Source organism: Pseudorca crassidens, chromosome 11 (genome assembly GCF_039906515.1).
Source record: "Pseudorca crassidens isolate mPseCra1 chromosome 11, mPseCra1.hap1, whole genome shotgun sequence".
Lineage (NCBI taxonomy): Eukaryota > Metazoa > Chordata > Mammalia > Artiodactyla > Delphinidae > Pseudorca > Pseudorca crassidens.
Genome location: NC_090306.1, coordinates 27,696,106 through 27,768,194, shown reverse-complemented (window position 1 = coordinate 27,768,194; position 72,089 = coordinate 27,696,106). Strand labels below are relative to the sequence as shown.

The window sequence follows — 72,089 nt, the reverse complement described above, 5'->3', positions numbered from 1 at the left end:
TACATGATCCAGCCTCATCCAACAGAACACAGGCAGTAGTCCACTCCATCAGGAACCCTACACAACCCACTGAGCCAAACTTAGCCACTAGGGACAGACACCAAACACAATGGGAAATACGAACCTGCAGCCTGCGAAAGGAGACCCCAAACACAGTAAGATAAGCAAAATAAGAACACAGAAAAACACACAGCAGATGAAGGAGCAAAATAAAAACCCACCAGACCTAACAAATGAAGAGGAAAAAGGCAGGCTACCTGAAAAAGAATTCAGAATAATGATAGTAAAGATGATCCAAAATCTTGGAAATAGAATACAGAAAATACAAGAAACATTTAACAAGGACCGAGAAGAACTAAAGAGCAAACAAAGAATGATAAACAACACAATAAATGAAACTAAAAATCCTCTAGAAGGGATCAATTGCACAATAACTGAGGAGGAAGATCAGATAAGTGACCTGGAAGATAAAATAGTGGAAATAAATACTGCAGAGCAAAATAAAGAGAAAAGAATGAAAAGAACTGAAGATAGTCTCAGAGACCACTGACAGAACATTAAATACACCAAAATTAGAATTATAGGGGTCACAGAAGAAGAAGAGAAAAAGGAAGGGACTGAGAAAATATTTCAAGAGATTATAGTTGAAAACTTCCCTAATATGGGAAAGGAAATTGTAAATCAAGTCCAGGAAGCACAGAGAGGCCCATACAGGATAAATCCAAGGAGAAACATGTGAAGACACATATTAATCAAACTATCAAAAATTAAATGCAAAGAAAACATATTAAAAGCAGCAAGGGGAAAACAACAAATAACACAAAAGGGAACTGCATAAGGTTAACAGCTGATCTTTCAGCAGAAACTCTGCAAGCCAGAAGGGACTGGCAGGACATATTTAAAGTGATAAAGGAGAAAAACCTACAACCAAGATTACTCCACCCAGCAAAGATCTTATTCAGATTGGATAGAGAAATTAAATCTTTACAGACAAGCAAAAGCTGAGAGAGATCAGCACCACCAAACCAGCTTTACAACAAATGCTAAAGGAACTTCTCTAGGCAGGAATCACAAGAGAAGGAAAAGACCTACAATAACACACCCAAAACAATTAAGAAAATGCAGATAGGAATATACATATCAATAGTTACTTTAAATGTAAATGGATTAAATGTGCCCACCAAAAGACAGAGACTGGCTGAATGGATAAAAAAACAAGACCCATATATATGGTGTCTACAAGAGACCCACTTCAGACCTAGGGACACAGACAGACTGAAAGTGAGGGGATGCAAAAAGATTTTCCATGCAAATGGAAATCAAAAGAAAGCTGGAGTAGCAACTCTCATATCTGACAAGATAGATTTTAAAATAAAGACTATTAGAAGAGACAAAGAAGGGCACTACATAATGATCGATGGATCAATCCAAGGAGAAGATATAACAATTGTAAATATTTATGCACCCAACATAGGAGCACCTCAATACATAAGGCAAATACTAACAGTCACAAAAAGGGAAATCGACAGTAACAAAATAATAGTAGGGGACTTTGACACCCCACTTTCACCAATGGACAGATCATCCAAAATGAGAAATAAGGAAATACAAGCTTTAAATGATACATTAAAAAAGATGGACTTAATTGATAGATATAGGGCATTCCATCCAAAAACAACAGAATACACATTCTTCTCAAGTGCTCATGGATCATTCTCCAGTGTAGACCATATCTTGGGTCACAAATCATGCCTGGTAAATTTAAGAAAATTGAAATCGTATCAAGTATATTTTCTGACCACAGTGCTATGAGAGTAGATATCAATTACAGGAAAAGATCTGTAAAAAATACAAACACATGGAAGCTAAACAATACACTACTTAATAACCAAGTGATCACTGAAGAAATCAAATCAAAAATTACCTATAAACAAATGACAATGGAGACACGATGCTCCAAAACCTACAGGATGCAGCAAAAGCAGTTCTAAGAGGGAAGTTTATAGCAATACAGTCCTACCTTAAAAAACAGGAAAATCTCAAATAAACAACCTAACCTTGCACTTAAAGGAATTAGAGAAAGAAGAACAAAAAAAAACCCATTTTAGCAGAAGGAAAGAAATCATAAAGATCAGTTCAGAAATAAATGAAACAGAAATGGAAACGATAGCAAATTTCAATAAAACTAAAAGCTGGTTCTTTGAGAAAATGAACAAAATTGATAAACCATTAGCCAGACTCATCAAGAAAAAAGGGAGAAGACTCAAATCAACATAATTAGAAATGAAAAAGGAGAAGTAACAACTGACACTGCAGAAATACAAAGGATTATGAGAGACTACTACAAGCAACTCTATGCCAATAAAATGGACAACCTGGAAGAAATGGACAAACTCTTAGAAGTGCAGAACGTAGCATGACTGAACCAGGAAGAAATAGAAAATATGAACAGACCAATCACAAGCACTAATATTGAAACTGTGATTAAAAATCTTCCAACAAACAAAAACCCAGAACCAGTTTGCTTCACAGGCAAATTCTATCAAACATTTAGAGAAGAGCTAACACCTATCCTTCTCAAACTCTTCCAAAATAGAGCAGTGTTAGAAACATGCCCAAACTCATTCTACAAGGCCACCATCACCCTGATACCAAAACCAGACAAATATGTCACGAAGAAAGCAACTACAGGCCAATATCACTGATGAACATAGATGCAAAAATCCTCAACAAAATATTAGCAAACAGAATCCAACAGCACATTAAAGGATCATACACCATTACAAAGTGGGGTTTATTCCAGGAATGCAAAGAGTCTTCAATGTACGCAAATCAATCAATGTGATAAACCATATTAACAAATTGAAGGAGAAAATCCATATGATCATCTCAGTAGACATAGAGGAAAGCCTTTGACGAAATTCAACACCCATTCATGATATAAACCCTGCAGAAAGTAGCCATAGAGGGAATTTCCCCTAAGAAAATAAAGGCCATATATGACAAACCCACAGCCAACATCATCCTCAGTGGTGAAATACTGAAACCATTTCCACTAAGATCAGGAAGAAGACAAGGTTGCCCACTCTCACCACTCTTATTCATCATAGTTTTGGAAATTTTAGCCACAGCAAACAAAGAAGAAAAGGAAATAAAAGGAATCCAAATCGGAAAAGAAGAAGTAAAGCTGTCACTGTTTGCAGATGAAATGATACTACACATAGAGAATCCTAAAGATGCTACCAGAAAACTACTAGAGCTAATCAATGAATTTGGTAAAGTTGCAGGATAAAAAATTAATGCACAGAAATCTCTGGCATTCCTATATACTAATGATGAAAAATCTGAAAGTGAAATTAGGAAAACACTCCCATTTACCATTGTTACAAAAAGAATAAAATATCTAGGAATAAACTTACCTAAGGAGACAAAAACCTGTATGCAGAAAATTATGACACTGATGAAAGAAATTAAAGATGATACAAATAGATGGAGAGATATACCATATTCTTGGACTGGAAGAATCAACATTGTGAAAATGACTCTACTACCCAAAGCAATCTACAGATTCAATGCAATCCCTATCAAACTACGACTGGCATTTTTCACAGAACTAGAACAAAAAATTTCATAATTTGTATGGAAACACAAAAGACCCCGAATAGCCAAAGCAATCTTGAGAACGAAAAATGGAGCCGGAGGAATCAGGCTCGCCCTCTTCAGAATATAATACGAAGCTACAGTAATCAAGAGAGTATGGTACTGGCACAAAAACAGAAAGATAGATCAATGGAACAGGATAGAAAGTCCAGAGATAATCCCACGCACATATGGTCACCTTATCTTTGATAAATGAGGCAAGAATATACAGTGGAGAAAAGACAGCCTTTTTAATAAGTGGTGCTGGGAAAACTGGACAGGTACATGTAAAAGTATTAAATTAGAACACTCCCTAACACCATATACAAAAATAAACTCGAAATGGATTAAAGACCTAAATATAAGGCCAGATACTATCAAACTCTTAGAGGAAAACATAGGCAGAACACTCTATCACATAAATCACAACAAGATCCTTTATGACCCACCTCCTAGAGAAATGGAAATAAAAACAAAAATAAACAAATGAGATCTAATGAAACTTCAATGCTTTGGCAGAGCAAAGGAAACCATAAACAAGATGAAAAGATAACCCTCAGAATGGGAGAAAATATTTGCCAATGAAGCAGCTGACAAAGGATTAATTTCCAAAATTTAGAAGCAGCTCATGCAGCTCAGTATCAAAAAAGCAAACAACCCAATCCAAAAATGGGCAGAAGACCTAAGCAGACATTTCTCCAAAGAAGATATATAAATTGCCAACAAACACATGAAAGAATGCTCAACATCATTAATCATTAGAGAAATGCAAATCAAAACTACAATGAGATATCATCTCACACCGGTCAGAATGGCCATCATCAAAAAATCTAGAAACAATAAATGCTGGAGAGGGTGTGGAGAAAAGGGAACACTCTTGCACTGTTGGTGGGAATGTAAGTTGATACAGCCATTGTGGAGAACAGTATGGAAGTTCCTTAAAAAACTAAGAATAAAACTACCATACGACCCAGCAATCCCACTACTGGGCATATCCCCTGAGAAAACCATAATTCAAAAAGAGTCATGTACCAAAATGTTCATTGCACCTCTATTTACGATAGCCATGACATGGAAGCAACCTAAGTGTCCATCAACAAATGAATGGATAAAGAAGATGTGGGACATATATGCAATGGAATATTACTCAGCCATAAAAAAAATGAAATTGAGTTATTTGTAGTGAGGGGGATGGACCTAGCGTTTGTCATACAGAGTGAAGTCAGAAAGGGAAAAAAAAATACCCTATGCTAACACATATATATGGAATCTAAGAAAAACAAGTCATGAAGAACCTGGGGCAAGACGGGAATAAAGACAGATCTTCTAGAGAATGGACTTGGGGATATGGGGAGGGGTAAGGTAACCTGTGACAAAGTGAGAGAGTGGCATGGACATATATACACTACCAAACATAAAATAGATAGCTAGTGGTAAGCAGCCACATAGCACAGGGAGATCAGCTTGGTGGTTTGTGACCACCTAGATAGGGAGGTTGGGAGCGAGGGAGTTGCAAGAGGGAAGAGATATGGGAACATATGTATATGTATAACTGATTCACTTTGTTATAAAGCAGAAACACACACCATTGTAAAGCAATTATACTCCAATAAAGATGTTAAAAAAAAATTACGTTTGTGCAGAGCTTTCCCATCAATGTGTCTCAGGTAGCTTACAGGTGTATGCCTTGCAGATGCGCTACCTTGGGATAGTAGGGAATCCAAGCCTTCAGCATCCTTATTGGCTAACCTGAATAAATTTTACAATATTCCTTTTTTTTAATCTTGACTTTAATGGCAGGAAAGTATATCTTGAATTAAAAAGGTAGAAAAGCCTTGCATTACGAAGATTATTTCTCACATAATCTTTGCTTAAAACAAGTTCTGTCTTTGATTATTTTCTACTTATATTCCCTAATATATTTATACTATAATTAAATTCAAATGTTTCACATGTAACTCCATGATAAATCTATTGTGGAAGCAACATCCAGAAGAATTAGCTCTGAGAGTCCTCATGAGAAGCTCAAGTTTACATTAATCAAGTACATGTTTTTACATTGAGTTATAGAATTTCTGAGAAAGAATTCTTGCCTTTTCAATCATCAAACAAACACTCTACCACTCTCAGAAAAAGTGAGTTCCTTAATCTGTGTATCACCAGATGACCCACAGGACACTGAAGCACAAAATCAAAGGGATTCAAAATTGTTTTTTTTCCCCTAAAATGAACACAATTCTAAATGCCTTGCCCTCATCACCATTACTGTGCCCCTCACCCACACCTTCCCACCAAATATTCCTTTGTTTGCTCTGCTGAAAGTCATTTAACAATAAGCAAAGCCTTTTATTATACAAAATATAGGGAGGTCTGGTGATGAAAGACATGGGACTTTAAGAATTAATAAGCACATTTTATAAACCTACTGACATAATTGTTTGTACCAAGAATTTCTTTTTTTTCTGGAAGGCTTTACTTCACCAGATCTTTTCTTAAGATATGATTTTTATGAGGGAAGACTTGGTACATCATGATCATGCAAATGCTGAAAAGGACTTCCTTTGAATATATGAAAGGGGAAACAAGAGATTAAAAAAATACAAGCCTGAGCTATGTTTATCACTGTTTTCATAGATGATCATTCTAGCAACATACACAACTCAGATTTCAAGTTTCACAACCAGAGTAAGGAGCCACTAAATAGAAGGATTTGCCAAATAGAGAGTAGGAAAAACGCTCCATAACCAAATCATTTTTCTTTAAATCAATATGACCTCCAATAACTATTCTACTGAATGGAAATATTTATTTCTAATCAAAGTATACTAACATAATACACAGATATCTCATAACATAATGATTGTACTAAGATTATTACTAAAGAGATACTTGTTTTGATTCCCATCACAGACTTCTGAATAGTTTTAGAGGAAACACTTTCAAATGTCAAAAGATAAGGTGGTTGCTTGCTTTATACCTTATTAAACCACCTTCAACCCCATCATCTGCCATTGTTCTTACTTCCCAGGGCTTGGAGATGCTCTGAGATCTGAAAATCTAATGTCTGAAATCTAAGAGAAAGATGACTACTGAGCTCTCACCATGGAAAGAACAAAAGCAAACTGAGCTAAAGATTCAATCATTTAGATTTTTTTTTTAACATCTTCATTGGGGTATAATTGCTTTACAATGGTGTGTTAGTTTCTGCTTTATAACAAAGTGAATCAGTTATACATATACGTATGTTCCCATATGTCTTCCCTCTTGCGTCTCCCTCCCTCCCACCCTCCCTATCCCACCCCTCCAGGCTGTCACAAAGCACCGAGCCAATATCCCTGTGCCATGCGGTTGCTTCCCACTAGCTATCTACCTTACTACGTTTGTTAGTGTGTATATATCCATGACTCTCGCTCGCCCTGTCACAGTTCACCCTTCCCCCTCCCCATAACCACAAGTCCGTTCTCTAGTAGGTCTGCGTCTTTATTCCTGCCTTATCCCTAGGTTCTTCATGACATTTTTTTTTCTTAAATTCCATATATATGTGTTAGCATATGGTATTTGTCTTTTTCTTTCTGACTTACTTCACTCTGTATGACAGACTCTAGGTCTATCCACCTCATTACAAACAGCTCAATTTCGTTTCTTTTTATGGCTGAGTAATATTCCATTGTATATATGTGCCACATCTTCTTGATCCATTCATCCGATGATGGGCACTTAGGTTGTTTCCATCTCCAGGCTATTGTAAATAGAGCTGCAATGAACATTTTGGTACATGACTCTTTTTGAATTATGGTTTTCTCAGGGGATATGCCCAGTACTGGGATTGCTGGGTCATATGGTAATACTATTTGTAGTTTTTTTAAGGAACCTCCATACTGTTCTCCATAGTGGCTGAACCAATTCACATTCCCACCAGCAGTGCAAGAGTGTTCCCTTTTCTCCACACCCTCTCCAGCATTTATTGTTTCTAGATTTTTTGATGATGGCCATTCTGACTGGTGTGACATGATATCTCATTGTAGTTTTGATTTGCATTTCTCTAATGATTAATGATGTTGAGCACTCTTACATGTGTTTGTTGGCAGTCTGTATATCTTCTTTGGAGAAATGTCTATTTAGGTCTTCTGCCCATTTTTGGATTGGGTTGTTTGTTTTTTTGTTATTGAGCTGCATGAGCTGCTTGTAAATTTTGGAGATTAATCCACTGTCGGTTGCTTCATTGGCAAATATTTTCTCCCATTCTGAGGGTTGTCTTTTGGTCTTGTTTATGGTTTCCTTTGCTGTGCAAAAGCTTTGAAGTTTCATTAGGTCCCATTTGTTTATTTTTGTTTTTATTTCCATTACTCTAGGAGGTGGGTCAAAAAGGATCTTGCTGTGATTTATGTCATAGAGTGTTCTGCCTATGTTTTCCTCTAAGAGTTTGATAGTTTCTGGCCTTATATTTAGGTCTTTCATCCATTTTGAGCTTATTTTTGTGTATGGTGTTAGGGAGTGATCTAATCTCATATTTTTACATGTACTGTCCAGTTTTCCCAGCACCACTTATTGAAGAGGCTGTCCTTTCTCCACTGTACATTCCTGCCACCTTTATCAAAGATAAGGTGTCCATATGTGCATGGGTTTATCTCTGGGCTTTCTATCCTGTTCCATTGATCTCTCTTTCTGTTTTTGTGCCAGTACCATACCATCTTGATTACTGTAGCTTTGTAGTATAGTCTGAAGTCAGGGAGCCTGATTCCTCCAGCTCCTTTTTTCGTTCTCAAGATTGCTTTCGTTATTCAGGGTCTTTTGTGTTTCCATACAAATTGCAAAATTTTTTGTTCTAGTTCTGTGAAAAATGCCAGTGGTACTTTGATAGAGATTGCATTGAGTCTATAGATTGCTTTGGGTAGTAGAGTCATTTTCACAATGTTGATTCTTCCAATCCAAGAACATGGTATATCTCTCCGTCTATTTGTATCATCTTTAATTTCTTTCATCAGTGTCTTATACTTTTCTGCATACAGGTCTTTTGTCTCCTTAGGTAGGTTTATTCCTAGATATTTTATTCTTTATGTTGCAATGGTAAATGGGAGTGTTTTCTTGATTTCACTTTCAGATTTTTCATCATTAGTATATAGGAATGCCAGAGATTTCTGTGCATTAATTTTGTATCCTGCCACTTTACCAAATTCATTGATTAGCTCTGGTAGTTTTCTGGTAGCATCTTTAGGGTTCTCTATGTATAGGATCATGTCATCTGCAAACAGTGACAGCTTTACTTCTTCTTTTCCGATTTGGATTCCTTTTATTTCCTTTTCTTCTCTGATTTCTGTGGCTAAAACTTCCAAAACTATGTTGAATAAGAGTGGTGAGAGTGGGCAACATGGTCTTGTTCCTGATCTTAGTGGAAATGCTTTCAGTTTTTCACCATTGAGGATGATGTTTGCTGTGGGTTTGTCCTATATTGCAGTTATTATGTTGAGGAAGGTTCCTTCTATGCCTACTTTCTGCAGGGTTTATATCATAAATGGATGTTGAATTTTGTCAAAAGCTTTCTTTGCATCTATTGAGATGATCATATGGTTTTTCTCCTTCAATTTGTTAATGTGGTGTATCACATTGATAGATTTGCCTATATTGAAGAATCCTTGCATTCCTGGAATAAATCCCACTTGATCATGGTGTATGATCCTTTTAATGTGCTGTTGGATTCTGTTTGTTAGTATTTTGTTGAGGATTTTTGCATCTATGTTCATCAGTGATATTGGCCTGTAGTTTTCTTTCTTTGTGACATCCTTGTCTGGTTTTGGTATCAAGGTGATGGTGGCCTCGTAGAATGAATTTGGGAGTGTTCCTCCCTCTGCTATATTTTGGAAGAGTTTGAGAAGGATAGGTGTTAGCTCTTCTCTAAATGTTTGATAGAATTCGCCTGTGAAGCCATCTGGTCCTGGGCTTTTGTTTGTTGGCAGATTTTTAATCACAGTTTCAATTTCAGTGCTTGTGATTGGTCTGTTCATATTTTCTATTTCTTCCTGATTCAGTCTTGGCAGGTGGTGCATTTCTAAGAATTTGTCCATTTCTTCCAGATTGTCCATTTTATTGGCATAGAGTTGGTTGTAGTAATCTCTCATGATCTTTTGTATTTCTGCAGTGTCAGTTGTTATTTCTTTTTCATTTCTAATTCTATTGATTTGAGTCTTCTCCCTTTTTTTCTTGATGAGTCTGGCTAGTGGTTTATCTATTTTGTTTATCTTCTCAAAGAACCAGCTTTTAGTTTTTTTGATCTTTGCTATTGTTTCCTTCATTTCTTTTTCATTTATTTCTGATCTGATTTTTATGATTTCTTTCCTTCTGCTAGCTTTGGGGTATTTTTGTTCTTCTTTCTCTAATTGCTTGAGGTGCATGCTTAGGTTGTTTATTCGAGATGTTTCCTGCTTCTTAAGGTGGGCTTGTATTGCTATAAACTTCCCCCTTAGAACTGCTTTTGCTGCATCCCACAGGTTTTGGGTCGTTTTGTCTCCATTGTCATTTATTTCTAGGTATATTTTTATTCCCTTTTTAATATTTTCAGTGATCCCTTCATTATTAAGTAGTGCATTGTTTAGCCTCCATGTGTTTGTATTTTTTACAGATCTTTTCCTGTAATTGATATCTAGTCTCATGGCGTTGTGGTCAGAAAAGATACTTGATACGATTTCAATTTTCTTAAATTTACCAAGGCTTGATTTGTGACCCAAGATATGATCTATCCTGGAGAATGTTCCATGAGCACTTGAGAAAAATGTGTATTCTGTTGTTTTTGGATGGAGTGTCCTAAAAATATCAATTAAGTCCATCTTGTTTAATGTATCATTTAAAGCTTGTGTTTCCTTATTTATTTTCATTTTGGATGATCTGTCCATGGGTGAAAGTGGGGTGTTAAAGTCCCCTACTATGAATGTGTTACTGTCAATTTCCCCTTTTATGGCTGTTAGCATTTGTCTTATGTATTGAGGTGCTCCTATGTTGGGTGCATAAATATTTACAATTGTTATATCTTCTTCTTGGATCGATCCCTTGATCATTATGTAGTGTCCTTCTTTGTCTCTTTTAATAGTCCTTATTTTAAAGTCTATTTTGTCTGATATGAGAATTGCTACTCCAGCTTTCTTCTGGTTTCCATTTACATAGAATATCTTTTTCCATCCCCTTACTTTCAGTCTGTATGTGTCTCTAGGTCTGAAGTGGGTCTCTTTTAGACAGCATATATAAGGGTCTTGTTTTTGTATCCATTCAGCTAATCTGTGTCTTTTGGTGGGAGCATTTAGTCCATTTACATTTAAGGTAATTATTGATATGTATGTTCCTATTCCCATTTTCTAAATTGTTTTGAGTTTGTTATTGTAGGTCCTTTCCTTCTCTGTGTTTCTTGCCTAGAGAAGATCCTTTAGCATTTGTTGTAAAGCTGGTTTGGTGGTGCTGAACTCTCTCAGCCTTTGCTTGTCTGTAAAGGTTATAATTTCTCCATCAAAACTGAATGAGATCCTTGCTGGGTACAGTAGTCTTGGCTGCAGGTTCTTCTCCTTCATCACTTTCAGTATGTTCTGCCACTCCCTTCTGGCTTGTAGGATTTCTGCTGAAAGATCAGCTGTTAACCTTATGGGGATTCCCTTATGTGTTATTTGTTGTTTTTCCCTTGCTGCTTTTAATATGCTTTCTTTGTATTTAATTTTTGACAGTTTGATTAATATGTGTCTTGGCGTATTTCTCCTTGTATTTATCCTGTATGGGCCTCTCTGTGCTTCCTGGACTTGATTAACTATTTCCTTTCCCATATTAGGGAAGTTTGCAACTATAATCTCTTCAAATATTTTCTCAGTCCCTTTCTTTTTCTCTTCTTCTTCTGGAACCCCTATAATTCGAATGTTGGTGCATTTAGTGTTGTCCCAGAGGTCTCTGAGACTGTCCTCAGTTCTTTTCATTCTTTTTTTCTTTATTCTGCTCTGCAGTAGTTATTTCCACTATTTTATCTTCCAGGTCACTTATCCGTTCTTCTGCCTCAGTTATTCTGCTATTGATCCCATCTAGAGTACTTTTAATTTCATTTATTGTGTTGTTCATCGTTGTTTGCCAGGTGGTGCATTCTAGATCCTTGTTAACTCTTTCTTGCATTTTGTCCATTCTATTTCCAAGATTTCGGATCATCCTTACTATCATTATTCTAAATTCTTTTTTAGGTAGACTGCCTATTTCCTCTTCATTTGTTAGGTCTGGTGCATTTTTATCTTGCTCTTTTATCTGCTGTGTGTTTTTCTGTCTTCTCATTTCACTTATCTTACTGTGTTTGGGGTCTCCTTTTTGCAGATGCAGGTTCGTAGTTCCCGCTGTTTTTGATGTCTGTCTCCAGTGGCTAAGGTTGGTTCAGTGGGTTTTGTAGGCTTCCTGGTGGAGGGGACTAGTGCCTGTGTTGTGGTGGATGAGGCTGGATCTTGTCTCTCTAGTGGGCAAGTTCACGTGTGGTGGTGTGTTTTGGGGTGTCTGTGGCCTTATTATGATTTTAGGCAGACTCTCTGCTATTGGGTGGGGTTGTGTTCCTGTTTTGCTAGTTGTTTGGCATAGGTTTTCCAGCACTGTGGCTTGCTGGTCGTTGAGTGAAGCTGGGTGCTGGTGTTAAAATGGAGGTCTCTGGGAGATTTTCGCCGTTTGATATTATGTGGAGCTGGGAGGTCTCTTGTTGACCAGTGTCCTGAAGTTGGCTCTCCTACCTCAGAGGCAGAGCCCTGATTCCTGGCTGGAGCACCAAGAGCCTTTCATCCACACGGCTCAGAATAAAAGGGAGAAAAAGTAGAGGGAATTAGTAGAATTATGAGGAAAGAAAGAAGGAAAGGAGGGAAGGAAGGAAGGAAGGAAGAAAGAAAGAAAGAAAGAAGCAAAGAAGGAAAGAAGGCAAGAAGGAAAGAAAGGAGGGATGGAGGGAGGGAGGAAGGAAGGAAGGAGGGAAAGAAGAAAAATGACAGAAAGAAAGAAGATACAGTAAAAATAAAATAAGGTATAATAAAGTTATTGAATTAAAAAATTCTTATTTAGAAAAAAAAAGGGACGGATAGAACCTTAGGACAAATGTTGGAAGCAAAGCTATACAGACAAAATCTTACACAGAGGCATACACATACACCCTCACTAAAAGAGGTAAAGGGGGAAAAATCATAAATCTTGCTCTCAGAGACCACCTCCTCAATTTGGGATGATTCGTTGTCTAAAGGAGGGAAGGAAGGAAGGCAAGAAAGAAAGAAAGAAAGAAGGTAAAGTATAATAACGTTATTAAAATTAAAATTAATTATTAAGAAAAAAATTTTTAAAAAAACCATGGGCGGATAGAACCCTAGGACAAACGGTGGAAGCAAGACTATACAGACAAGATCTCACACAGAAGCATACACATACACATTCACAAAAAGAGGAAAAGGGAAAAAAATCATAGATCTTGCTCCTAAAGTCCACTTCCTTAATTTGGGATGATTGGTTGTCTATTCAGGTATTCCACAGATGCAGGGTATATCAAGTTGATTGTGGAGCTTTAATCCGCTGCTTCTGAGGCTGGTAGGAGAGATTTCCCTTTCTCTTTGTTCTCACAGGTCACAGGGGCTCAGCTTTGGATTTGGCCCTGCCTCTGCGTGTAGGTCGCTGGAGAGCGTCTGTTTTTTGCTCAGACAGGACGGGGTTAAAGTAGCCGCTGATTCGGGGGCTCTGGCGCACTCAGGCCGGCGGGGAGGGAGGGGCACGGAGTGCGGGGCAGGCCTGCGGCGGCAAAGGCCGGCGTGACTGTGCACCAGCCTGAGGCCCGCCGTGCGTTCTCCCGGGGAAGTTGTCCCTGGATTCCGTGAACCTGGCAGTGGCGGGCTGCACAGGCTCCGCGGAAGAGGGGTGTGGAGAGTGACCTGTGCTCGCACACAGGCCCCTTGGTGGCGGCAGCAGCAGCCTTAGCGTCTCCCGCCCGTCTCTGGGGTCCGCGCTTTTAGCCGAGGCTCGCGCCCGTCTCTGGAGTTCCTTTAAACAGCGTTCTTAAACCCCTCTCCTCACGCACCAGGAAACAAAGAGGGAAGAAAAAGTCTCTTGCCTCTTCGGCAGGTCCAGACTTTTCCCCGGACTCCCTCCCGGCTAGCTGGGGTGCACTAACCCCTTCAGGCTATGTTCAAGCCGCCAAGCGCAGTCCTCTCCCTGCGCTCCGTCCGAAACCGAAACCCAAGCCTCAGAGCCTCAGCTCGCAGCCCCGCCCGCCCCGGCGGGTGAGCAGACAAGCCTCTCGGGCTGGTGAGTGCCGGTCGGCACCGATCCTCTGTGCGGGAATCTCCCCGCTTTGCTCTGCGCACCCCTGTTGCTGTGCACTTCTCCGCGGCTTCGAAGCTCCCCCATCCGCCTCCCACAGTCTCCGCCCGCGAAGGGGCTTCCTAGTGTGTGGAAACTTTTCCTCCTTCACAGCTCCCTCCCACTGGTGCAGGTGCCGTCCCTATTCTTTTGTCTCTGTTTTTTCTTTTTTTTTTCCTTATGCCCTACCCAGGTACGTGGGGAGTTTCTTGCCTTTTGGGAGGTCTGAGGTCTTCTGCCAGCCTTCAGTAGGTGTTCTGTAGGAGGTGTTCCACGTGTAGATGTATTTCTGGTGTATCTGTGGGGAGGAAGGTGATCTCCGCGTCTTACTCTTCCGCCATCTTCAAGGTCCCCCCCAATCATTTAGTTTTAAAGCAACAGTGGCCATAACATAAGAATTTTCTCATCACACAAGTTATTCACTAATTTAATTCCCATGAAACATGAATGTTGGACATTCCTAATGTATTTAGATAAGTTGATTTCATATAGATAAGATTTCCTATTAGTTAAAGAGTTAGTTGTCATTGACCTACAAATTAAGAGAAAGGTAGAAGGAAGAAATATGGTTAAGGTTGGCTTGAAAATAGCTCCTCTTGGGAGTTCCCTGGTTGCCTAATGGTTAGGATTCTGGGCTTTCTCTGCCATGGCCCAGGTTCAGTCCCTGGTCAGGGAACTAAGATCCTACAAGCCTTCCCTTTCAGAGATCTTCCTCATCTTATAAAATAAGTTAATTAATAAAAGTTTTAAGAATGGTTCAGTAATTTTGACAGAGAACAACCAGTTTGATAACTCTTAAAATTTCCACATGAAAGTTCTAAGACATGCGAACCATAGCATTGCCCTATAATGACACAGTCAGGCTTAGGGGACTTCGGAAGGTCCAAATGCCTCAAATTCTTCCCGGTAGTTGAGTTCTTTCTTCTCGCTGGGCCGAAAGACTACATTCCCTTCATGGTAGAGATACCGAAGGTATAAACACCCAGGATGTACCTTATTCACTGGCATTATTTCAGTGCAACACAGGCGGCGGCACAAAGGAGTGCCACGTGAACATAAGACTGGCTAGAATTGCTTCCCCGAGGCTGCTGTAAAGCTCTAGAAAGCAAGCTGTGCATGCAAGAAAACAGTTCATTCATTACCTTTCTACCTGCATAGATAGAGGTGATACCATCAGTCGGGTTCCCGTTCTGTTACTTAAAAGCCACACTAGGGAATCACAGGACAGATGTTCTCTCTGGGAAATGATTTCATACACGACTGTCATTAGCCTATAAAAAGCATACAGGAGTTACAGCACTGGATGGACTCAGTGTTTCTTGAGCAGGCTGCACCCAAAGGTCTGCTGATGGGAAACTCTGCGGCTTCCCTGCAGGCTTGTGGTCACCTTCTCTTCACACTCTAGGTAGGGAGGCGCATCAGAGGAGCTCTCAAGAAGCACTGGAGACTTCGTGGCTTCTTCCCAGGAAACTCACTCTTCTTCACTGAGGCATTCCTGGAAGTGAATAAAAGCTGTGCAACAGGAATGTTTTTCAAGCAGCCTTGGTGCCTCCACTATCTAGTTTTGGAATGGGTATTACTGCCTTTCCCTGGCTCACCTTGTGCCTAATGGATCACACTGCACATTTTCATCCCTCTTCTGACCAGCTACTGGAGACACTGTGGACAAACTTCACCCTTCCCCGATGACACTTTTGGAGCAGCGTGCTCTCAGTGTGGTGCATTGCATAATCATCTAAGTGCCCACATTAGGCGTAGGTGTGTTGGAAGTTCCACGGCCTAGCATGGCTCCGAGTATATCTCTGCTTACTTTTGTGTTGGACCCATAGCCAGGTTTCCGCTTCCACCAGAGAGATGTCAGGCATGAGGTTCGCAACTGAATTGGAAGCCCGGTGGCTTTTTGCCGTGCAGCTCAGTTCTCTGCCCTTGAAAGAAAGCCTCCTAGATCCGTCTTCCTGAGGTTGTTTGAAGGGTGAGGAACGTTACCCATCCAAAGTAGAAAGCCACTCCTGGTTCTTCAAACTGCAGAGAGAGGGTTGTTCCCAGAGCTGCTTGTCCCTCGATGGTGCTCAGCACGCTTCTGGTATACAGTGCCCTCCAGTGAAAGACGTGATAGACGCGAGGTCCTAGGCCACGTGAGGCATACTAGAGCTAAAGCAGTCCATTGACTAAGGCTTCCAGGACACTGGTGCACCCCCAATTTGGGAGATGGGAAAAAGTGCACCTTACCCCGAGACCAGAGGTTAGGTACTCTTGGAAGTTTACCTACGGAATGCTGTGGGATGGGCTCGTGGTAAAGAATCGCCACCACCTGGTTTCATTCCGGAACACTCACTGTCCCTCACAAAGGAATTTGTGGAGTGAAGCCGAATGGGCAGTGTGTTTTTCAGCCAGCTTTGAAGCAGCAACCAAGTCACTTCCTAAGAGAGGAAAAGCGGCTTTTCCCGACATTTTCTAATTACCACCTTGACCCCACAGCGCCTTTACCAGCACTCTCTGACTTATTCCTGGAGACTTTGGGACACACTGGGCCTTTCCATAATGACACATTGGACATCTGACTACTGCATGCAGGGCAGAGCGTCACCATGTAATCACCTAGCCAGGCCTAGGGTACTTAGGCACGCCAAATTCTTCCCATTGTTACCGGTATTTCTGTACCTTTTCTTACGCTGGGCCAGAAGTCTACTTCCCCTACCTTGTGGACATACAACAGGAATGAGTACCCATGATGTATCTTAGTCTCAGGGAATGTGTCAGTTCAACTCCTTGGCCTTTACCAAGGTAGAGCCGCGCTGAAAGTGACTGTCCACTACTGTGTCCCCTGGGCTGTTATAAAGCTGTAGAAAAAGAGGTACGCCAAGAAGGGACACACTTCAGCTCCCTTCCCTCTTCGTAGGAAGAGTTGAGGCCTACTTTCTCTTTCACTTTTTGTTACTTAAAAGACACACTAGGGACTCACGGGACACATGCTCTCTCTCGGAAATGAAATTCAATGCGAGTGTCTTCAGCCTGCAAATACCATATAGGACTTGCACCCCTCGATCGACTCAGTCTTTACGGAGGCGGCTCACACCACACTTTGCAGATGGGAAACTCTGGGGATTCTCATGAGGCTTGGGGTCACGTTCTCTTCCCCCTCTTGCTAGGGAGGGTCGTCGGATGACCTCCTACCATGCAATGGAGACCTCAAGGCTTCTTACAAGCAAGCTCAATTTTCTTCACGGAGGCATTCCTAGAAGTGACTTAAAGATGTGAAACATGAGTGTTTTTCAGGCAGCCTTGAGGCCTCCACTCTCTAGATTTGAAATGTGGAAACACAGCCCTTTGCAGTCTAGAACTAAAGCACTCCATTGACTCAGGCTTCATGGAAACAGCTGCACACCAAACTTTGCTGATTGGAAAACCTGGACCTTACCTTGAGGGTAGAGGTCAAGTTTAGTTTGCCCATTAACTAAAGTGCGCTTTGGGAGGAGCTAGTAGGAAGGAATTGAGACCACCCTGTCTCTTTTTATTTATTTATTTTTTTTTGCCTTACAATGGTGTGTTAGTTTCTGCTTTATAACAAAGTGAATCAGTTATACATATACATATGATCCCATATCTCTTCCCTCTTTCATCTCCCTCCCTCCCACCCTCCCTATCCCACTCCTCCAGGCGGTCACAAAGCGCTGCTCTGATCTCCCTGTGCTATGCGGCTGCTTCCCACTAGCTATCTACCTTATGTTTGGTAGTGTATATATGTCCATGCCTCTCTCTCGCTTTGTCACAGCTTACCATTCCCCCTCCTCATATCCTCAAGTCCATTCTCTAGTAGGTCTGTGTCTTTATTCCTTTCTTACCCCTAGGTTTTTCATGACAGTTTATTTTTTCTTAAGTTCCATACATATGTGTTAGCATATGTTATTTGTCTTTCTCTTTCTGACTTACTTCACTCTGTATGACAGACTCTAGGTCCATCCACCTCACTACAAATAACTAAATTTTGTTTCTTTTTATGGCTGAGTGATATTCTGTTGTATATATGTGCCTCATCTTCTTTATCCATTCATCTGTTGATGGACACTTAGGTTGCTTCCATGTCATGGCTGTTGTAAATAGAGCTGCAATGAATATTTTGGTACATGATTCTTTTTGAATTATGGTTTTCTCAGGGTATATGCCCAGTAGTGAGATTGCTGGGTCATATGGTAGTTCTATTTGTAGTTTTTTTAGGAACCTCCATACTGTTCTCCATAGTGGCTGTATCAATTTACATTCCCACCAACAGTGCAAGAGTGTTCCCTTTTCTCCACACTTTGTCCAGCATTTATTGTTTCTAGATTTTTTGATGATGGCCATTCTGACTGGTGTGACATGATATCTCATTGTAGTTTTGATTTGCATTTCTCTAATGATTAATGATGTTGAGCATTCTTTCATATGTTTGTTGGCAGTCTGTATATCTTCTTTGGAGAAATGTCTATTTATGTCTTCTGCCCATTCAGGATTGTGTTGTTTGTTATTTTGTTATTGAGCTGCATGAGCTGCTTGTAAATTTTGGAGATTACTGCTTTGTCATTTGCTTCATTTGCAAATATTTTCTCCCATTCTGAGTGTTGTCTTTTGGTCTTGTTTATGGTTTCCTTTGCTGTGCAAAAGCTTTGAAGTTTCATTAGGTCCCATTTGTTTATTTTTGTTTTTATTTCCATTACTCTAGGAGGTGGGTCAAAAAGGATCTTGCTGTGATTTATGTCATAGAGCTTCTGCCTATGTTTTCCTCTAAGAGTTTGATAGTGTCTCGCCTTACATTTAGGTCTTTAATCCATTTTGAGTTTATTTTTGTGTATGGTGTTAGATAGTGTTGTAATTTCATGCTTTTACATGTACCTGTCCAGTTTTCCCAGCACCACTTATTGAAAAGGCTGTCTTTTCTCCACTGTATATTCTTGCCTCCTTTATCAAAGATAAGGTGACTATATGTGCATGGGTTTATCTCTGGGTTCATATGCTGAAAGCCCAGTCTTTAAGAAACTTTGTTCCTCTGGTGTGTAGGACTCATATTCACTTTCTGTATGGGAAAGAAAACTTCACCTGGATTTGAAAGGCCTTCACAATAGATATGCCGTTGGAACACAGAGCTTTGCTTAGCTTTCAAAATACCTCCCCAAAGGGCAGTCTCACAGGTCTCTTACACACACAGTGATAGTCCCTTCTTCGCACTTCAAGGATGCCTTCCACCGAGTGAAAAGACTCAGCGCGGAGTCGTTTTTTCTTAAGTACGGCAAGAAATAATGGGCCACATTCCTCACATGAGAAACATGCTTAACGATGCCGTCCTCATGCCTTTGCCTTCTAATAGATTTGGGCGCGCCTGGTTTAGCTCCACAGAGCATGGAAAACACAAAGGCTAGATTAACATGTCTTGGGAGCCAATCACTACATACGGCACACAAAAGGGATAAATTCCCTTCCCAGAAGGAGCACTGTTAGAGAAAATTTGTGCTGGTGCGAACGATCGCCTGCTGACTAAGGGGATACTTTCCCTTGTATATGTTTAGGGAGGACTTCGCTACTGTTACAGAGTCCGAGCTCGCTTTGCTTGCCGCACAACATGTCAATAAATTGTAGACGAGGCGTTGAGGCAAGGAATACGACTTTATTCAGAAAGCTGGCAGAGTGAGAAGCTTGCAGACTAATGTCTCAAAGTAACCATCTTATCAGGGTTTGGATTCCAGTTTTTATTATAGCCCAGAGAGTGGGAGGAAATGAGGAAGTAAAGTAAAATGGCCTTAAGTTTTGCAAATATCCCCTGGAATGGCCAGCCTCGGGGAGGGGATGTTAATTTCTTTCTTGTAGCCATCCACAGGTGGACAGGGTCTGGATGTTTCCCGGAACATAGGCACTTTGGTTTAACATTCAGGCAGAGGGGCAGGGTTCCACAAGGCAGGCTATTATGTATAAACAGTGTCTTTTTAGTGAACAACCGCAGTGGGAAGCAAATCTTAAAGTAAAATAAACAGATCCTACATGTAGTCAGATTTGGCTCTTCCCTGTTACACTACTATTCTCCATGAGGGATGCATTCTTGAAGAAAGCCTCAACATCACCTACCCCAACTCTAGTGGTTCTAGTCTGTGAAGCAAACCCCTCCCTGCTTCAGGCACTTCGGTTAAGTTCCAGGCATGGAAACCACCCTGTGCTCTCACCCAGCTTGTGAGCAACACAACCATTTCCTAAACGGGAGCCCAGCCTTTCCATGCAGTCGGGCAGGCCATCCCCTCCTATTTGGCTGTGGAACACAGAGCCTCCATCCAGCATTCCACTCGACGTGAGAACTCTTATTTGTTCATGGCTCTCTCGCACTGCATGAGGTACTCTAAATCCTCTGTCAATATCCCATTCCCTGAGAGCATCAGGGAGGTGACTCGTCCAGCATAGAAGGAACATGTACTTTTTCCTTATGGGAAAGAAGCCTTAGCCTGTACCTGAAATGCTTTCAATCTGCTTCACCTTTACAACTCAGAGCTTAACGTCCCTGGAATGTACATCTAGAAACAGCAGTATGACAGAGCTCTAAAACAAGATACCACAAGCTTCACCCTTCATGTACCTACCTCTTCCACTCAGTGAAAGAACAGATTCCATCCTTGTCCTATCTTATGTGAATAAACTGGTTAAATTTCATAGGTGAGAAACATGTTTCAATGGGCCCTCTCAAAGGCTTCGCCACCCAATTCCATGGAGTACCTTCGGCATAAGATCACCATCACATAAGAACGGCCAAAGCTAGGTTTAAAATTTTGCCGTACACATTGCTACTGACTATGGTTCACACACCAGTCCTCCTTTCCCTTCACAGAGAGAACCCTGTTAGAAACCTCGTGTGCCAGTTACTTTGTGGCAAAGAGATCTGATGGCAAAGGGGAAACTCGTCATTTTGTACGGGTTACTGGGTACATTGCTTGGATTCACTCGTGTGTACCTGTTTGGAAGAGTGACGCAGAGGCACCTGTACAAACACTCGTGTTACTAGCCTAAGAAATAAAACCTTAGGGGTTTCAGACAGAGGGTGAAGTCCAGGGCATTGCAACTTTGCTGTAGAGAAAAGTGCTCCCATGTAGCTTGTGAGATACATGTGTTTCCTAAATGGGAAACAAGCCTTCCCATACACTCTGAGAGGCTTTACTAATCTTGAGCTTTGGCACACAGTGCTACAGGAGTAGCTTTCCATGAACTGTCAGAAAGATTCCTTTTGCATGTCCCTCCCCCATTACCCTAGATACTCCTAACCCCTCGGGACAAGTTCCCCAGCTGCACGAACAATCAGTCCCTAGAAACCCACATCCCTCTACCTTGCAAGAAGCACATACATTTGCTGTCGGGGAAGGAAGTCTCATCGTTAGCTGAAAGACCAGGAATCCCTTTCACCTTTAGAAGACAGGGGCTAACCTACCATCAGGACCCTCTAGAAAGAGCAATATGCCAGAGCTCCTCAACAATATACCCCATGCTGCCACTTCCAGCACATCTTTCCCTGAGTGAAATCAGGCCATAAGAGTCGTTTCCTGAGGTAAGCAACAACAGTGTCCATTATCTATCTTGAAACACGTTTAACCATGCCATTGCAAAAGCTTTCCCTTCGAGTTGAAGGGAGCACACCTCGTTTAGCTCATCACCACGTGGGATGGTTCATGCTTGATTTACAAGTTAATGGACAGGTCATGCTACCTCTATATAGATGACACTCAAGTGAGAACTTCCTGTCACACAAAGAACACTGAAAGGCTCTGTGCTGGTGACTTGTTAAAAAGATCTTCTGGTGCATGCAGACAATCTTCATGGTATACAGGTGACAGAGGCCTGATTGCTTCCATTCTCATGTGGTTGTTTCTCCAACAGGTTTCAAAGCAGCCTATGCCAGCACTAGTGGTACTAGTCTGTGAAATGGTTATTGGACCGCTTAGAGTGCTCAGGTTGAAGACAGGGAGACATTCCAGACAGGGAAACAACCCCATGCCTAAAAGTTGTCTCATCCCAGCTTGTGAGAAACAGAACCATTTTCTAAACGTGATACTAGACTTTCCATGTCCTCTGATAAGGCTTCACTTCTCTCCATCCTCCAACCCGGAGAGAGCTCCACAGAGCTACTGGTAATATATACAATGGTAAGGGTGTGGGTCTCTCCCCCATTTAATGAGCTCCTTCACCTGTTTGGTATGTGACAAGTTCCATGCCCTGAAAGCCCAATCTCTTTGAAACTTTGTTCCTCTGGCTTGTAGGACACACATACATTTTCTCTATGTGAAAAAAGCCTTAACCTGTATTTGAAAGGCTTTTACATCCAATTCACCTTTCAAACACAGAGCTTCACTTGGCTTTCAAATACCTCTACAAAATGCAGTATCAGAGATCTGTAATACTTCCTGCTTCACACTTCATGGACACCTTCCACTTAGTGAATGGACATACTGTGGAGTAGTTTTTTTCTTATGTACCATAAGAAACACTCCTTACAGGAGACGCATGCTTAGCAATACCATCTACAAATCTTTAACTTCCAGTGGTTGTTGGCTCACGTTATTTAGCTCAACAGCACACTGGTAGTACAAGTGTCAGATTTACAGCTTTTGGGATCAAATCACTTCATACATCATAGAAAACGTTTAAATTCCCTTCACAAAAGGAACACTATTAGAGAAACTTTGTGTTTGTGGTATGTTGAAAGATCTTCTGCTGACTAAGGGGAAACTGTTGTATACATTTTTTCTTTGATGTGGACCATTTTTAGTCTTTATTGAATTTGTTACAATATTGCTTCTGTTTTTTATGTTTGGGGTTTTGGGCTGTGAGGCATGTGAGATCTTAGCTCCCCATCCAGGGATTGAATCTGTACCCCCTGCATTGTAAGACAAAGTCTTAACCACCGGACTGCCAGGGAAGTCCCTCGTTGTATACATTTTAATGAGGACTTTGCTACTACTATCCGTTAGCGACTCATTCTTGAAAAAAGACTCAACGTAGCTTACCCCAACTCTAGTGGTACTAGTCTGTGAAGTAACCCACGACCTGCTTCAGGTCCTTGGGTTAAGTCCCAGACATGGAAACAACCCTGTGCTCTCATCCATCTTGTGATAAACACTTTCATTTCCTAAAAGGGAAACCAGCCTTTCCATGCACTCTAGCAGGCCATTCCCTCCTATTTGGCCGTTGAACACAGAGCAACCATCCATCATTCCAATTGACGTGGGAAAGCTTTTTTTTCCAAAGACTTCTCAGTTGGAAGGTGAGCTCTTCTTGCCTGGAAGTCTGTTTCTTTTGTATTTCTTGATAACATTTTCACATAAGAGACCCTTAAAAGGTCATTGGATTTAATTACAAATACTATGATTTACTATATTAGAGGACTATATTAGAAGTCAATATTCTAAAAACTTACTGCCCCCACCTAAACTTATTTTAGGAACGCTTTTTTAGCTCTTCAAAAGTAACAACCCCAACTTCCTATACATAAACAGAGAGACTATACAACTATAATCAAGATGATTCCTAGGCAGGTAATGGCAGACGAACTTTTATCATATTAACTGTTCCACAGATTGTTTAACTTAAAAAGAAAAAAAAGCGCTTCCCTGGTGGCGCAGTGGTTGGGAGTCCGCCTGCCGATGCAGGGGACACGGGTTCGTGCCCTGGTCCGGGAGGATCCCACATGCCGCGGAGCGCCTGGGCCTGTGGGCCATGGCCGCTGAGCCTGCGCGTCCGGAGCCTGTGCTCCGCAACGGGAGGGGCCGCGACAGTGAGAGGCCCGCATACCACAAAAAAAAAAAAAAAAAAAAAAAGTCTATTTAAAGGCCCTGAAGAACAAACAAAAGGAGTCAAGAACTGGACAGGATTTAATCACTGAAAGATCTCACTGGGTGCTATCCACATTTATAATGACTTTTCCCCTGAGGACACACCCTAGTCAGAAAACTGCAATATCATTGATTTGAGGTGTGAGAGAATGCAGTTTAGGGGTGTTAGAGTAGTTATAAATTAAGAAGGGAAATCCCAAGAAGGAGGGAGTCAAAGAGGAGAAACTCCCAAATCTGTGTGTAAGTCCTCAGCTGATCTCTGAGATGCATATAAGCAGCGGAAACTCCAAGAAGCCCAGTGGAAAGCAAGAGCTGGAAGTCTGAAAACAGAGCAGGGATCTCTTCTCCTTAACAGAAGGGATCAAAATTTGGGATTTCAGTCCTGCCAAGTTAAAAGTGTTTCGCAAACACTTTGAGCTTTCTACAGACCTGGACTAGAAGAAATACAAGCCTCCACATGTTCAAGATGATCAGCCAGTAATTTAACTGCCTTCCACTATTATTAGAATGAAGATAGCCATCCAGGTTAATGGTGGGCACTTATTATACTTAAAAATATTATTCAGTTCTATTATTTCAAGAAGACTTATAAAGTGTGAAAAGAATCTAAAAAAGAATGAATATATGTATAACTGAATCATTTTTCTGTACACCTGAAACTAACACAACATGGTAAATCAAGTATACACCAATACAATTTAAAAAAAAAAAAAGACGACTTACAAAGCATAGAATTGGTAGGTGGTAGACAGGGTAAAATGGCTACTAGCACAGAGTGAATGAAAGAAAAAAGCCACTGGCACCCAGTCTAGAGTAAGAGAATGTGTTAAACAGACATAATAAGCTTTAAAATATTATAAAACATGAATTTATTTACAAACAAAATGAAACTATAATATTTGAACAAACTTTTTAAAAAGGTCTATCTTTCATTCTTATAAAGAACAGGATTACTTAAAAATCAGTTTTAAATGACATGAACCACAACATAATTTTAGAAGTAAAAAACATTTTACAGAATGGTATCTGACAAAAACAAAATTTAAAAGCATCTAGAATATATATTGATAGAGTTTTTTAAAAGATCAAACTTTTCCAGTCACATTGTTTTGAAAAATTCCGAAGTATGCCATGTTTAACCAACAGTTTGCTTCCAAATAGGAGTCTCCTTGGAGAAACTAAGTATCAATTTTCAAACAACTATGCTCCCCCATTTGGTTGCTGGAATCATTCCGATTAAAACACAGATCTTTACTTCAATGTAAATTAATATGGCTAAAGACGCCAATCCTGAGTTGTTTTCTTTTTTCTCCATTAAATTCACTAGTACACATACATATCACTTTGAAGCACCATCAAAAAGAGAAATGGAAGACACAATAGCAGATGGAAGATTATCTGCCTCTGGAAGAGCCAAAATTAACGCAGACTTCATTTTCCTGATCTATAAAGGAGTATAACCACATCCTCCATGATTATTTCTCTTTCTAAAATGCTACATATTTGAAGGCAGACTTTGTGCCCTTCCTCCTGTCCCCTACATCCCCCCACCAATTGATAGTAATTAACATGGATTCTGGAGTCGGCTTGCCCAGGTTTGAATCCCAGCTCAGCCAGTTATTTTGTGATCTTGGACAAAATACTTAAACTCTACTCAGTTTCCTAATGTGTAGAGTGGGGATATTAACAACAGTACTGATCCACAGAGTTGTTATGAGGCATAAACAAGATAATGTGGGTAAAGCACTTAAAACAGTGACTGATACAATGTATATAAGTTTTCAAATCTGTCTTCACCATCATTCACTGCTTATGGGAAGAGATCTTGACTATGCCATATGAAGAAAAGAATGTCATATGGGAAGATATATTAGGTTAAATCACCAAATATATGAATACAAAACACAAAAATTACTTTTTAAACATTTACCTTAGCTTCATACAATTCGGGAAACATTTTAAAAAATATTTTAATAAACAGACATGGATGCTATAAAATACTTTGTGGACCAAAACTTAAAACTCTAGAGAAAAGTTAACTCAGACAATAAGTTTAAGTACAAAAACACCTGGAAATGTAGCACAGTATCACCACCTAGTGGATACTGCATTAAAAAATCTTACAGATGGTGCTTGCCCTACTTATTTGTAAGGCGAAAAGCCTTTTCAAATAAAAGCACATTCTGTTTACGAATGTAACGGGTATTACAAAATAGAAAATAAATTATTTTAATAGCAGTACTGTCCAGCACTATAGCTAAAATACCTCATACTAAGTCTGTATCTCGAATTTGTTTCTAAAACAAGGGAACAGAGTTAAAAGTAGTTTTTTTTTTTCAGAAATTTAAAATGTCAGTCACCATACAAGCCACCAGATATACTTCACCATGACTTCGCAATTAATGCAGAAAATATTACCCATAAAAAACTTAGGAATTTCAAACCACAGTGTTGTAAGGTATCTTAAAAAGCCATTTTATTCTACCTACTTGCTATCTGAATCTCTTTTGAAGCATCCTTGATAAACAGAATCTTGGCTCCAGAAAGTATAGGTAAACTTAATTTTTTTCTGGGCCCGTTCCCCTGCAGAGACTAAACAATTAGAAAATGTATGTTTTTCATGAGTTGAAATCTGTTGGCCTTTGATTTACAGGTGTGAATAGTCCAATCCTTCCAAAGAATTATTCCTCAACTATGAGATCTTACAAAGTTATGGGATCTCTGCTCTTCCAAGTTAAACATCTATATATTCTTTTAGCTATTTCTCTTCAACAGAACTATAAACACTCATCATCTGTTCATGCTCCTTTAAACAGTTCTATCATTTCTAAAAATGACTGCATCCAATATAAAAAATAATATGCCATGAATGGTCTGGCTATTGAAGAGCAAGGACAGATTACCACCTCTCTCTCCATATTCTACTTCTCTTAAGGAAAAACTTTCATGGTGAGGCAGAGTAGCAGCCAAAAACTCAAGGCTTGGAAGTCAGACCAATCTGTGTTATTAAGTAGTTGACTGATGCAAGTTACCTGATGTGTTTGACTTTTAGTTTCTCCAGCAGTCAAACAGAAATCAACATCTGCCTCATATAAATAAGATCAAATGAGACAGCATTTGTAAATCAGCCAGTATAATGCCTAGCACACTATAGGTGTTCAATAAATAATAGCAATTATCATTATTACTTTTCCTCCCTCTTCTTCATTTTGCATATGCCATACACACACATATATGGTTCAACTGAACTGAAATGACTTAAGTTTCAGTGAAAAATCAATGCAATGTGTAATATTTTTCTCATCAGAAAAATACAGTATCTCTATTGGTCTGATGGTGGTGCAGAGTTCAAATTAAAGTAATATTAAATTCAACAAATGCTCATTTTTTTAAAAGCACAATATAAGGATATTTTGGATTACTTCACTGTGACAAAATTTCTTATCCTAGAAATAATTTCCAAATAGTAAAGAATTTAGTGTTGGATTTAGGAATATGTGTTAACAAATATATCCTCCATTTATCCATTTTTTATAATTTTCTCAGCTATACAGGTTTTAGTATATTGGAAATGTTGTCTTGTTGTCAACATTTAAATACATTAAAAAGTACCCTAAATAACAGTTATCCCTAAAGTAGCAAAATTCAGCATAAGTAAAACAACATAAACTATTCATAATTGGTTGAAATCTCTTTGCCCTTAAAAGTTTGATAATGATCAAGAATTCTGCTGCTATTATAATGGTAGATAGTAACTTATTTTTCTTATTTTAAATAAACAGCAATAGTTTTGAAATCACATCCTATTAGAAAAACAAAACATATTTTCAAGTAAATACATGTGTAAGTATTAAACACTAGAGTAAATTAAAAATTTTAAAACTAGGTCAGGAAACTTAGGCACAAAAGGGTTAGAATGTCTCATTATCAAATATGTGATTTATTTCCTGAAATTAGTTTATGGTTATATATCATACTTCTTCTAGGATGTTCACTTCATTCCATACTAAAAAAACTTCATTCAGCATACATTTACTCAATATTTATTATATGACATATTTATGAACTTTATGGACATACAGCAGGGGTTGAGTTCTTTTTGAAATAAGGCTAGATGGCACTGACTTAAGACAAATACTATTCTCATTTGAAGGGAGGACCAAAGGTTAAACCACTTGCTTTATCGATTCCAAAACCACAATCAAATACAGAACTCCTATGCTTTTTCTAGTCCATGGTTAAGTCATATTTAAATTTCCATTAAAAAAAACTTATTCATATTATTTGCATGATGCTTCTTTCTTGTTTTTAACGAAATTCTAATTATTTTTAAAATAATAAATGCTCTCTAACCTAATGAACTTGCATTGATTTCTTTATAGAAATATTTTACTTGAAAGTGAGCCTAAAGTAATAGTCCACTATTTAGAGGGTACAGATAAAAATTGCGTATCTCTTTTCTTTTCCTTTCCTGGTCGTCAAACAATTATAAAGAAAAAGAAATGTCAAGCCCAGTGGCGGTTGAATTCAAACTAGAAATACACTATATTATTTATTTATTAGAAATAAACTGAATTAAGCCATTTTTATTAAGGTACGTTGTGACAGGCTAAGCACATTCCTGAAATAACTCTAAGAAGAAGGAGGAAGAGACCAGAAAGCTAACATAATTTCTTTTGCCAAAATGACATGCTATGCTTAAACTGAGAAATGACTGTATCAATATTTCCAAATAATTTACATACATAGATGCATTAGAAAAGATTTCTAGGTATCCACTAAAAGAAAATATAAATGTGAGGAAACACAACACATTGGAACCTTCCTAATGCTATATAGAGATAATACTCTGTATCTACAGAATTTCATACAAGGTAGAAAAAGTCCAAAAAGATATATTACTGGGCCTAAAAAACTTACGGACCAAATCTTTTTATGATATTCTTTAAAATAACCCCATTTAGGGCTTCCCTGGTGGCGCAGTGGTTGAGAGTTCGCCTGCCGATGCAGGGAACACGGGTTCATGCCCCGGTCCGGGAAGATCCCACATGCCGCGGAGCGGCTGGGCCCGTGAGCCATGGCCGCTGAGCCTGTGCGTCCGGAGCCTGTGCTCCGCAACGGCGGAGGCCACAACAGTGAGAGGCCCGCGTACCGCAAAAAACAAAAAACAAAAAAACCCCCCAAACCCATTTACAGACTTTAATAACAATAACTGCAAGGCCCCACAGGGTCTCTAGCTTATCAATACTTTTTTTTTTTTTAAGAATTACCTTCTAATCATTAAGTCTAATTTTTTAAAAAATAATATCAAACATATCTATTTGGTAACTCTTGAAAAAGAGTCAAAACACATATAACTTCAGGATGTTTCTAAAAGCAGCTCTGTAGAGCACCTTTTAATTCACAGCATTCCAAAAGATCTCTTAAAAGGGCAGGGACTCAACACTTAAAAATGAATTAGAACAATGATTCCTTTAATACATGGAGTAGAATACTTTCCTCCTTCTTGCCAGACTAGAGAGAAAAAGGTTTTTTTTTTGTCTCAGAAATATGCCTAAAAAACAAAAGCCTTGCACCAATGGCATCAGATAAGAAATTTCTTTTTCCTAAATTGCACATTTGGGGCAGAATTTTGACTTCATATCTCCATTATAAAATAATTATTTGAGTGTGCTTTCTTGTCTAATTAAAAAAAAGTTTCGGTAAAAACATTTGTCCTACAGTCACTGTTATAACTAAAGAGTCAATCTACTTTCTAAGCACTAAATAGAGTACAACTTGGCCCCAAAGAGTGTGTAAAACCAGACTTTGCATTTATTACTCAAGACTACACTTGTATTTTTACCTGTGCATAATTTTATATTGCAAATGAACAGTACCTTCCAAATCCACTCATTATTTAAAACCCAGAGAAAGCATAATCCAACACTTAAGACAGTTCACACAGTTATTGAAAAGTTTACAAATGTAAAACTGGATTAAAAAATGAATTCTAGTTACAGTTCTAAGTTTACATGTCAATGTTAGCATATCCAAATAATACTTCTCTGTTAGGGAATGACAACCCAATGAATGTACTCCAAATAGCAGACACAGAATCCAAAATTAATCCCACCAAATCCTACCCAAGCATTTGTTCCCTAATCTACAAAATAAGACTAGATCAAATAATTTCTAAACTTCCTTTAAATTCTAACGTTTTTTGGATAATGGAATCAAATACCAGTTACTTTTAGTTTTATAATTATGTGACCCTGCAAGTCACTTGTTTTTAACCTCTCTGAAAAGATGCAATTTTATTTAAAATATCTCATCAAAAATTTATTTCCTACAAGTTTTATGAAATTTATTGTAAAATCTCCTTTGGTAACTTTGGTGGGTTAAAAAGTGCCCCACAAAAAGATAGGTCAACTTGGAACCTGTAAATATGACCTTATATGGAAAAAGAGTCTTTGTAGACATAATTAAGTTAAAGATCTGAACACACAATTATCCTGGATTAGGGTGGGCCCTAAATCCACAGACATTGTCCTTGTAAGAGAAAGAAGATGGGAGGAAGGCCATGTGAAGACAAAGGCAGATACTGGAGTGATACATCTATAAACCAAGGAACACCATGGACTGCAGAAGGTAGGAGAGAAGCATGGAATGGATTCTCTTTTACAGCCTCCAAAAGCAACCAACACTGCTGACATCTTAATTTTAGGCTTCCAGCCTCCAGAATTCTGAAATTTTTTTTAAGCCACCAAACTTGTGGTAATTTGTTACGGCAGCCAAAGGAAACTGATAAAGTAGTGTATTTCAGAAAGAAAAGCCCTTTTAAAAGGTATTATTATCAATACAATTTATCTTTGCTCATGATATATTTCATATTAGGAACGGTGAAAGGACTTCATCATTTCTAGATTTTTAATAAAAATCAACAATTTGATTCCTAGATAAACACAGAAAAGCCTCTATTTTACAACATTTACTATCTATGTGAGTCTATTTTACCTTATGATTGAAATTATATTTACTAAAATGCTAAACAACTTTTCAATCAATAATATTACCTAATCATTTGTAAATATTTTTCAAAGACTTTGCTACTTTTTCTGAAGAGAATTAATAAATAAACTTGTATACAAAAAAGTTTCCAAGCTTTTTGAGTGGCCAACAGTATCAAAGAAATATCATGAGATAGCTATGAATAATTTTACTTTCCCATCATTATTCAGGCTTATGGAGCAAGTCTTAAACTTTTCTCAGTTCTTTACCATTTAACTTCCTTGGGTCATAGATAGATAGATATACATATATATATATATATATATGTATATATATATACATATTTCACATATATATATTTAAAATACATATTTCTGATATTTAAAGCACAAAAAATCTGATGTGATCTGCGGATCACCATGGTGCCTAAAAGAAATTTAAAAATTTCTACGTAGTTTTCATTATGGAAATAGTCTAAATAATAAGTCTATTTTTAGAGTTCAAGATGTTTCTGATATTACCACATAAACCTCTGAATGTCCTGACTATTTGGCCACTGAAAAGTTTTATTCAGAAAGATATAAAAAGTTAGGAAATTCACAACTGCATAGCAACCCAGCTCACAAACAAGTCTGGATGTAGGTGGCAGAGGTATGTTAAGCCTATAAATAACATAGGGTAAAATGAAGTAACGAAATTCTAGCAGTTTCTGAGGTACTATAACGGTGAATAAGCATATGAAAAACATTAAATTCCAGAATATCGACTTTGATTTCAATGAGTCAGCGATACTCCAACCGGCAAATATATAAACTGGAACTAACAAATATTTCACAATTTCATATCTTTGAAAAACTCTTTTCCACACATAGAATGTATAATGTCTATTATCTGCTAGCAAGTATTTATGAGCATAAGTAAATTTCCAAACTAAAAATATGGAGACTAAAGTAATCACAAAAAACTGAATTCTCCGTTTCCAAACTAAGCAAAGAAAAGACCTGATTTTCTTAAGAGACAGTAGGTGAGGAAAGGAAAAAAAGAGAGTAAAAGAGAAAAAGTAGAATAGCTGAGGAAAGTGTAGGCAGGCTTCATGACTACTCCGGTCACCAATAACAATTCCACCATTAACTACCACAAAAGCACAAAACAGAAACATTAGAAGGATGTAGGGCCAAGTCAAAAGGAAAAGCATACTCAAGTTCTTAAAGGACATGGAATAAGCCAAAATGAACTGAAGAATTTTCCTGAATTCTGAAAATGGTCCTTTAATAGAGGGAAGCTTCTCTTCTTTCTTCTTTTGTAGCTCGGTTTTCCAAGCTTCAGTCAACTTTTGTGCAATGACGTTTCCTGCGCAGAAGATAGCCCAGATGATATTTGTTTGACGAAACATGAAGCCACAAAATCCAAGCAAGGCTGAAGTTTTATGATTTCCATAAAGACACATCAAGTAGGCAAAAAGAGTAAAAAACATGGATCCTGCTTCTGTATAATAAAGGAAGTTAAAAAAATAGAGTGTGGGAAATACTGCTAATGTTAATGTTGACAAGATTCTCTGGATACTTGAGGCAGCCTACAAGAAGAGAAAACATAGTTCACAATAAAACAAATAGGCTGTTTCTGCTGAGCTAATGAACTAAAAAACAAAAAACTGCCTGACTCTTATTCAAAAAAAATATTCAACATTAATGTTATTTCTGGCTTTGCAAAAACACAGTATGTATTTATAAGGGCACTTTCTGATACTTTTTAGTTACACCTAGCAGTTTGGAAAGCAGTAAGACAATACATGTGTGTGTCAAAGCCTACAATACTTTGAATCATTCAACAAATAGTTAAGGAGTTATTGTGTGCAAGACAATGACCTCAGTTCTATGGGGAACACGGAGACAAATGGAACACAGTGCAGGTGGTTCCATTTCAGTGAGCTTATCTTCGTGCCTTCCATAAGCATTCACTTAGCCATCATCACCAATTTCTTTTAAAGATATCCCTTCAAAACTGTGCACTGGGCTTCCCTGGTGGCGCAGTGGTTGAGAGTCCGCCTGCCGATGCAGGGGACGCGGGTTCGTGCCTCGGTCCGGGAAGATCCCACATGCCGCGGAGCGGCTGCGCCTGTGAGCCATGGCCACTGAGCCTGCGCGTCCGGAGCCTGTGCTCCGCGACGGGAGAGGCCACAGCGGTGAGAGGCCCGCGTACCGCAAAAAAAAAAAACAAAAAAAAAAACTGTGCACTAGAGAGAATATAAATATGTATATAACATTTATACCACTATACACAATGATCTTACTATTTTATGATGAAATTACAGGGATCTTCCTGAAAACAGTGGGCCTAGTCTAAAGTTTTAGACATCTTCTTTTGGGCTGATAGTCTCAGGTAGAATTTGAAAGTATTCTTATCTCCTTGAATTCTATCATCCAGTTAATCTAAATCACCAAGCCAAACCATGCCATTACCTTGATTAAAATTAAGGGCTGTCCATCACCTATTAGATAAAGTTTAAAATGCTTTCCATGACATAAAAATATATTTGTGACTTCTCCCCTACCTTCTTCTACAGACTTCTGCAGCCTCACGTCCCTGTACTTTATAATCTTATAATTCCAAATAGCAATTCCCTGCATCTTGTTGTTTAATGCCTTTCTACTTTTGCTTATGCTGTTAATCCTGTCAGGATTCATTCCCATCCTACAGTCCTATCTGTCATCAAGATTCAGCTCAGGTACCATCTTCTCTGTGAAGCCTTATCCAATGCCACCCACACCTCTCCCTCCCAGTCAGGGTGCAACAAGTGCTCCTCTGCTCCTTCTCTGTATCCTCATAGCGTTTTATAGCTATTGCTCTCTCATAATTTACAATATTGAAATCATCTCTTTAAGCTAAAAGTAACTATTATAATTAATATTTATTGATTCCTTACTATATACCAGGCAATATTCTAAGCACCTTCCATTTATTAAGCTCTTCTACTCTTTAGAACAGTCCTATGAGGTACAGTCTATATTTTTCCTATTTAACTGACGAAAACAAGGAGTCACTAAGGGGTAACCTGCAAAGTAACACAATTAGTAAGTGGATAGAATTCAAACCCAGGTAATCCACCTCCAAGGCCTGCATTCTTAAATCATAAAAAATTGCTTGGGGGCTTCCCTAGTGGCGCAGTGGTTGAGAGTCCGCCTGCCGATGCAGGGGACTCGGGTTCGTGCCCCGGTCTGGGAAGATCCCACATGCCGCGGAGCGGCTGGACCCGTGAGCCACGGCCGCTAAGCCTGAGTGTCCGGAGTCTGTGCTCCGCAACGGGATAGGCCACAACAGTGAGAGGCCTGCGTATCGCAAAAAAAAAAATAAATAAAAAATAAAAAAAAATTGCTTGGTAACCTCTGTTTCCCCTAATGAAGATATAAGTTTTATAAGAAAAAGACTGTGTCATTTACCTCTGTAATCTCAGCACTTAGCATACTGAGATATTTACTGAACTGGTTTAATTCATGAAAATTTATAGATTTTATAAATAAATAAGAGTAATTCAAGTATTTAAACACAAGTATCTTCTAAAATGGGGGTAGGGGACTTGCTTTATCTTTACAAAAGATACACAAATATTAAATGTTAAATACATTTTTCACCAAATTTCATAAAACAAATTCACCATAATTGTGGAATTGACTGTACATAAACTTAAATATAATAAATTATTTTGAAAACAAACCTTGTGCCTGGGTTGCACCTTGTGGAGAAGCAAATATAGTAAATAGAAGTTGCCAACACTGAAGAGAAGATTAACAAATCTGAGCATTCCAATGGAGCAGACAACGTGTTCTGACCATCCGAAGATCCAACTGGCAGGTTTGACCACTCCAACTGACAGCAGGTATAAGCCAGGTAATGTAGTAATCATGGGGTCCCACTTAAAAAAAAAGGTCAACAATGAAGCAAAGCAAGAGGTAATACTGATAGGACTGACACAGAGATGTCATCTTTACCAATAATCAGGCATTTTGGGAAGTTATCCTAAGTCACAGTTAAATGAGCAAATCAGATGCCTCCTCTAAAGAAAAGTTTATCTCATGTTTTGTCCCTGTACCTGCTTTGTGATTGTTAAGGTACAAGCAACCAGCAGACAACAACTTAAACTCAGTTTCTATTTTCCAAGATATACTCTTTGGAGGGCCTGTAATTTGGTGATTGAATTGCAAATGCTCCAGTTTTAAAAAGCCTGGAATCACCCTCTGGAACTCGGATGGATTTAGAGAAAAAAATGTTTAAAGAGATTAAAGCACAGGATCCATAATGACAACTACAATGTAGAGAGCCATGAATTGTGCTAAATCCTCTGTATATAATCCTGCAACAAGCTCTATAGTAGATACAATTTTACTGTCATTTTCAGATGAGTAACCTGAAACTCAGAAAATTTCCAAGCGACATGACTAGTAAATAACAGTGCCAAGATTTAAAATCAGGTCTTCTCTAACTATAGACTTTATATTTCTAACCACTACTCTACAATGACTTCACCAGAAGAGAAGGATATGTCTGTTTTTGTACCCATATCTACACAACTATGTAGCCAAATATATACTCAAACATGCTGGCACTTCACTGGTTGCCAGTTTATCTAGTTAACAGAAGGTTGCTAAAAACACCAAGGATGGAATTAATGTAACTTGTCACTTCTTAGTAGCTGAAGATTCCCCCCTCCCCCTCCTATCCGACTCCCAAAATACACAGTGAGATGCTTGACAGGTGAGCTAAAGTGAAATTTTCTGACATTTCCTAGAAGCAATCCAATGCCTCTAATCCCGGGACTGGCAAAGAAAAACTAGGATAGCTTTCATCATTAGCCAAAAAGAGGGGCAGTAACTCAGTTCCCCATTAGTTAATCTCCCAGAGCTTTTCTTGCTAGGAGACAGATCTGCTGTTTATTCATTCATTTAGCAAATATTTTACAGATCTCAGAGACAGGAACAAAAGATTACCCAGTTCCTTTCCTGTTTGGAGTGGAGGGAGCTAAGGATAAAGGTAGGAGAAATTAGAACTGGGGCCAGCTCTTCCCTTTCTAGCCTGTCCGAGGGTGCAGACAGGTTGAGGATCCCACCTGCGAGAGGGAGAAATGGCCCTCACAGTAGCGCTGTGCCTGCGGCAGGTGGAAGATCTCGTCCATGTAGGGCTCTCGCAGCGCCCGGCTGAAAGCAGAGAAAAGGAGGCAGGACACTAAAAAGGTACAGCTCAGGGCTGCCGAGAAATAGTAACCCTCCAGCTGCGCCATTCCTGCCCGCATAGCCAAGAATCTAGTCCTGGAAAATATGTGCTGGATTCTCAGGTCCCCAAAGTCGAGCTTGACATTCGGGCTCGAAATGGGCGCGCAAGGAGGGACTGGCCGGAGGGAACTGAGCATAGCCGGAAGGCAAAGGATGCTGGGAAGAGCGGACCCTGAGCTTCCGGAAGGGTCGGGTCACTGTTTTCCGAGCGAGGAGTTTAGGTAACGCACCGGACCGTTGCCCTGTCAATCACGTTGCGCAGGGCGCACTGAGTGGTCAGAGCAGCCGGAAGGGGCAGACCTCGGGGTATCTGAGGGCGCTGGAGTTGCGCAGCTTGTTGCTTTGAAATGAAAGCAGCTGCTTATCCTGAAGGTCTTTGTTGGCTTTTTTCCTGCTGGTCCCATTTCTCACCAGAAGGTGGCGGCATTTCCACACGTTTGCAATCTCCAAGCTCTAAAAATTTGCACATTCCCCCGCCCAGGTTATTTTTTTCTCTCAAGTGATCTGAATTACTAAAACATTCAGTTCCAAGGCATTTGATTTCATCAACTTTGGAGGGTGGGAGGGGGAGCGTTGGTTGTGGAAGTTTCAGATTAAAACTTGAAGGTCCAGAGAGACCCTTTACTGATGAATGAACTTTACTAAGTCATTTTTAGATTAAAAGAGAGCTCTTTCAAAATGTCGGTACTCTGAACGAGGATTTATTTACATCATCACTCATAGTGCATTCGGATAGGCAGATCACAGTACTCTACGGGAGTTGAGGAAAGCAGTATTTTAGAAATTGGTGTGTTTTAGTTAAGGAAGGCGTCTCTGTGCCTGTAAGTTTGATTGTTCTTAACATCTCTATTGCAGCGTTCTGTTTTTCCTACTAAATAATAAGCATGAGCATCTTAATGGTTGGCACTATGTAGCATTTATATTTGTAGTCCCCAGAATGGCTTTCATATATTAGACACTTAAATTCGAAGACTTTTATAGTTTGCGTTGACTTCCCACAATTCCAATATTGGGGGTTGGAGGCTGGAGGTGAGAGAAAGTATTTGAAGAATGCTGGAGATAAATTATGTTTTGTAATTTTACCTTGTGCTAGCAGGCAATGTTTTGTAGAAAAATGATCTCTTGGATAACCTCAGTCACTGTTGTCTTTGGTAGGAATAAATAAAAAATGAGTCAGGATATTTTTAGAGTTGCAAACCTCAGGGTTTTCAGTTCAACTCTTTCTCTGGGTCAAAGTTAATTCACACTCTCCAATTTAAGAAACTTTCTCAAATTAAGCTGACTGCCTCTCTATTCAGTCTCTGCAATTTCCTTATTAATAAGAGGGGTATGAAGTGAATATGTGGTGGAATAAGAACATGTATAAACCACTGGAATAAAATCATGTCAGGATCCTACTGTGATACATAGTTTTGTTTCCCCTATTCTCTCCCATTTTATTATTTAGTCCATGCTGTACTTAATCTATTTGAAATCATGTTCAGATGATCTAGGCTTCAAGAGGTTGATATGATCTACAAGTAACTGACTCCAGAACCCATGACTTTCTCAATTATGATATACATACTGTAGGGGCAGAAAAATATCTTTTTCCTCTACTCTTGTTACTGAACTCAGGTCTGGCTGCTTGCAGCCCCAAATCAATACTTGAGAGAAGACAAACGCTGGTAGAAAGGAAAGCTGTTTTTAATCAGAATGGTGGCAGTCTGGGGAGATGGTGGCCTCAGTGTCCCCCCAAAAGAATCTCCAAAGATTCTGCTTGGCCATTAAAGTTTTTAGAGGGAAAAAAGGAAGTAAACTCATTTATCATTGAGATAGGGGGTCAGAGTCATCACCATCCCCCGCTGTGTGCAGGTTAAGGTGCAGGCTTGTCGACTTCTTGTGATTTTTCTTTAAATGCTATCTTGTTCACACAGTTAATTCACGAGTTTACTAAAGGGGAAGCTAGGGAAGAGAGCTGGTCATCTGTTAATTACTTATTCTTCATTTCCACTTCTTTGATCTATGGAAAGAACCAACATCTTAGCAAGGTATTGTGTGATCAAAAGATTTGAAAGGTGTGCTAGGGCCAGAGATGAGTAAAACATGGGGGTGCCTGCTTTATAGTTAGTGTCAAGACAAAAGGGGGCTCCTGCAATGAGCTCCTTCCTGCCAAAAGCTGCTTACACTCTTCTAAGTTCTCAACTGGGACATCTGTAACAAAAGACAGATTGAGAAGAAAAAAGCATACAAATTTATTTAATATGTTTTATGTGATATGGGAGCCTTCATAAGGAAGCGAAGGTCTCAAGGAATAGTTTAAACCTGAACATTTTTGTGCTAGACTTGATGGAGAGCAGAAAATCATGGAAGGATATGATAGGGCAAAAAACATGAGGTAAGTGTATTAAGCTGAAGGAAACAGCAATGCCAGCTCATTCAGATTCCTCTGGGTCCCTTTGATAGGGACAGAGTAAAGGGACAAAGTGGGTGATTAAATAGTTAATCCCACTAGGGGATCGTAAGTAGAGAAAAAAGTATGGGATACCCCTGTAAGTTAATGATCACTCGAGAAAGCAGGTTTGCTTAACCACAAAACCAAGCAGGCTTGCTTAGCAACAAAACCATGCAACAGAAGCATGAGACATGCCCCCAAATAATAAAACAATGGTGGCATTAGACTAATATTCTGCCCAGTGAGTTCAGTAAGTTAATGATTCCTAGTACATGCTCCTCCGGGCAAACTAAAAACAAAAATATAAGGAAAGGGTGACATTATACTGAAACCTGAGATGATTTACCATTTTTAGTGTATGTTACTGCCTTTTTGTTCATTTCCATTGTGCCAGGACAGTCCTGGCTTGACCATGTAGGGACAAGAAAACTCCCCCACCTGACGTGGAGAAGGAACTGATGATGGAAGCGTGACGCCTACTCAAGAATGAGAAAGAAGGTGGTCTTTTCCCCCACTTCACTTTTCCTTTGATTACAAAACTGTAGTTCACTAAGTTCTTGGGGCGTGGCACCCTCTCCCCTGCCCACTTGTAAGCCTCACAAGCATCCTATTCTAATAAATCACTTCTTATTTATCACTTTGCCTCTTGCTGAATTCTTTCTGTGCTGAGACATAAAGAACTGGAGTTCCTCAGAGCCCCCCCGAGGTGCATTTCTGCAGTTTCACCTTCGTCTTCAGAAATAACGATGCTTCTTTCTTCTGAGTACAGGAAGGTCACCTCTCATGTGAGAGTTTTATGATCTACTTCAGGGGAAGGTAAGAATGTCCTTCCTAGGTTTTATAATCTGCTTCATTGGAAGGTCAGATAGTCCTTCCTGCACATCTATTTCTCAAATTCCTTACACTTGAAATATTCAATATGCCAAAGTGCCACATTTTGGACTAGCGTGTCCTGATCTCCTGTCAATACCTGAAAGACTACTGACCTTCCCCTGAAACAGTGGACATTCTTTGAAGGTAGAAGAACAAGGCCAGCCATTCATGCCATGTGTTTCTCTCTGTACTGATTGCCACCAAGATCTTACATTAAATATCTGATCCCACACATCCTTTTAAGATAATTGGAAAGTTTTAAGGAAATAAGGGGTTTTAGAAGTGTTAGTTTCATTAATAATTTACTTGCCTTCATTTTACAGAAGCTGAAGTTAAAATAAGTGGTTTACCTGAAATCATGTAGGAAGTTAGTGGCAGAGCCGTGAAATTAGAACATCAGACCAAAAGTAATAAAATAGCATCATAGACTTATGGCTTAAAATAATCTTCAATTTATACTGAACTGAATGTTTCATTAGTCCCATTAACCTTTTATTTACATTCTATTCCTTTGTGTTTCTATTCACCAAGTGAAAAATACAGGTTTCATTTTTTTAAAAAATTTCCATGGTGAAGACTAATTGCATCAAAATCTGCTGAGGAGCTTTGTGAAAAACTAGGTTCCAGGGTACTATCTCACACCTCTATAATAATTTTCACATAATAATCATCAGTGAAAAACATATTACTTAAGAATGCTAAGAAACACTAAAGGCCCAATAGAGGTCTTCATAGAATACTCCACTAGTTTGTTGGTGAATTACTTTTACTGTCTGCAAATTGATGAAGTTGTTGTCACTTGTCTACTTCAGGATTATGACATCTCTCATAACCTATTAATGCTTTTCCAAGGTCTGCCACTAAATCAAGACCTCACATTAACATAGCCATTTCTAGGGATTTTAATGAAGTAAGTTATGTTTTAGTAGATCTACATTTTAAAACTGATCACCATTAACATTCACCTTATATTCTCCATATGTCTTTATTTTGTGAAAAAGTCATCATTAGAATGTGTGGTCCTATCATCATAGATCCTCAATTAAACTTTTTATTTTGTCCTTGTCTTGAATTATGATATAACAAGTTATGGCAAAACGGGCAATTTCTTTTGGAGTTCTAAGGATAGGTAGTGTGTACAAGAAATAAATCTTTGTTGGTTTAAGCTATTAAGATTTTGCATTTATTACTGCCATAAAAATTCCCTAACAGTGAGTTTCCCCAAATGTTGTAATTCTGATAACTGAAAAATTTATGTAAGTACTATTACTTTGAAGTGATAGTCCAAGTACTATTCTTCTTCTTATTGAGAAGGATAGTACTTTTCCACTTTTTACTGAACTAAAATACTGACCACTTGATAGTCACAGTGATGGTTTACTCACTTTTTGGTGCCAATTTGTTCTAGCTATAGCTGTACCTTGGGCCAAAATCATAGATGGTAACCTCCAAAATGCAAGTATCCTTGAGGTCAATCTCAACATTCCAATTTTAAATAATGTTTAAAATTCATCAATTAATTCATCAATTAATTAAAAAGAAAACACAACACAAAATTTTGGTACTAAAGCTTTAGCCAATATTTTAGCTCTCTACTGAAAATATCTTGGAGATAAGCTGTAAGGTGACCAATCTTCCTGGCTTGCTGGAGACTTCCCAGTTTTAACTTTGCAAGTTACGGGAAATCCTTTGGTCTCAGACAAACAGGGTTGAGTCATCATCTGGAAAGTTATACCACACAACCCAAAGCAAAACTTCCTAAATATTCCTTATAATACTGGTTCTTAAAGTGTGGTCTCTGGACCAGCAGCATAGCATCACATGGGAACCTGTTAGAAGTGCAAATTATTAAGCCCTGTCTTAGACTACTTAAACAGAAGCTCTGGGGAGTGGAGCCTGGCAATCTGTGTTTTAATATTAATTTAATAATCAATTTATGATTCGCTTAAATTCCCAGGTGAACTTGATGCACATTAAAGTTTGAGAACACTGCAGTCCTCTCCTCTACATTGTCCTTGCTTTTCTGTCCACCCATACTGCATCATCCCCTCTCTAGGATTTTTTCTTTGTATTTTTTCATCCTTTTTTCTCATGGAGAAAATTTTGGCCTCTCCAATTCTTCACGTCCAGGATTCCCCCTATGAAAAACACAATGTTCATTGCCAAGCAACATAGAGACTCCTTACTCCTCGGCGGTTGGAGTGAAGAAATTTAAATATTTACAATTTAATATTTTTCTATCATATATATTCATACTCAGAAACATGTAGTTTTTATTTTTAAAAATCTCTATGTGAAGAGGAACTGTCTCTTGTGAAAAAATGAGTAGCTGAAACAATTGTCCTATAGCTTTTGATGCCAGTTAAATGAGAAACATTCCAAGGAAAAGAAATTTCACAAAGGCCTTTGCCCATAAACTATATATAATTTAAGGTCATCATAAATTAATTATTAAAGGAATGGGGTTATTATATCAATAAAATTGCAGTACCATTAAATCAACCAAAGTGAAAAGTTAGAAAGGAAGACATTCACTTAATTTACAATATTAAACTTTTTTGTGTGTGTGTCGTACGCGGGCCTCTCACTGTTGTGGCCTCTCCCGCTGTGGAGCACAGGCTCCGGACGCGCAGGCTCAGCGGCCATGGCTCACGGGCCTAGCCGCTCCGCAGCATGTAGGATCTTCCCGGACCGGGGCACGAACCCTTTTCCCATGCATCGGCAGGCGGACCCTCAACCACTGCGCCACTAGGGAAGCCCAATATTAAACTTTTAATAAACACAATAATATGATTTTACTAATTTTAAAATTTCAGAGTTTGGACTGAAATTTATGATACAAATGTCGTTACTGAAGAGATGCTCATCCAAGTTAATGTGAAATATTGAAGAGGGTTTCACTTTGCTTATTGGTTTTAGATTAGAGTGAGAGAAAGGCATGAGGGCTACCTTATGCTGACCATTTGATGCCCTGCACCAATTGGTAGTTTGGCATATGTTCAATATATTATTCCTCAATTATTTGCATAATATTAATTTAGTGAGAACAGAAAAATCTGAAATTTCATTAAGAAAATTTAAATACAGAAATGCTCATTTAATTCCTTTTACTAGGAAAAGTAGAGATATTGTAGGTAGGGGTAGTTCCTGTTCTGTGGTCCCAGTTCTGCTTTCAGGGTTTTTTTTTGTTTTTGTTTTTGTTTTTGGGTTCTTGTCTTGTTTTGTATTGCTTTTCTGAATGAGACAACAAACTATATGAAAGGATTTATAATTATTTAATACATTAAAATGAAATACTACATTGTTTATTACTGTCTCAAAATTTTAGTTTCTGTAACTGCCACATTTTGATGACTGATAATGCATCTGTGCAAACATATTTGAGGTAAGCCTATTTCAATAAGGAAGTGGTTTTTCAAAGTCTTCTTTCCACTAGAGGGTGCTGACAACTTCAGCAAAATCAGGACCAATTTGTTACCTTCCCTAAATTGATTCCAGTAATGTTTTAGCCCTCTTTATTGATTAGCACTCAAATATACGCCTAACAAAACTGTCACTCAGGATGGCTGTGTTTTTAAAGTTCATTATTTTCAATACTAATTCATTACTATTATTTTTGTTTTGAAGATATCTTACAATAATCATATGATCATGCAAGAAGTATTGGGGGCATGTGAGAGACTGGAGAGAGCTTGACAGAAATGCATGTGTGCAGAGGTGGATTGGCTGCCACTTGGGGACAAACAAAAAAAATCGCACACTTTCCTGGACGCTTCAGTTGAGTGAAGTGAAAGCCTTAGTCCTCAGGGGGAAGGTGAGGAGATGTTTGCATTCCAGAACCCAGGCAAAGCTCCATTGCTTCTGGGAAAGGGAGAAAAGGAAAAACTTGTTACTGATGGAGGGGGAAGAAGGACTTTGGGACCAATATCCTGCACTAATTCAAAGAAGAGGTCTGTTGCCACTAGGGGAGAGGCAGGAAACTCTCCTTCCCTCGAGGGCTACCACAAATTCAAGGCTACCATAACATGGAGGAACAGGAACAATGTGAAAACTCACCCATAAGGCTATACAGGGCCTGCTTAACACTGAAGATGTATCGGGAATACTGAACTTACCTCCTCACTTCCCCCATGAGACTAGCACTGAGTGACAAAGCAGTCTGCTGCTGCAATGGGACAAAGGCATGGAGAGAGAAGCCTCTGAAGTGCAGGTTTGCAAAGACTGTTGAAAGTTGAGGGTAGAGCAGGAATATTGAGAGAAAACCTTTGACACCCATGGTCCAATACTCAGCACAAGGTAAAAGCAGACCTCTACTAGGATTGTAATTGCTGGTTCATAAATCTGCATATTTTATAGTTTAAATATTGAAAAAGTGTTTTCTAAAGTAGTCATACCAATTTATACTTCTTTAAGCAGTATTCAAGAGCTTTTCTTATTTCATAGTCTTGTCAAAACTTGGTATTTTTAAAATTTTACCAAGTGATGCATATGTAATGGTATCTAATTGCAGTTTAAATTTGCATTTCCCTAATGACTAATGAAAGTGAGTATGTTTTCATATGTTTATTGGTCATTTGAGTATTCTTATTTATGAAGATTTACTCAAGTCAATTGTCCATTTTTCTAAGTTGTGTGTTTTTTAATTTTTTATTTATAGTGAACGCTTTGTTGTTTGTATGGTTTGAAAATGTCTTTTCTCACTCTCTGTGACTTTTTTCCCTGCTTATAAAAATAGTGAAAACTACTAAATTAAAAAAAAATACTTTGTTTATTTATTTGGTTGCACCAGGTCTTAGTTGTGGCATGAGAACCCTTAGTTGTGGCATGTGGGATCTAGTTCCCTGACCAGGGATCAAACTTTGGCTCCCTGCATTGAGAGCATGGAGTCTTAACCACTGTACCACCAGGGAAGTCCCAAAACTACTAAATTTATGTATTCAGATTTAGCAGTCTTTTCCTTTATAGTAATTTCCATTTACACAGTTTCCATATATTCTGAGGTCAGGTCTTCTATAATATTTTATAGAATCTCAATTATTTGCCCTTCAAACTTAGATCTACAATCCACCTATAATGGATTCTAGTGCATTATGCAAGATGTGAACCTAGTTGGTTTCCATAAAAATAAAAAATTGTCTTAGCAACATTTTAAAAGGCCATTTTATGTAAAATAGATAGCTAGTGGGAAGCAGCCGCATAGCACTGGGAGATCAGTTCAGTGTTTTGTGACCACCTAGAGGGATGGGATAGGGAGGGTGGGAGGGAGACGCAAAAGGGAGGAGATATGGGGATATATGTATACATATAGCTGATTCACTTTGTTATACAGCAGAAACTAACACAACATTGTAAAGCAATTATACTCCAATAAAGATGTTAATAAATAAATAAAAATAAAATGCCATTTTATTGCCACTTCTCTACAGTGACACTTATGTCAAATGAAGAAAAGAAACGTCCATATTTGCATGTGTCTCTTTCTAAACTCTCTATTCCATTGCTATATTTGTCTGTCATTATAATATTACACTATTTTACTACATCTTTAAAATATATCTTAGTAACTGGTAGAGCATTTTTTCCCACTATGTTCTTCTTTTTTGAGAGTATTTTGAATACTCTTGGATATTACATATCCATTTATATTTTATTAATTCCCACAAAAAGCCAGTTGCTGGGGACTTCCCTCGTGGTGCAGCGGTTAAGAATCCACCTGCCAATGCAGGGGACACAGGTTAGAGCCCTGATCCAGAAAGATCCCACATGCTGCAGAGCCGCTAAGCCTGTGCACCACAACTACTGAGCCTGTGCTCTAGAGCTCACGAGCCACAGCTACTGAGCCCACGTGCCACAACAACTGAAACCCACGTGCCTAGAACCCGTGCTCTGCAACAAGAGAAACCACCGCAATGAGAAGCCCGTGCACTGCAAGGAAGAGTAGCCCATGCGCAACAATGAAGACCCAACACAGTGAAAAATAAACAAACAAACAAATAAATAAATATTTTTAAAAACCAGCTGCTGTTTTAATTAGTATTGTATTGAATCTATTCAGCTATTTTGGGGAAAGAATTGACATTTTTACTGTATAAAGTAGTTCATTACGCTTTTAGTTAGTTTTTTTTTTTTTTTGCCGTATGTGGGCCTCTCACTGTTGTGGCCTCTACCGTTGCGGAGCACAGGCTCCAGACGCGCAGGCTCAGCAGCCATGGCTCATGGGCCCAGCCGCTCCACGGCATGCGGGATCTTCCCGGACCGGGGCACGAACCCGTGTCCCCCGCATCGGCAGGCGGACTCTCAACCACTGTGCCACCAGGGAAGCCCCGCTTTTAGTTTTTGATATTTGTTGTCATCCTCTTTTCAGTACGTCAGTCAGAGTCTCGCTTTTAAACAGTTCCATAAATTTAAACAAAAATTCTGGTAGACCTCTACTTGGAGGATGTGGGAAGAATATATAAGTGAAGGATGCAAGTAAACTATATCCTCATATTTCATAGTATCAAGTCAACTGAGAATGTCTAATATTGAAAAATCAAGAAGTAGTAATATAAGCATTTTATTTCAGTTTATAGAGCTAAATGTCAAAAGGAGCAGCTTGAAGAGTGGAAGATGGTTAAATCAGAGGAACAGGAATCAGGCTGGTAAGGATAGTGCCCATTTTTAAGGAAAATTTATAAGCCTTTGAATTTATTTTATTTTGAAAAACTCTTTGTACTTAAAAATGTGGTCTATCAACTGATGCCTGCCTGGATCCCCATACAACTGGATTATGACCAGATAAGTACAGAAATAGAAATAAATATTTAGAAATTTTTTAGCAGTGTCACAAAGTAATTGTATGTCTGTGGAGTACTGAAAAAGAAGACATATGTCTTTTTTTCTTTCATTTCACTTTTCTAGTTTTTCATTTTTATTGTGTTTTATAAAATTATCAATTCATGATGGATTGGGATTCTTTTAAAAATGGATTTTTATCATATGTAGTTTGAGAAACACTCTATTACATTTTGACAAATGATTATTTAACTCAAAAATTTAAAAAAACAAAAATTTTGTGCTATGTCCAGAAGATACATAAGGTGACTTGTTTTCAACCTGGCAAATCAAGAAATTTAATGTAATAGATATCTAAATACAGTGTTTCCATCTGTCCAACATCATTTAATACAATGTTCAACACTCAGTCTAAAAATTTCTCTTTCTTTTATTTCTGATAATTTAGTGCTCTGTGAGTAAAAGGTTATTTATAAACCTAGCCTAAACTAATTTGGCTTTTCGGTAAGTAGCAGAATTTTTTTCTGTCATGTATATAGGTACTCTGCAATTGTAGGGAGAGGCTGGTGAGAGTTCTAGTTCTCCACCTCTGCAAACTCATCATCAGATGGTTCATTGCAGTGAAAGCAAGCTCTGACCAAATTTCTCAGAAAATGGACATCTACTGGCTCTAATGAGGCAGAAGCAGCCATAAAATCTGTTTGCAGATTGAAGGAGTTCCTTCTCTCTGCCATTTGGTAACCTGGCCAGCACTTTCATGCATGTCTGATTCGCAAGAAGATATGGTGCTATTCTTACAATACAATGGGCAAACCTTGTAACCAGCTTTTAGGCAGAATTTGTTTTTTAATGGATCATTATTCTGGACTTCTAATGCCATGGGACCAGTCATGTCAGTCCCAACTATTCATTTAATTTAACAACAATAATACTCGCAATCAATGAACTGTTTTATAAGACTTAACGTTAATTACTACAATCTAAAAATCTATGCAAATATAGAATCTTTTTTTGAAAATAAATCAGGTTTATTGAGATATAATTTATGCACAATGAAATTCACCCCTTTTAAGTGTATAGGTCTATGCATAATCCTTTATGAGCATACATGCCTGTCTCCCAGATAGCCACTTCATAGCCAGATAGTCACTTTGGCTAATTGGCCAAACTCAAATAGTTGAATTAAAGATAAGTAACATGCTAAATGGTTGATCAAAATATTTTGCTTCAGCTTAACATATTCATAAACATATTATTTCTCAATCTTATATAAAATATAACATTGTTATTAACTATTACGCTTTTTCCATAATGTAAAATGTTCAACTATCACAAATGTGTTTGTGCCAATTGCTTGTGCAACTTTGTAATCAGTTTACATTCAGTGCCACAGAGATGAACAAGAAGCTCTGGAAATCTGAGAATTTTTGTGGAAGGATATTAGTTTTCCAACCTGGTTGTTCTTAGTTTCACTATTAGTTGTTGTCCTTTTTTTTCTGAATGTCTTCCATGAGTATAAGGCAGAGGTTGACAGACAGACATTGTTTGAAGATCCAGATAGTAACTATTTTCAGTGTTGTGGTACATATGGTCTCTTTTGTAACTAAACTCTGCCATTGTAGTGTGAGAGCAGCCACAGACAATACTTAAAGAAAAAAGCATGGCTGTATTCAGTAAAAATTTATCTATAAAACAAGTGTCAGGAAGCATTTGTTTCACAGATTATAATGCCAACTAAAGAATGTCACTGACCATCTGGTTCTACAAGAATTAAGTCAATAGCCACTGCAGTTGTTGACCTTGAACACACCCTGAAAGAGATTCAGAGTGGAGATCAGGAATGAGGCACTCTGTGCTCTGGGAAAACTGGCAGAACAGGCCTTCAGATAGTTAGATGTTTTCAGAAGAAAATTTTATGACCCAATTTCTTGCATCTTCCCATACTTAGAAAAGCATTAAAAGCATGAACTAAGATATCTGTGCTTTGTGACAGCAGTAACCTTCTGTGGAGATGTGTGCTTGATTGCACATACTTCTTCTCCAAAATCACATATATGCTGACCTTCCCCCTTACCTCTTCAGAGCAATTCCACAGAGCTATCTGAGAGTCTGTCTCCTGGGCTATTAGTTTTCAGTAAGTCCTCAAATAAAATTGAAACTCACAGCTTTCATTTTGTGTGTTTTTATTTCAGTTGACTGACATTTCTGGCAACCATGAATGGACCCAGAGCAGACTATTCTCCTTCACCTGAACTCTACGAGGATCTGGAGCCTTGGTGACAGCAGGGCCCCTTATGCCCATCTGCCTACTCATGAGTCCAGAAGAATTTTATTATGCCTCTCGTGGTTCTTGTATTTCCTGATTATTGGTGATGATTCTGAGTTTTATTTGGCAGTGTATAACAGGTACCTGACCCCCACAGTTGAAAGATACTGGGGGAAGCCTAGTTGAAAGACACTAGGATTTGCTCAGTTGAAAGGCACTGAGAGGTCTGGACTGGGTGATTAGGTGGGAGGCTGGCTTAATGTCTTTTCTAAGTGAGGGGCATGGGAAAGCCACCCTCCAACTAACACCCAAGCCCATTTCTGTATGTACAAAAATTATATTTATAAGTATTTACTTGGGAATTAATGGAAATATTCTCCTGAAATTAGCTGAGATAGGGATCTTTTATTGCATACACACTTAGGTTAGAGAAAGCTGGCTTGATAAAAAATGTTTTCATAATTCTGACCCAAAAGGTCCTTCTAGAAGGAGCTTGCTTTTATCTCCATGTGTCTTTGAGATGTAAGTGTTCTATCAGGACTTTCAGAAGCTTATTTTACTCTTATCTAGACCATCTCCAATTCCTGAGACTGAGAGAAAAAAAGGGAAAAGAGACCTTTTTACCCTTAGCTTATTCTGTTATTTATAAACTAGTGAGTTCTGTATTGTAATACCTGATTCATGACTAACTTTTAAAAATGAAGCTATGAGATCTCTAGTTGTGTCTGTCTATATATCTGTGTGTACTTTATAGATATGATATATCTCAACCTGTGGATGGTATTACCAAAATTAACTTGTAAATGAGTTCTATTTAATTGACTTAAAAAAAATCAAGTGTTTATATAAATTCCCAGAAATATGAAAGAAACTAACCCAAATGAATTTCAGGTTCAAATGATCTGGGAAATATATAGTATTAAATTATCATTTGGTTTGAAAGTTAGTTGGTTTAATTAATACAGACATGTCTTTAAAGTCATCAGCATTAACTATAAAACTTTAATTGTACCTAGGTTTACTAGAAGTCAAATAAGAAGTTGTAAAATTTGTCAGCAAGAAAAATAACTTGGAATGATAAAAATTTTATAAGCAAATTAAATGTAGTTGAGATATGGCTTTTAGGTAAACTCTTTAGGAATAATTATGTTTTAGGAATGTCTATTTAAAAAATAGTCTCTCCAGATATTTGGTAACTTGAAACTTTAGAGTTTTGTTAAATTACGTTAAATGATGGCAGTTTATTAAATATCTAGTTCATTCCCAAATAAAATAAGATAGGGAACATTAATTACTGAACATAGGCTTCCTTTTACAGGGAAACTAGAGATATTTAGGACTATTAATAAATATGTTTGGTGCCACATCAAGCCATTTTCTTTAATAAAGCACATGCTTTTTAGAAATTATAAGTAGTATTTATAAGTTTGCCAATCTACAGAATGCTAATGTAAGAGACAAGTCATAAGTGTTTACTTCTTAATTATTGCTAGAAGTTATGTCATCTAACTAATATATGTAATTAAAACTACTAAGCTAATAAACAAAATATTTTTGTATTCAAGAAAAAAAGAAGGTATAAGAAATAGAAATGCATTTTGTTAAGCATAAAGAAGGTAATTTTGTCCTAAAGCAAGTTATTTCTAAATGGGAAAGAAAATAAGGGACAAATTAATATGGATATAGAATGTTGTCGAAGATTTGTGAGAAAAAAAAATCTTTAGAGAGGAATTCTATGTGTGGTCAGGACTAAGATTAAAATAAATTTGAGCAAATTAATTTCAACATTAAATGTAAAGTGGTACAAAACCTGAATTGGGTTTTCTCTCTGTTAAGAGGACAAAGTTTTCCTGGAATATTGATTTGCTTTTTTCACAGGTTGTAAACTTTCTTTACCTTTTAAATCATTTTAAGTCTTTTGTCATTCATAGATAGTTGTTGTTTTACTCCAATGCCTTTGAAAAAATGCTTTATCTTCAAGAAGATTTATAGACAGAACTTTTTGACAAGTACAGGTTTCTGATAAATTTCAGGTCATACCACTAAGCTGGGTAAGAAATTAAAGAATTCTAATGGAAATCTTGGTGGCTTCATACAACTGTTAACAAAAGTTCAAGTATTAGTTACATAGGACTGAGTTAACTGATGAATTTGTTTATAAATTTTATGTGTTTCTTTTTTCGGTTTGAAATATTACTGGCTTTTAATCTGTGTTTTCCAGATGTAAGGAAAACTTCTCCCTGAAGCTAATTATGACATACAGCAATTTGGTAAGCAGAATTGAAATATTTAACTTTTCTCTCTACCTAATTGGAAGAGAAATTGGAAACTTTCAGGTTACCAGAAAGCAGACTCCTAAAAGGTGCAGGAACCTAAAGATACTTTTGGACCTAGAGAAGAGAGGAACTCACCTAAATCTTTAGATATCACAGGTGGGATCTGATGGCAAGTCCTTGCTGTGGCCTTCTGGCCTTGAGAGGCCTTTTAAAAATTAAATCTGAAATTCCTTATAAAATTTCCAGCAAAGCCAATTTAAAAACATCTTATATGTTCAGTTATACTTATGTAAATAATCTGGCCAAGTTTATTGAAGCCACATTTATTTCTGCGAACAAATTACTCTTGATTTGGCTGTATTTGATAGAAATGAAGGTAATTTTAGAGAGAAAAATTATGTTTCAGTGGATATTAAATTCTAGTTGTTAACTGAGGTCTGTATTTACTGCCTAAAACTCACTTCCTAGATAGCTCCTTGTTATTATGTTACATTATTGTAAATTTTAATTGAATTATTAAAAGGACACTCTGAGTTTGTTTCTGAAGCTTATCACAGTAATCTACCTTGAATGAAGATCAGATGCCCCATGACCTACAATTAGGATATTATGCATACTAGAAAAAGCATCATTTAAAGGACTATCTTCAATGTAGATGGAAGAAAACTTATCAGGTACTCTTAACCCGCTCATGCACAGAAGAACTGAAGGAAATTGACTTTTAGATTCATATTTACCACTTAGATAGGGTGCTGCACTGGACTGGTCTATAGAGAGGACTGCTGACCTCAAACTCCCCTTAAAACAATGCTCAGAGGAGAAACTACACTCACACCAGGACAAGAAGAAGAAAACAACAGAAGTAAACAGACCTGCCAAGATGCCGGAACTGAACTGTATGATTATTAATTTTTTTTTAATATCTTGGACTTTTGCAAGAAAATCAATGTTTTTCTATCATGGGCACAAATTCTATGCAGCGTTTAAAAATTAATTCAGTAGTTGGGTTTATGGTCATTACCTCTCTACCTTTGTGGATTTCTCCTCCTTAAGACTCTAACTGGATGGTCTTAGGAAATTTAACCTAGACTAAAGAAGTTACAGTTCTGTTTAGGCCACTACTGATATTATGAGATGAGACACCCTCACTTAGCCAATGAATCATACTTGCTCTGACCATGTCATAAATATGAATTTTCTTTTAAAATTACTCAAGCTCAATCAGAACAATGAGCTAAATTTTGGTTAAAGAATATAACCTCCCTCAACTTGGGGCTGGATTCATATGGCTAATACCAGGTCATTTAAGTTTAAAGGCCCTTATGTTGGGAACAATTAAATCATACTAAGGATAATCAACCGAATAACATTAAGAAGTTCAACGTAATAACATTAAGAAATTGTGCTGGGTGCCTTATGAACAATACCAATATATAATTACCTTTAAGATAGCGATAAGACAGGGCTAGATGAGTTTGAGGTATACTCGGCCATACCTAATGGAAATTCTTGGCTTAAATATTTACTTATAATACTATTATTAATGCTAGCTATAGTACTTATATTCTGCCTATTTTACAAGATTGTTGTTTCTTGAGGTGCCAAACATGTGACTGGGCTGCCAATAAAAATAATTGTAACTAGGTGGCTTGAAATGATTGACCAAATATATAGTTCCAAATAAGATCAATGATTGTAACAGTGTAAGTCTAGATATGGGAAGAAGCAACCAGAGGGAATCTTCTCCTCGACCATAACAGACTAGTAAGACAGGTGGTCCAGGAACTTCTGCTATCAATTAATAGGGCCTACTCTGGTAATAGCACATTGAGTAGCCTATCAACAAAATCCTGGCCTAAGAATGAGCATTCCTAGTACAATGGGACAAATGGTCATGTAATATCTTTCAAACCATTGTTGAGTTTTTGACCATGAGGGGGCACAACTAACAAAGAATGTCACTTGCCATCTGGTTCTGCAAGAATTAAGTCACGAGCCAGCACAGTTGCTGACCTTCAATACACCCTGAAGGAGTTCAGAGTGGAGATCAGGAATAAGGCACTCTGTGCTCTGGGAAAACTTGTAGAACAGGCCTTCAGATAGTTACATGCTTTCAGGAGAAAATTTTATAAACCAATTTCTTGCATCTTAAAATCATTAACTAAGATACCTGTGCCTTGTGACAGCAGTAACCTTCTACAAAAATGTGTGCTTTATTGCACATACCTCTTCTCCAAAGTCACATATATGCTTACCTCCCCTTTCATCCCTTCAGAGAGATTCCTCAGAGCTATCCGAGAGGCTGTCTCCTGGGCTATAGTCCTAAGGAAGTCCTCACATAAAACTGAAACTCACAGCTCTCATGTTGTGTGCTTTTATTTCAGTTGACAATAATTTGACAATCCCTGGTATAAGCAATCAGTAATAAACCTAATGGCTTTCAACTTACTATTGGCTTGTATTAAGATATCAAAAAAAGTTTATAACACTGATATCAACAATAAAAAGATTACCAGGGCAGTATTGAAAACCTAAATATCCCATGAATACCAATGATATAATTTCAACTAAAATTAGCTTCTTTTTAAAAAGTTTTTGGCCACAACACCTGGCATGTGGGATCTTAGTTCTCCGACCAGGGGTCGAACCTTCACCCCTGCAGTGGAAATGTGGAGTCTTAACCACTGGACTGCCGGGGAAGTCCCAACTACTATTTATAGCCTGAGATAACATAAACTCATCTATTCTTCCCTCCGTCCCAGCAAGACCTCTATAACTATGCTACCTTAGGACAGTGAATCTACTGAGAGATAGTTTAAGGGCACTAACAATTCATCAATTCATTAAACCTCTCAATTACAGTTCTGTTTTAGAGAACAAATTTCTCGAAGTCACTGAATCTCTGGGTATTTTTTATTCAGAAGGAAAGGGCTGTTGCCTCTAAAAATAGATATTATGGCTCATACTTTTCAAAAGGAGATACAGCATGAAAAATAATCTTGCAGATGACAAAGCTTCTGCAGGTCAGGAGGATGTGCAAAAACTTAAAAAAAATACCTGCTAACTCTTATATAGGAGAAGGCCATGTGGAAGAGCAGATTTCCAATGATGGTGACGCTGACTTATTTTACAAGGATTTTGGCAAACATACATAATTCAAATGGCAGTTTGGTTGTCAAAAATGCTGTGACCAGAGGCTTGCAGGTCCCCTTGAAACAATAGTTCAGTAAGTGCTAACTCAGCATTCATGGTGACTTTGTAGAATGTAACTACTGGGAATAATGAGAATAATGAGAGTCACAGTAGCCAAACCACAACTACCTACAGGTAATATGAATGAAAAATAAATGTTTGAGGTTGTTATTGCTGTAAAGCTATGTAATATAGTGCACTTACCGTGTTGCTAAAATTATTTATCAGTGAAAATTTATCATGTAAATACTAGATAGCAGGTAACATGTTCTGTGAATGGATGAATGAATAAATAAAAGATAACTGGGATTTATCATAGGATATAATATAACTTAAGTTTGTTTGAGAAGGAGAAAAGTAAAGTGATTGAGGCTCTATGTGCTGCTTTTTTCAACAGGCAGCCACATCTTTCTGCATGTCAAGCCATGACCCTGAGACACAATGATGAAGGTTGGAGTAAATGGATTTGACCAATAGGGCACCTGGTCACCAGGGCACTTTTAACTCTGGCAAAGTGAATATTGCTTGCCATCCGTGGCCCCTTCATTACCTCAATTACATATTCTACATGTTCCAGTATGATTCCACCCATGGCAATTTCAGTGGTAGAGTCAAGGCTGAGAACTGGAAGCATGTCTTCAATGGAAATATAACTTCCATCTTCCACGAACAAGATTCTGCCAACATCAAATGAAGTGATTTTGGTGCTGATTATGTTGTAGAGTCCACTGGTGTCTTCACTAGCTTGGAGAAGACTAGGGCTCACGTTGAACCTAAGAGTCATCACCTCTTCTTCTTCTGCTAATGCCCCCATGTTTGTGATGGGCATGAACCATGGGAAGTATGACAGCTCTCTCAAGATTGTCAGCAATGCCTCCTGCATCACAAACTCCTTGGTCCTCTTGGTCAAAGTCATTTATGACAACTTTGGCATTGTGGAGGGATGCATGATCACAGTCCTTGCCATCACTTCTTCCCAGAAGAATGTAGATGGTACCTCTGAGAAACTGTGGTGTCATGACTGTGGGGAAGCCCAGAACATCATTCTTGCTTCTATTGGTGCTGCTGAGGCTGTGGGAAAGGTCTTCCTGAGCTGACTGGGAAGCTCACTGGCATGGCCTTCTGTGTCCCTTCCCCTAATGTTTCAGTGCTGGATCTGCTCTGCAGTGTGCAGAAAGCTTCTAAATATGATGACATCAAGAAGGCGGTGAAGCAGGCATTGGAGGAAGCCCTAAAGGATATCCTGGGCTACACTGAGGACTAGGTTGTTTCCTGTGACTTTAAAGGTGACACCCACTCTCCCACCTTTGTTGCTGGGACTGGTATTGCCTTCCATGACCACTTTGTCAAGCTCATTTTATGACAATGTATTTGGCTACAGCAATAAAGTGGTGGACCTTATAGTCCACATGACCTCTAAGGAGTGAGTCCCCTGGAACACCAGCCCCAGTGAGAACAGGAGAGGAATAAAGAGGTGCTTACTGCTGGGGAGTCTTTGCCCCAACTCAATCTTTGACCCAACTGGAGGATCTCCAGTTCTTGACACAGTTTCTATCCCAGACCCCTGAAGAAGAGGAAGGACTTAGGAAACTCTACCTTATCAATTGCCATCAATAAAGTGCACAGTACCCAGTCAAAAATAAATAAATAAAGTCATCAGGGACTGCTTGAAGAGATGGGAATAGATTGTGTTCTAGGAAATGTTGTGACGTCATTTGCCCAACTCTGTGCAAGAACATTTGCCCAAGAATCTATAACTAATTCAGTCTAGAAAACAGGTAGTTTAGCAAAGCTTGAGTAATAGGTCTTGTGCTTGACATGCTCCCAGTAAATATTTAATAGCTATCTGTTGATTGCAAAGCCATATTAAACAATATTTCATTAAAATATATCCTGTCATTAAACTAATGAATTCAGGGATACTCTGTCAAAGATTATAATACATCTTTGATTAGCAAATGAGTGATTAAAAAATTCCTTGCTATACTAAATCAAGGGCACAGCCACACAAATTTACATTATTCATTTATTTTGAAGAATAAAATTTAGCTTTAGTTATTTATGACAGTTTTAAGTATGACCACACGTTTATTGCCTTATTTAGAAAGTATAATTACATCTCTGCTTTGAGAGATTTATTAATGTATAAGAACAAATCTGAAAACACATTGTGAAAATGGGAACACTAATAGCTTAGTGTGTAGAATCATTTATTCCTAGTGTTAGAGAGAGCTTCCCAAAAGATGCTCAGGCTTAAAATAAAGAACAATATAGTTTTGTTAGATGTCAAAAACAAAGGGTGTGGGAGGAGGGAGAATATTCCACTTAGATATAGCAGCTTGTGCGAAAGTATGTACGAAAGTATGTATGAGAGCATGAATTTTGAAGCAGTGCATTTAAATTCTATTTTCAGAAGAAAACTATAGAGAAATACAAATATATTTATTTATTTGTTTGTTTATTAATTAATTATAGGCCATTTAAATTCTCATGGTAGCCAGAAATCTGCTTTAATATATCACTTTCTGCAAGGACATAAACATTAGTCCAGGCCCAAGACGAGTGAGAGGCATACCAGCTCTTTAAGAGTCATTGGTTCTCAAAAGTGTTTATATATTCCATGTTTTGTTGTCCACAGTCATGCCCACTTTACTGATCTTTCAAGGTAATTTACATCAAACTGTATCTGGCGAAAATTGATATAGTTAACAGAAATATACCCATTTCTTATATACATTTTGGAAGAACTTGCCCCCTATATAAGAAAAATTGAAACTTCTAAAAGAAGAGGACTGATTACTTCCAAGTCAACACTTAATTTTGTTTTTGAAAGTAAATCTGTGCTAATGGAAAACATCATTTTCCAGCATGAATTAAATTATTGTGTTCTATATTTCCTGCTGGGGAGAGTAGGTTCCTGGCAATATGGTGTTACATTTGCATTTTGATAGCACACAGCTTTGGGCTGTTCCCCTCAAATTCAGAGGAGCACGAATGTATTATATAAGATTATTCTCAAGAGAAATAAAAGTATTTCATTATGTTTCACAAGACACATTCATGAGACTTCCAATAAAATCTGTAATTTTTGTAAATCAGTCAAATAATAAAATATTTTCCATAAATTTCCCTACTTTAGTAGGATACGTGTATTTATTTCATTGTTGATAAACTAATTTCACTTTTCCAGCAAGGACACCAATAATCTATCAGTTGTTTCTATCACAGGAGGATTTCTAAACGCCAACATGTGAAGCTTATACAATAAAATAAAGGTGAAATGTTTAGACTGTTGTTGATGTAGTCTTAAGAATAAACATTAAAAACAACATAAATTTACAGCACAAACAACATGGGATAACTTTTCAAATTACGTAATGATTTCACTCTGTGAAAAGAAAACAACTACAACAATAAAACAGAGTGAGTTTCTTTATATAACAAATACCCTAGCTCAATTAAAGAAGCCTTCAATTTTTAAAATTTCAATCTGTATATAACTTTTCAGAAATACATTGATTTGATGAGGATAGTAGTTATGCAAAGACATCCACATTAGTAACAAACATGTTTTGAACCCTTGATACTGTCCTAGGTTTCGAGAAGTTTGTTATTGTGACAGTGCCCATTCATTGAGAATAATAAATCAAAATAATCCTAAACTAATAATCGATGGTCATAAATCATAACATACCAATAATTAAAATTTTATTTTCTTTCAAATTTACATAGTGATTTCTTGTATAGTCTATAGTCCCTTTTAACAATAATGTGAGATATGATGTCACAAATAAGAGTGGAGTTTGGAGATATTAACTCAGTTACACAAAACGGCAGACTTTCTAACTTTAGTATTATTTATAATAAACATGGTGGAATGAGCTAATGTGAAAAGTACTAATCTTTAATACATTAATGTAAAGTTTGATAAACAAAAGATATATATATATATATTATATAGCTGGATAGATTGATAGATCTAATCTCTTATCAGTATATTTACTCCAGCACACAACTTACTAGTTTTTTCTTCCAGTTTTATTGATATAATTTACATACAGCACTGTGTAAGTTTAAGGTCTGTAGCATAATGATTTGACTTACATACGTCATGAAATGATTATCACAATATGTTTAGTGAATATCCATCATCTCATATAAATACAAAATTAAAGAAATAGAAATTTATTTTTCTTGCGATGAGAATTCAGGATTTATTCTCTTAACAATTTTCATAAATAACATACAGCAGTGTTAACTATATTTATCATGTTGTACATTACATCACTAGTACTCATTTCTCCTATAACTGGAAGTTTGTACTTTTGACTGTCTTCATCCAATTTTCCATTCCCCCACACTCCACCTCTGTTAACCAAAAATCTGTTCTCTTTTTCTGAGTCTGTTTGTTTTTGAAGTATAATTAATTGTGTTAGTTCCTGGTATACAACACAGCGCTTCCATATTTCTATACATTTCAGATGGCCAACACAGTAAGTCTAGTTATGATACATCAGCATACAGATATTACATAAATATTGGCTATGTTCCCTACACTGTATATTTCATACCCATGACTCATTTATTTTGTAACTGGAAGTTTATATTAATACCTCTTAATCTCCCTCACCTATTTACTTTCTTCTTCCACCTCCCCTCCCCTATGGCAACCACCTGTTTGTTCTCTGTATCTATAACTCTGTTTCTGTCTGTTTTATTGTTTTTTCACTTGTTTTGTTTTCTAGATTCCAAATATAAGTGAAACCATGTGGTATTTGTCTCTGTCTGACTTATTTCACTTAGTATAATATCCTCTAGGTCCATCTATGTTGTGGCAAATGGAAAGATTTTATTCTTTCTATGGCTGAGTAATATTCCATTATATATATATATATATATATATATATATGTCACATCTACTTTATTCATTTATCTATCAATGGGCACTTGAATTGCTTCCATATCGTGACTCTTGTAAATAATGCTGCAATGAACACAGTGGAGCATATATTTGCTAATCTCTTAAGTCCAAATGCATTTTGACAACGCTGAATTTTTACTCCTCTACCAAACATTTACTGACATCTTTTTGTTTTGCGTATCCCTTACCTACAGATAGATGATTTTACTACTTTTGTCTTTTAACCTTCTTACTAGCTTTATATGCAATTGATTTATGCCTTTATTGTATATTTTTCTTTACTGATGAGATTTTTCCTTCCATAATTTTCATGTTTCTAGTTGTGGCCTTTTATTTTTCACTTAGAGAAGTCCCTGTAACATTTCTTGTAAAGCAGGTTTGGTGTTTTTTAACTCTTTTACCTTTTGCTTGTCTGTAAAACATTTGATCTCTCTATCAAATCTGAAAGAAAGCTTTGCCAGGTAGAGTATCTTGGTTGTAGGTTTTTTCCTTTCATTGCTTTAAATATGTTGTGCTTGCAGATTTTCTGCTGAAAAGTTAGCTGATAGCCTTATGGGAGTTCCCTTCTATGTAACTTGTTGCTTTTCCCATTCTGCTTTCAATACTCTCTCTTTATCCTTAATTTTTGCCTATTTAATGATAATGTGCCTTGGTGTGGCCCTCTTTGGGTTAATCCAGTTCAGGACTCTGTGATTTCAGGACTCTGTGATTTCTGGACCTGGATGTCTGTTTCCTTTCCCAGGTTAGGGAAATTTTCAGCTATTCTTTCTTCAAATATGTTTCCTGCCCCTTTCTCTCTCTCTTCTCCTTCTGAGATACCTATATTGTGAATGTTAGTGGGCTTGATATTTTCCTAGGGTCTCTTAAATGGTCCTCATTCCTTTTTTTTTTCTTTTTTTCTATTCAGTTTCAGTGATTTCCACTACTCTGTCTTCCAGCTGGCGGATCTGTTCCTCTGTATCATCTAATCTATTGTTGATTCCTTCTAGGTATTTTTGTTTTTTTGTTTTGTTTTTTTTGCGTTACGTGGGCCTCTCACTGTTGTGGCCCCTCCCATTGTGGAGCACAGGCTCTGGATGCGCAGGCTCAGTGGCCATGGCTCACAGGCCCAGCAGCTCTGTGGCATGTGGGATCCTCCCAGACCAGCACGAACCCGTGTCCCCTGCATCGGCAGGCAGACTCTCAACCACTGCACCACCAGGGAAGCCCCCTTCTAGGTATTTTCATTTGCTATTATTATTATTTTTTAAATTGAAGTATACTTGATTTACAATGTTGTGTTAGTTTCTGGTGTACAGCAATGTGAATCAGTGAAACTGATTCAGATTCTTTTCCAAAATAGGTTATTATAAGGTAGTAAATATAGTTTCCTGTATTTTTAAATTTCAGTTATTGTATTCTTCATCTCTGTTTGATTTTTCTTTGTACTTTCTAGCACTTTGTTGAAAACTTCCAACTTCTTACTCTGTTCATCTAATCTTTTCTAAGTGTGTTTTTGTTTTTTAAAGCAGACAAATCTGCACCACTCAAAAGAGAATTCTGAGAATCCCCAACTTGAGATGGGTTTTTTGTTGCTCTATCATTGCTGAAAGTTCTCCACTCAGATCCCACATTGATAACCCGGTCAACTACAACCAGGTCACATTTAGGACAGATCATATCACCAGCTCTGTAGTCCTCCACTAGGATTGCATCTGGATGGTTTGGACTTGTGACTATTGGAAGAGCATCCAAATGTCTGATAGATGCCATCCTCATGGCCACTGCAGTTCCAGCAACAAGCAATGGCAGAAGAACCATGAATCAGGAAGAGATTGGGGCCCCAAGTTCTTTGAACATCTTTAAGTCATTACATTGAACTCTTTATGGGGTAGATAGCCTATCTCCACTTAGTTCTTCTGGGGATTTATCTTGTTCCTTTATTTGGAACATATTCCTCAGTCTACTCATTTTGCCTAATTTGCCATTTTTATGTCTATGTATTTGGTAAATTGGTTATGTTTCTCAGCCTGGGACAAGTGGCTTTTTACAGGTTATATCCTATGTGTCCCACCAGTGCATAGCACACTGGACACCAAAGCTTTATACTCTTTATACCCTCAGTTTGGGTTGCTTAAGTCCTTTTGTTGTGGTGGGCTGACTACTGTGGGTGGTCAGATAGGCATGGTTGGCCTCTGATCTGGTTGGTCACTAGGCCCTACCTTGTGTGGGGCTGGTGGTTGCTGGTTGGCAGGACCAAGTCACAAGGCTGATGGCTACAGGGGCCCAGGGGTGTCCTGGGGTTAGTGCTGGCTCACTGGTGGGTGGAGCCAGGTTCTGGAGTGGGTGGTTGTGGGGCTGGGGATCCCAGATCTAGTGTCGGTGTCCTGGTGGGTGAAACTGGTTCCTGACATGACTGACTGTGGGGTCCACAGTGTCTCAAAATTGGTGTTGGCTCACTGGTGCAGGGGGCTGGATCCTGGGACAGCTGGCTTGGGGTCCAATGTGTCTTGGAACTGGTATTGGTCTACTGAAAGGTGGGGCTGGGGCCCAGAGCTTCACAGGGCTAGTGCTGGCTCACTGGCAAATGGAAATTTGTTCCTGGGTCTCTGGCTGCAATATTCTTGGGGTTCTAGAGCTGGTGTTGGCTTGCTCATGGGTAGGCTGTGTACTGATATGGCAGGCTGGTTGGGCTGCAGTGGTCCTGGGTCTGGTATCTGCTACTGGTAGTTAAGACTGGGGTCCACAGGTCTCAGGTCTGGTTCCTGTCCACTGGTGGGTGAGACAGAGTCCGTGGACTAGTGCCAGCCCAATATCGTGGGTAGATCTAGGTCCTGGGATCTCTGGCTTCAGGACCCAGGAGTCCCAAGGCTGATATCAGCCCATTGGTGGGTGAGGCTGCGTCCTGGAACTAATAAGCTACAGGGAGGATTCCAAAATGTTGCTTGCCAGCACTAAGTCCTTGTGGTAGAATGAGTCCCCAAAATGGCTGTTGCCATGTCTATGTCCCTAAAGTTATCTCCAGTTGCCTTATGCTTCTCTCCAAAATCAGAAGGTGGGGCTGACCCAGGGTCCTTTCAAATTACTGCTTCTTCTCTGGGTCCCAAAGAATGTGAAATTGTGTATGCATCCTTTAAAAGTGGACTCTATTTCTCTCAGCCTTTTGGCTGTCCTGAAAGTAGGACCCGCTGGCATTCAAAGCCAAACATTCTGAGGACTCATCTTTCCAGCTCAGGATGCCCAGACTGGGGAGCCCAATGTGTGCTCAACTACCTTCCCCCCCATCCCCCTGCACTGCTCCTTGGGAGAACTTCTGCAATTGTCATTATCCTCCCATTTGTGTGTCACCCACCTAGGAATGTGAGTCTTGACTATGCTGCATCTCTGCCCCTCCTAACCATCTTGTTGTTCTTTTTTATATCTTTCTTTCTCTCTCTTTCTTTCTTTCTTTTTCTTTCTTTCTTCCTTCCTTCCTTCCTTCCTTCCTTCCTTCCTTCCTTCCTTTCTTTCTTTCTTTCTTTCTTTCTTTCTTTCTTTCTTTCTTTCTTTCTTTTTTTCTTTCTTTCTTTCTCTTTCTTTCTTTCTCTCTCTCTCTTTCCTTCCTTCCTTCCTTCCCTCTGTATTGAGCTATAGTTGATTGATAATATTATATAACTTTCAGGTGTACGACATTCATAATTTTTAAAGATTTTACTCCATTTATGGTTGTTGTAAAATACTGGATATATTTCCTGTGCTGTACAATATATCCTTGTGGCTTATTTATTTTATACATAGTAATTTATACCTCTCAATCCCTTACCCCATCTTGTCCCTCCCCACTTCTCTCTGCCCACTGGTAACCACTAGTTTGTTCTCTGTGCCTGTGAATACATTTCTTTTTTTGTTATAGTTACTAGTTTGTTTATTTTTTTAGACTCCACATATAAGAAATAACATACGGTATTTGTCTTTCTCTGTCTGACTTATTTCACTGAACATAATACCCTCCAAGGTCATCTATGTTTTTGCAAATGGCAACATTTTATTCAGTTTTATGGCTGAGTAGTGTTCTGTTTTGTGTGTGTGTGTGTGTATGTGTGTGTATACATATATATATATATATATATACATATATACATATATATATATGTATATATATAAAATCACATTTTTCTTTATCCACTCATCTGTTGATGGACACTTAGGAGGCATGTATCTTTTTGAATTGTGTTTTCATTTTCTTTGGATATATGCACAGGACTGGTATTGCTGGATTACATGGTAGTTCTATTTTTAGTTTTTTGAGGAACTGCTGTACTGTTCCACAGTGGCTGCACCAATTTACATTCCCAGCAACAGTGTACAACAGTTCCTTTTCTCCACATCCTTAGCCTTCTTTATATCTTTAGTTGTAGAATATCTTTTCTGCTAGTGTTCTGGTTTCTCTCATCAATAGTTTCTCTGTAAATTGTTGTAATTTTGGTGTGCTCATGAAAGGAGGTGAACCTAGAGTCTTCCTACTTCACAATCTTGGCCACTTCCCAGAAATTCTTAGTTTCTTTTTTCTACAACAACTTGATTAAAATGTGAGTGATATATCATAAATTCACCCATATAAAGTGTATAATTAATGTCTTTTGGTATGTTCACTGATATGTGCAACCATCACAGTCAACTTTAGAACATTTTTGTCACTTGAAAAAGAAACTCCTTGCTCTTTACCTTATCCCCTCCCTGTACCCCCACTCCATTCCACCCTCAGCCCTAAGCAAATATTAATGTACTTTGTATCTGAAGATTAGCATGCTTTTAAGGTTCAAACACAGTATATCATGTATCAGTATTTCATCCCTTTTTATGACCAAATAATATTCCATTGTTTATAATGGAATTATTATAATGGAATATTATAATAATATTCCAGTGTGGATATACCACATTTTATTTATCTATTCATCAGTTTATGGGTATTTTGCTTGTTTGTACTTTTTGGCTATTCTGATTAGTGCTGCTATAAACGTTCAGGTACAAGGTTTTCATTTCTCTTGGATATATAATTAGGAGTGCAATTGCTGAGTCATACAGTAACTCTGTTTAATCACTTGAGGAATTGCCTATTTCCCAAAGTGGCTGCACCATTTTACATTCCCACCAACAGTGTATGAGGGTTATAGTTGCTCCATATCCTTACCAATACTTACTATTATTGTTAGACTTTTTGATTATAGCCATCTTACAGAGTGTGAAGGAATAAATTTTTGAATAGTGAAGAAATTCATACATTTAAAACATAATTTATATTCATAGCTTTCTTTTTAAAATGGTGATTCAATCTTTCAACAAGTATTTATTAAGCACTAAGACTAGGGGGAAAGCAGTTAACATGATAGTAATAATCCTTCTACTCATGTCCTACTATCTACTATGGTCTCTTATCATTTACCATAGTGTCTTTCAACTCATTAGAGTTCTTGAATGTCTTTTAAGAGTAAAGGTTTTTCTATAAAAATTTTAAAATTGTTTTTTTTTAATTTTAACAATATTCTAAAAAAATATATAATTATATTCTAAACCAGTGCTTTCCACAGAACTTTCTATGATAATGAAAATGTTCAATATTTCGGTATCCAATATGGCAGCCACTAGCCATGTGTGGCTATTAAGTAATTTTTTCTTATTAGAGTATAATTGCTTTACAATGTTGTGTTCATTTCTGCTGTAAAATGAAGTGAATCAGCTATATGTATACATATATCCTCTCCCTATGGACCTCCCTTCCATACCCCCCCATCCCACCCATCTAGGTCATCACAGAGCACTGAGCTGAGCTCCCTGTGCTATACAGCAGGCTCCTACTAGCTATCTATTTTACAGATGGTAGTGTATATATGTCAACCCTAATCTCCCAGTTCATCCCAATCTCCTCTTCCCACCCTGTGTCTACCTGTCCATTCTCTACATCTGTGTTTCTATTCCTGCTCTGTAAATGGGTTCATCTGTACCATTTTTCTAGATTCCACATATATGCATTAATATACAATTTTTTTTCTCTTTCTGACTTACTTCACTCTGTATGACAGTCTCTAGGTTCATCCATGTCTCTACAAATGACCCAAATTTGTTCCTTTTTACTGCTGAATAATAATCCATTATATGTATGTACCACAGCTTCTTCATCCATTCATCTGTCAATAGACATTTAGCTTGCTTCCATCTCCTGGCTATTGTAAATAGTGTTGCAATGAATATTGGGGTACATGTGTCTTTTGAATTATGGTTTTCTTAAGGTATATGCCCAGTAGTAGGATTGTGGGGTCATATGGTAGTTTTATTTTTAGTTTTATAAGGAACCTCCAGACTGGTCTCCATAGTGGCTGTATAAATTTACATTCCCACCAACAGAGCATGAGGGTTCCCTTTTCTCCACAACCTCTCCAGCATTTATTGTTTGTAGAGTTTTTGATGACAGCCATTCTGACTGGTGTGAAGTGATACCTCATTGCAGTTTCGATTTGCATTTCTCTGATAATTAGTGATGTTGAGCATCTTTTCATGTGCATCTTGGCCATCTGTATGTCTTCTTTGGGAAAATGTCTATTTAGGTCTTCCACCCATGTTTTGATTGGGTTAGTTGTTTTTTGATATTTTTGATATTGAGCTGCCTGAGATATTTATATATTCTGGTGATTAATCCTTTATCTGTTGCTTCATTTGAAAATAGTTTCTCCCATTTTGAGGGTCCTGTTTATGGTTTCCTTTGTTGTGCAAAATTTCATTAGGTCCTATTTGTTTATTTTTGTTTTTATTTTCATTACTCTAGGAAGTGGGTCAAAAAAAGATCTTGCTGTGATTTATGTCAAAGAGTGTTTTTCCTATGTTTTCCTCTAAGAGTTTTATAGTGTCTGGTCTTACCCTTAAGTCTTTAATCCATTTTGAGTTTATTTTTGTGTGTGGTATTAAGGAGTGTTCTAATTTCATTCTTTTACATGTAGCTGTCCAGTTTTTCCAGCACCACTTATTGAAGAGCCTGTCTTTTCTCCATTGTATATTCCTGCCCCCTTTGTCATAGACTAGTTGACCACAGGTGCGTGGATTTATCTCTGGGCTTTCTATCCTGTACCATTGATCTATATTTCTGATTTGTGTCAGTACCCTACTGTCTTGATTACTGTAGTTTTTTAGTATAGTTGAAGACAGGAAGTCTGATTCCTCTAGCTTCATCATTTTTTCTCAAGATTTCTTTGACTATTCAAGGCCTTTGTGGTTCCATAGAAATTGTAAAATTTTTTGCTAATTCTGTGGAAAATGCCATTGGTAATTTGATAGGGATTACACTGAATCTGTAAATTGCTCTGGGGAGTATAGTCATTTTCACATTTTTGATTCTTCCCATCCAGGAACATGGTATTTCTCTCCATCTGTCTGTGTCATCTTTGATTTCTTTCGTCAGTGTTTTATAGCTTTCTGAGTACAAATCTTTTTCCTCCTCAGGTAGGTGTATTCCTAGGTATTTTATTCTTTTTGTTGCAATGGTAAATGAGATTATTTCCTTGATTTCCCTTTCTGATCTTTCATTGCTAGTGTACAGGAATGCTAGAGATCTCTGTGCATTAATTTTGTATTCTACAACTTTACCAAATTCATTAATTAGCTCTAGTAGTTTTCTGGTGGCATCTTTAGGATTTTCTATGTATAGTATCATGTCATCTGCAAAGAGTGACAGTTTTACTTCTTTTCCAATTTGTATTTCTTTAATTTTTCTTCTCTGATTGCCATGGCTAGGACTTCCAAAACTATGTTGAATAAGAGTGGCGAGAGAGGACATCCATCCTTGTCTTGTTCATGATCTTAGAGGAAATGTTTTTCGTTTTTCATCATTGTTAATGATGTTTGCTGTGAGTTTGTCATATATGGCCTTTATAATGATGAGGTAGGTTCCCTCTATGCCCATTTTCTGGAGAGCTTTTATCGTAAATGGGTGCTGAATTTTGTCAAAACCTTTTCTGCATCTATTGAGATGATCATATGGTTTTTATTCTTCAGTTTGTTAATATGGTGTATCACATTGATTGATTTGCATATATTGAAGAATCTTTGCATCCCTGGGATAAATCCCACTTGATCATGACATAGTCTCCTTTTAATGTATTGCTGGATTCAGTTTGCTAATATTTTGTTTAGGATTTTTGTGTCTATATTGGTATGTAATTTTCTTTTTTTGTGATATCTTTGTCTGGTTTTGGTATCAGGCTGATGGTGGCCTCATAGATTGAGCTTAGGAGTGTTCCTTCCTCGAAATTTTTTGGAAGAGTTTGAGAAGGATGGGTGTTAGCTCTTCTATAAATGTTTGATAGAATTCTCCTGGGAAGCCATCAGGTCCTGGACTTTTCTTTGTTGGAAGATTTTTAATTGAAGTTTTAATTTCATTACTTGTGACTGGTCTATTCATATTTTCTATTTCCTCCTGGTTCAGTCTTGGAAGGTTGCACCTTTCTAAGAATTTCTCCATTTCTTCTAGGATTTCCATTTATTGGCATATAGTTGCTTGTAGTAGTCTCTTAAGATCCTTTGTATTTCTGCAGTATCAGTTGTAGCTTCTCCTTTTTCATATTTTATTTTATTGATTCAAGCCCACTCTAATTTTCTTGATGAGTCTGGTTAAAGATTTATCAATTTTGTTTATCTTCTCAAAGAACCAACTTTTAGTTTTATTGATCTTTTCTATTCTTTTCTTCATTTTTATTTCATTTATTTCTGGTCTCATCTTTTTTATTTCTTTCTTTCTACTAACTTTGAGTTTTGTTTGTTCTTCTTTCTCTAGTTGTTTAAGTGTAAGGTTAGATTGTTTATTTGAGATTTTTCTTGTTCCTTGAGGTGAGATTGAATTACTCTAAACTTTCCTCTTAGAACTGCTTTTGCTGTGTCCCATAGGTTTTGGGTCATCTTGTTTTTGTTGTCATTGTTTCTATGCATTTTAAAATTTCCTCTCTGATTTCTTCAGTGATCTCTTGGTTATTTAGTAGTGAATTGTTTAGCCTCCATGTGTTGTGTTTCTTAAAGTTTTTTTTTTTTTCCTGTAATTGATTTCTAATCTCATAGTGTTGTGGGTCAGAAAAGATGTTTGATATGATTTCAATTTTCTTAAATTTACCAAGGCTTGATTTTGTGACCCAGGATCTGATCTATCCTGGAGAATATTTCGTGTGCAATTGAGAAGAAAGTGTAATCTGCCACTTTGGGGTGGAATGTACTGTAAATATCAGTTAAGTGTATCTGATCTATTTTGTCATTCAAAGCTTGTGTTTCCTTATTAATTTTTTGTCTGGATGATCTACCCATTGGTGTAAGTGGAGTGTTAAATTTCCCCACAATTACTGTGTTACTGTTGATTTCCCCTTTTATGGCTGTTAGTATTTACCTTATGTATTGAGGTGCTTTTATGTTGGGTGCATAAATATTTATATTTGTTATATATTCTTTTTGGATTGATCCCTTAATCATTAAGTAGTGTCCTTCCTGTCTCTTGCAACAGTATTTATTTTAAAATCTAGATTATCTGATAAGGGTATTGTTACTCCAGCTTTCTTTTCACCATTTTGATGGAATATCTTTTTCCGTCCCTTCACTTGCAGTCTGTATGTGTCTCTAGGTCTGAAGTGGGTCCCTTGTAGACAGCATATATATGGATCTTGTTTTTGTATCCATTCAGCCAGTCTGTGGCTTTTGGTTGAAGCATTTAATCAATTTACTTTCAATGTAATTAACAATATGTTTATTCCTGTTACCATTCTCTTAATTGTTTTGAGTTTGTTTTAGTGGGTCTTTTTCTTCTCTTGTGTTTCCTGCCTAGAGAATTTCCTTTAGCATTTGTTGTACAGCTGCTTTTGTGGTCCTGAATTCTCTTAGATTTTTCTTCTCTGAAAAGCTTTTGATTTCTCTGTTGAATCTGAATGAGATCCTTGCTGTGTAGAGTAATCTTGGTTGTAGGTTTTTCCCTTTCATCACTTTAAATATATCCTGTCACTCACTCCCTTCTGGTCTGCAGAGTTTCTGCTGAGAAATCCACTGATTACCTTATGGAGATTCCCTTGTATGCTATTTGTTGCTTTTCCCTGCCTTTAATATTTCTTCTTTGAATTTAGTTTTGTTAGTGCGATTAATATGTCTTGTGTTTCTCCTTGGGTTTATCCCGTATGGGACTCTCTGCACTTCCTGGACTTGGGTGGTTATTTCCTTTCTCATGTTAGGGAAGTTTTTGACTATAATCTCTTCAAATATCTTCTGAGACCCTTTCTCTTTCTCTTCTTCCTTTGGGACCCCTATAATTCGAATGTTGGTGCATTTAATGTTTCCCAGAAGTCTCTGAGACTGTCCTCATTTCTTTTCATTCTTTTTTCTTTATTCTGCTCCTTGGCAGTTATTTCCAGCATTCTATCTTCCAAGTCAATTATTCCTTCTTCTGCCTCAAGTTATTCTACTGTTGATTTCTTTTAGTGTATTTTTCATTTCAGTTATTATGTTGTTCATCACTGTTTGTTTGTTCTTTAGTTCTTCTAGGTCATCGTTAAACATTTCTTGTATTTTTTTGATTTCTACCTCTATTCTTTTTCCGAGATTTTGGATCATGTTTACTATCATTACTCTGAATTCTTTTTCAGGTAAGTTGCTTATTTCTCTTCATATATTTGATCTTGTAGGTTTTTACCTTGCTTCATTGTCTGTAAAATTTTTTTTGATGGGTGTGGCTTTGTTCCTGTCTTACTGTTGTTAGGCCTGATGTATCCAGTACTGGAGTTTGCAGGCCATTGAGTGCATCTGGGTCTTTGTGCAGAGATGAGGAACTCTGGGAGAGCTCACACTGATTAATATCCCCTGGGGTATGAGGTATTCTGTTAGTCCAGCAGTTTAGACTCCATGGTACCACCACAGTAACTCATGTTCAGCTACTGGCCTAGGAACCAAGACACTGCAGGCCACACAGCCCAGCAAAAGAAGTACAACAAACAAAAAGGAATAGAACAATAACAAAGAATAAAAAATAAAATAAAATTAGAAAAATAAAATGTATTAGAAAAAATAAAAATAAAAATGAAACAACAACAACAAACCAAAACAGAGTCACAACAGCAAAAAAAAAAAAAAAAAAAAGAAAAAAGAAAACAAAGTGGAAAATGCCTTGGTGGTGGGGGTAGGTGGGGGGTAAGCATGGCTTAGACTAAGGACCTGTGCAGCTGGAAAAGAACTTTGCGTGGGGGTCGGGGTTTAGGCTCAGGACCCGCATGGCTGGAGGGGGCCCTAGTGGGTGGGGGAGATGCTGGCCATATTCCCCTCAGATCCCCCAATCCCTCAAAAGTCTCTCCCTGTCCCCACTGATTCCCTCAGTGTGACTGGGCCCTTCTGAGTGTCAAAATCCCTTCCCCTGCTGCCCCTCAGAGCACCAGTCCCATCCCACCTCCATTTTCCATACACCTCCTTGCCCCCCATGTCCTACCCAGTCATGCGGAGATTCTTCTTATCCCTTAGATGTCTGAGGTCCCCCACCAGCACTTGGTAGGTGCCCCACTTGTGAGAAGATGTGAACTCTGCATCCTTCTACTCCATCATCTTGACTCTGCCCCCACTATTAAGTATTAAAATAGAACTAGTGTGCCTGATGAACTGAGACTTTTAATTTTATTTTATTTGAAATACTTTGTTACAATTTAAATATTAAAAGTAAAATATGAAAATATTAAATATAAATAAATTAAACATGAATAAATGTGGTGAATAGCTACTATATTGGAAAGTGTATTTCTAGATGTTCTCAGAGTTGAACACTGCCGTTTGAACTTTAGCACTTTTGTTTGTTTACACATTTATAATCAGGTTTGACCATATGAAGCCTAAATGTTAAAATGGTCTCCAATTCTATTAATTAAAACTTCCAAATAATTAAAATTTTGAAAAACAGTAAGAGTTTTCAGGCATCATGAAGCTATCACAAATAAGAATGCCTTACCAAAAAGTGCCAATGCATAGTAGCAAGTATGTGATTCAGGTTACAATAGTTTTTAAATTTTTATTAAAATAGCATTAGTTCCCAAATTAAGTTGGTATCAATAAGTTGAATTATATGAACTTTTAATATTTATTATTTAATTTGTATATTTGCTTTGTACATGTGTATGAGAGTTATAAGTAAGAGGAGTTTATCTAGCTTTACGGTGCACGTATTTTAATAAATGTAATTTATTTTTTATTACTTTAAAAGAATTAAAAAAACTATTTATTTATTTTTGGCTGTGTTGGGTCTTTGTTGCTGCACATGGGCTTTCTCTAGTTACGGTGAGCAGGGGCTACTCTTCATTGAGGTGTGTGCAGTCTCCTCATTGTGGTGGCTTCTCTTGTTGTGGAGCATGAGCCTTAGAGCCCAGGCTCAGTAGTTGTGGTGCATGGGCTTAGTTGTTATGTGGCATGTGAGATCTTCCCAGACCAGGGTTCAAATCTGTCCCCCTGCATTGGCAGGCAGATTCTTAACCACTGCACCACCAGGGAAGCCCAATAAATATAATTTAAATATTCTATCAATACTGAAGACACCATTTTTTTTTCCTGAAAAGGTATCATTAATTGCTTAAATTTTAGAAACACCAGTATAGAAAATTATCTCTGGTCAGTATGTCAAGCATTATCCAAATAGGTTTATGTATGTTCCTACTTTTTTCCCACAAACACCCTATGAGGTAAATACAACTATGATCACAATTTTATAGCTTTGGAAGCAAAAGCTTACAACTTTAGCACCTATTTGAAATCTTATAATTAATAAATGGTGGATTCAACATATAAATCCATACAACTTTTCCTCCAGAATAGCATATCTGATGTGTTAGGCAGAATAATGGCTTCCCCCAAAGGTATCCCCTTCTTATTCTCTGAAACCTGTGATAATGTTGCCTTACATGGTACTTTGCAGATCTGATTAAGTTGGGGATTTTAAAATGGATCCTGGATTATATAGTAGGCCCAATGTAAACACAAAGGTTTTTATAAAAAGGAGGGAGGAAAGTCACAGTGAGACAAGGAAAGGTGATAAATGGAAGTAGAGTTCAGAGGGATGTAAGAAAGGAACAACAAGCCAAGTAACTCAGGTGGACTCTAGAAACTGGAAAAGTCAAGGGAATGGATTCTTTCCTAAAGTCCCCAGAAAGAATGAAATCCTGCTGACACCTTGATTTTAGCCCTGTGAAACCTATTTTAAACTTCTAAACTTCAAAATTGTAGGATAATCTGTTTATGTTGTCTTAAACCATTGTTTGTGGTAATTTATTTCAGCAGCATTAGGAAATCAATAT

The 72,089-nt window shown here is 37.8% G+C and overlaps 1 protein-coding gene and 1 pseudogene across 2 annotated transcripts; one reads left to right on the top strand and one right to left on the bottom strand.

The window, feature by feature from the left end:
- Positions 1 to 28,342: 28,342 nt before the first annotated feature.
- ALG10 (ALG10 alpha-1,2-glucosyltransferase) lies at positions 28,343 to 36,205 on the bottom strand. Of its 2 annotated transcripts, none has more exons than XM_067696127.1 (3): positions 35,893 to 36,205; positions 34,504 to 34,701; positions 28,343 to 32,364 (listed from the first exon to the last, which is right to left on the bottom strand). In XM_067696127.1, the coding sequence occupies exons 1-3, from the start codon at positions 36,190 to 36,192 to the stop codon at positions 31,309 to 31,311; spliced, it is 1,554 nt and encodes a 517-aa protein (XP_067552228.1). In that variant the 5' UTR covers positions 36,193 to 36,205; the 3' UTR covers positions 28,343 to 31,308. The 2 variants fall into 2 exon arrangements, with proteins under 2 accessions (XP_067552228.1, XP_067552229.1); XM_067696128.1 differs by having other exon boundaries at positions 31,974 to 32,141.
- An 18,106-nt stretch (positions 36,206 to 54,311) lies between these two features.
- Positions 54,312 to 55,297, top strand: LOC137202804 (glyceraldehyde-3-phosphate dehydrogenase-like; annotated as a pseudogene).
- Positions 55,298 to 72,089: the final 16,792 nt, after the last annotated feature.

Excerpts from the sequence above, each read along its gene's own strand:
- ALG10 (XM_067696127.1), bottom strand. The coding sequence starts at position 36,192 with ATGCTCAGTTCCCTCCGGCCAGTCCCTCCTTGCGCGCCCATTTCGAGC. Across the intron at positions 34,702-35,892 it reads GCCATTTCTCCCTCTCGCAG|TGGGACCCCATGATTACTAC; the intron begins GTGGGATCCTCA and ends TTTTTTTTTAAG. Across the intron at positions 32,365-34,503 it reads AGGTGCAACCCAGGCACAAG|GCTGCCTCAAGTATCCAGAG; the intron begins GTTTGTTTTCAA and ends CTCTTCTTGTAG.